A 63920-nucleotide genomic window follows, 5' to 3' on the forward strand; every position below is an offset into this window, starting at 1 on the left:
TGTTGTATGATGTCTGGGTGTTCCATGTAACGTTGGGCATTACAAAACAGGCAAACAAATTAGCCTCTTGCCACTGCTATTAATCAAATGTGCTAACTGAAAAAGTCAGTATAGGCCTACTGTATCATTGTTTCCCATCTGCTGTTAATTCCAGAACAATGTTTATTCCACATCTACATTTATGAAGAGAACATTCTCTGTGTGATTCTCTGTGTGAGTTTGGCATATTACCTCTGACCTTATATTGTCAGTGGATCACAGACCAGCTAATAAGGGTCTCCCTCACAAAGTGGTCCCAATGTTCAACTGTCAGAAGCGTTCGATTTTTCTGCTAACATTTGCAAGACAGTCGAGTGAGTTTTTATATCAAATCACAATATTTGAGGAATTTACTTTGGAGCGTCAGGTATTGATCGAATTTCTATCAGGGACGACAGAAAAATAAAATGATTAAAACAATTAATCAGGGCAATTGTATACTAGGCTACTATTAAGTGTTGATACTTACTCAGTGCTAAGGATAGATAACTACAGTAATCAAAAGGGGACCAGGAGCTTAGCCGGTCCGTAAAACCATTCAAAATAATATCACACAAAGCTTACTAGATATCTAGAGTATCTGACTTTACACTGAAGTTATAGATTAGAGGTTCGCAAACGATTATGTTATAACCCATTTGCAATGTGTCTTTCAAAATTGTCTTGTTATTAGCCACCAAACAACATATTTCATCATGTGCTACCCAAGAGTGGGTAGTGGGTCTTGACCCTTTTTTGGAAACACCAAATACCCTGGAATTGACTATGAATTCCGAAGTTTTGTGGATTTCATATTTGTTCACAATTGTGTTAGGACTTGTAGAGACATCCACCTTATGTCAGAGAGGTTTCACTCTTGTTTTGAAAGCATCGCAAATACTTTGTCAAGCAAACAGAACACAACAGACAAAGACATACACAATGATGGATCTTAACTTATTTCATTTATTGAAAATGGAATAATCAGCTCTGAACAGCAGCTAATGTCAACATATGTGATGTAAACAAGGTGGAGACATGAGAGTCCTTCTGGCTCTTCTGTCGACGCCCATCTCATTTTCCACCTGCTGCTGGGGCTGGGGCGGGAGCTGCAGCAGGAGTTGCGGCTGGAGCGGCAGCGAGTCTGGCCAATAGGAAGGGCAGGAGGGCCAACAGGGCAGAGTTACTTTGGGGGGGCTGGGCGTAAGGGAAGTATGATGGGTACTGAGGCTGCTGAGGCTGCTGATAGGGATAGAATCCCCCAACACTATGCCCATAACCCCTGAACATCTGTGGAGAGAGAGAGAGAGCGAGAGAGAAAGAGAGAGAGAGAGAGAGAGAGAGAGAGAGAGAGAGAGAGAGAGAGAGAGATGGATCAATTGTTCTGAACTCAAAGTAATCATATTCAAATAGCAGCCCATACTAAAGTACTCTAATAGATAGAATACCTAATAAATACCAATAGATAGTACTAAATATTACTGTACCTCATCACTAGCTGAGCGCTCCTCTCGATCATGTTTCTCAGACACCTGCACACACAAACAAAATCCCAGGATACAGGATATTACAGTATAGAGTAATCAACACTCAAAGTGTGAACTTAAGTTAATCGTATTGTAATAATTAATGTATTGTCATATTCCAATGCAATGCAATCTGTGGAAACAGCAATCTCTTGGTGTATTGATGCGTAAATTGCAGTGTTGATGTTGTATTTCAAGAATTCTTACAGGAATGGAAGAACAAAGTCCAATCAGGCACATCACTAGGAATAGTAGTTTCATGGTCACCATGGAGTTCTTGAAATGAAGAATACGAGTTGTGAATTCAAAGCTAGATAAAAATTCTGAAAGCCTAAATTCCACTACAGTATTTTTTGAACCTCTTACCTGTTCAAGTGAAGATGTAAAATGGTTGAAAAGTCAGAACTAAAGTTGTGACACTGATGCTGTATTGTAAATTAACAGCTAGTTTGTGCTTTTTATAGACCATTTCAGTCCAGTGCACCAATGAGCTTTCAGTCCCATGATCAAAGGTGTGTCCTGTGTCCTGGAGATGTAAATGTGATGACATTAGGCATTTGGTGGGTAATCCTACAAATCCATATATATCCACAGTCCCCACAAAGAACAATGTCTCATCAGTATTAGGAAACCTTAGCAAAGATGAGACGTTTTGAAACTGTTGATGATTCATTCACATGGTTTTGGGGGATTGTGGAGGCTAAATGAACACATTTAAATAATGTTAGATAATGTATATTGATAAAATATTGTTTCAAATTGTATTGCACCGCTTTCATTTCTCAAATAATGCAATATAGCTAAAGTTCCACCATTTATTTAGACCATTTACTTATCATACAATCTGATGTACCACACTTTTTTTTCACAATTTCCACAAACTTCATGAGCACTCATCAGAGAACTGGAGAGACATACAATGTAGCTTGAAATATATATTTTTAATTGAACATAAATACATGAAGGAATCACACTTCAGAATGTAAAGTGTGGGGTTCCACAGAGTGCTGCGTGATGCAGGATATGAAGGGACAGCAGTTACTGTCTGGGAGTTCCATTAAATACCTGCTAGATTGAGAAGTGAATTAATTCATATATAGGATATTACATTTCATTTGTCACGTTGGGGGACTCTAATATGTTGAGAAATGAAATTAATAATGGCTGGCTTACTGTAACATCACCTCACCTGGTTAACGTCCAGCAGGGGCAGGGGTTGGGGCTGGTGCAGGGGTTGAGGCAGGTGCACGGGCTGGTTCAGGGGTTGGGGCTGGTGCAGGGGTTGAGGCAGGTGCTGGGGCTGGTTCAGGGGTTGAGACAGGTGCTGGGTCTTGGTTCAGGGGTTGAGGCAGTTGATGGGGCTGGTTCAGGGGTTGGGGCAGGTGCTGGGGCTGGTGCTGGAGTTGAGGCAGGTGCTGGGGCTGGTTCAGGGATTGGGGCAGGTGCTGGGGCTGGTTCAGGGGTTGAGGCAGGTGCTGGGGCTGGTTCAGGGGTTGAGGCAGGTGCTGGGGCTGGTTCAGGGGTTGAGGCAGGTGCTGGGGCTGGTTCAGGGGTTGAGGCAGGTGCTGGGGCTGGTTCAGAGGTTGAGGCAGGTGCTGGGGCTGGTTCAGGGGTTGGGGCTGGTGCTGGGGCTGGTGCAGGGGTTGGGGCTGGTGCAGGGGCTGGTGCCGGGGTTGGGGCTGGTGCCGGGGTTGGGGTTAGGGTTAGGGCTGGTGCAGGGGCTGGTGCAGGGGCTGAGTCTGGTGCAGGGGTTGGGGCAGGTGCAGGTGTAAATAATTTCTGCTCATAATCTGTGGAGCTATGGAACGTACCTCCTTGGAGTTTGAGTTAGAGTTGGTCAGAGCTGGAACGTGCAACTCTCAAATGATCAGCCTGAAAAATAATAATTTTGTACATGTAAATATGCCTATATATGAATATATTTAAAAAATGATATCGAAAATATAAATAAAATATGATATAATGTAGAATACTAGGTAATTTGGGCCATATCTATTGTATGTTTATTTTTGTTAAACTCACAGGAAGAGTCAATGACAGGCCCAGGAGGCATCCCAGAAAGATTGTAGTCTTCATCATCATCTTGGTGGTCAGTTCTAAAATCATATTAAGAAGCAAAAGCAGCTTAGATGACCTTTTTGTTTTTGTTCTGAATGCTGAAATAGCATGTGAACACCACAGCATAAGTATATTTACCAACGTTCAAAAGCCCTGCTTTAAGACCAATTCCCTTACCTTTGAGTCACAGTTCATTTCAGCAGTTGATAATGATGCGAAGACAATGAGCTATACCCAGTCGGTGGGTTCAAGTTAAGAGCACTGAGAGTCACAACCCCTAATACTTAAGAGTCACAACCCCTAATAGTTAACAGTCACAACCCCTAATACTTAAGAGTCACAACCCCTAATACTTAAGAGTCACAACCCCTAATACTTAAGAGTCACAACCCCTAATACTTAAGAGTCACAACCCCTAATAGTTAACAGTCACAACCCCTAATAGTTAACAGTCACAACCCCCCCTAATAGTTAACAGTCACAACCCCTAATAGTTAACAGTCACAACCCCTAATAGTTAACAGTCACAACCCCTAATAGTTAACAGTCACAACCCCTAATAGTTAACAGTCACAACCCCTAATAGTTAACAGTCACACACCCCTAATACTTAAGAGTCACAACCCCTAATACTTAAGAGTCACAACCCCTAATACTTAAGAGTCACAACCCCTAATACTTAAGAGTCACAACCCCTAATAGTTAACAGTCACAACCCCTAATAGTTAACAGTCACAACCCCTAATACTAAGCTGTATTATTGTGAAAATAATCATGATGTTTAATTTTCTGAAATCTTTAAACTCTCTGTTGAAGGATAGGTGTGGGTAATAGTAAGTGATTTACATTATAACTTCAGAGATGAGTCACATGTCAAATGTAGGATATAAAACACAACCGTGTGGTAACAGTTCACAGTCATTTTCATGAATAAACCTTTTATAAATAGTGTTTATTATTAGTAAATGGTATATCATTATTTAAAAACATGTATAAGTATTATAAGTATACAATGTATAAGCATATAAAATGTATTATAATATATTAATTTCAAACATTTCTGAACATTTATTAGAATAAAGCTGAGTCATAAATGTTACTATAAAGACAAAATATCAACTACATCCAGCTAATCGCTGAAATAATTGTTGAATGTGTGATAGAAATGGATATTAATCATTTTGAAAACACATGCAGTACCAGTGTTTTGCAAACAAACACCCTCTTAGCTCCCCACCATTAAATGTTGCCCAAACATCATGGGAAGTATTTGAGTCACCAGCTTAAAAAGTATAATACGCAACACAATCCGCACCTTGCCACGACAAATGTCCAACTGTTTTTCTTTCTTTCAAGTATATGTTGCTCCAGGCAAAAACATTAATTTAGGATCATGTTCAAGAGTTCACACATTTCAAAGGCATCCGTATTTGTAGAGAAGTCAACTATTAAACACTGAACAAAAATGTTAACACAACATGTAAAGTGTTGGTCCCATTTTTCATGAGCTGAAATCAAATATCCAATACATTTTCCAGATGCACAAAAAGCTTATTTCTCTCAAATTCTGTGCACAATTTTGTTTACATCCCTATTAGTGAGCATTTCTCTTTTACCAAGATAATCCATCCACCTGACTGACAGGAGTGGCATATCATCAATCTGATTCAACCATATGATCATTACACAGCTGCACCTTGCGCTGGTGACAGTTAAAGATCAATCTAGAATATGCAGTTTTATCACCCAACACAATGCCACGGATGTCTCAAGTTTTGAGGGAGCGTGCAATTGCCATGCTGACCGCAGGAATGTCCACCAGAGCTGCTGAATATTCATGTTCATGTTCATTTCTCTACCATTAGCCACCTCCAACTTTATTTTAAAGAATTTGTCAGTAAGCCCAACCGGCCTCACAACCGCAGACCACGTGTAACTATGCCAGCCCAGGACATCCGGCTTCTTCACCTGTGGGATGGTCTGAGACCAGCCACCCGGGCAACTGATGAAACTGGTTTGCACAACCAAAGAATTTCAGCACCAACTATCAAAAACCGTCTTAGGGAAGCTCATCGGAATGCTTGTTGTCCTCACCAGGGTCTTGACCTTACTGCAGTTCTTGACCTTACTACAGACCTCAGTGAGCCAATCAATGCTCACCTTCGATGGTCACTGGCAGAGGTGGAGAGGTGTGCTCTTCACGGATGAATCCCGGTTTCAACTGTACCTGGCAGATGGCACACGCATGGCGAGCGGTTTGCCGATGTCAACGTTGTGAACCGAGTGTCCCATGGTGCCGGTGGTGTTATGGTATGGTCAGACATAAGCTATGGACAAAAACATAATTGCATTTGAATGCACAGCGATACCTTGATGAGATCTTGAGGCCCATTGTCGTGTAATTCATCTGCCGCCATCACCTAATGTTTCAACATGATAATGCACAGTCCATGTCGCAAGGAACTGTACATAATTCCTGGAAGCTGAAAATGTCCCAGTTCTTCCATGGCCTGCACACTCAACAGACATGTCACCCATTGAGCATGTTTGGGATGCTCTGGATTGAATTGTACGACAGCGTGTTACAGTTCCAGTCAATATCCAGCAACTTTGCACAACCGTTGAAGAGGAGTGGGACAGCATTCCATAGGCCTACTTGTTTTTAAAGGTACATTCGGAAAGTATTCAGACCCCTTCCCTTTTTCCACATTTTGTTACATTACAGCCTTATTCTAAAATGGATTATACACATTTTTTCCTCGTCAATCTACACACAATACCCCATAATGACAAAGTGAAAACAGGATTTTAGACATTTTTGCAAATTAATTCAAAATAAAAAACAGAAAAACCTTATTTGCATTAGTATTCTGACTCTTTGCTATTAGACTCGAAATTGAGCTCAGGTGCATCCTGTTGCCTTTGATCATCCTTTTGATGTTTCTACAACTTGATTGGAGTCCACCTGTGGTAAATTTAATTGATTGGACATTATTTGGAAAGGCACACACCTGTCTATGTAAGGTCCCACAGTTGACAGTGCATGTCAGAGCAAAAACCAAGCCATAAGGTCGAAGGAATTGTCCGTAGAGATCCAAGATAGGATTGTGGCTAGACACAGATGGGAGAACCTTCCAGAAGGACAACCATCTCTGCAGCACTCCTCCAATCAGGCCTTTATGGTAAAGTGGCCAGATGGAAGCCACTTACCAGTAAAAATCATATGACAGCCCGTGTGTAGTTTGCCAAAAGGCACCTAAAGGACACTCAGACCATGAGAAACAAGATTCTCTAGTCTGATGAACCAATATTGAACTCTTTGCTTTGAATGCCAAGCCTCACTTTTGGAGGAAACCATCTCTACGGTAAAACCATCCCTACAGTAAAGCAAGGGGGTGGCAGCATCATGCTGTGGGGATGTTTTTCAGAGGCATGGACTGGGAGACCAGTCAGGAGATCCTTGATGAAAACCTGCTCCAGAGCGCTCAGGACCTCAGACTGGGGCAAAGGTTCACCTTCCAACAGCACAACGACCCTAAGCACACAGCCAAGACAACACAGGATTGGCTTCGGGACAAGTCTCTGAATGTCCTTGAGTGGCCCGGCCAGAGCCTGGACTTGAACCCGATCAAATATCTCTGGAGTGACCTGAAAATAGCTGTGTAGCGAAAATTTCAATGGGTCTGATTACTTTCCGAATGCACTGTATCTGTGACCAACAGATGCATATATGTATTCCCATGTGAAATCCATAGATTAGGGACAAATGAATTTCTTTCAATTGACTGATTTTCTTATTTGAACCTTAACTAAGTAAAATCTTTGAAAATGTTGCATGTTGCATTTATATTTTTTGTTCAGTGTACATTATACAATTTAAATACACTTATATGAGCTACTGTCAGACTGTCATTGCAATCAAATGACTCTTTCTGTTGGCAAACTGGCATTGCGCGACTCAATGTCAATGAAATACCCCTTTAGCAAAGCCTGCGTGATAATTGCCCTATTGCACACATCAAAGCATTAGTCATAGGCTGTGTTTTCTCAAGCAGTATAGAGATTGCTCAACACTTCATGTCTAATATAAGTGTCCATAGGTAGGAGCTTAGAGCACAAAGAGACTTCCAAGGTGAAGGTAAGTGCTAGGGAGAAACACTGGGTTTAGAATAGACAGGTTGTTTTCAAGCAATCTGGTGGCAAAAATGACTTGGTGTTTTTAATGTTAAAACTACTGTTTCCAGTAATGTGTTTTCAGTGTTAAACAACTTTGTTTGCAGTGTTAAAATGTATTTTCAATGTTAAAACCTCTTAAGGATCGGACCCTTTAAAAAAAAAACACCTAAAATAAACATACCCAAATCTCTCTGCCTGTAGCTCAGGACCTGAAGCAATGAAATGTATATTCTTGACACCATTTGAAAGGAAATACTTTGAAGTTTGTGGAAATGTGAAATTAATGTAGGAGAATATAACACATTAGAGCTGGTAAAAGATGGCAGCAGTGTATGTGCAAAGTTTACACTGATCCAAAGAACCATTGCATTTCTGTTCAAAATGTTGTATCAAGGCTGCCCAAATGTGCCTAATTGGTTTATTAATAAATGTTCAAGTTCCTAACTGTGCACTCTCCTCAAACAATAGCATGGTATTCTTTCACTGTAATAGCTACTGTAAATTGGGCAGTGCAGTTAGATTAACATGAATTTAAGCTTTCTGCCCATGTCAGATATGTCTATGTCCTGGGAAATGTTCTTGTTACAACCTCATGCTAATCACATTAGCCTACGTTAGCTCATCCGTCCCGTGAGGGGGACACCGATCCTGTATTAAACAACTTTTTGTTTTCAGTGTTAGCAATATCACTGTTAAACAACTTTTTGTTTTCAGTGTTAGCAATATCACTGTTAAACAACTTTGTGTTTTCAGTGTTTAAATATGAATAATTGTCTTACAGGCATATAGGAAGCAATGGAGTACCTCTGTGTTGTCATTTTACTTTTCTCGGCTGTGGCTACACATGTGAGTAAATAGTCAAGAGAGAATAGAGAATAATCCGGAAAAATATATGGGTGCAATGCATTAGGTTTATTAATATTCAGCACGGCAGATCATGTACTTTATTAAATTGTGATTTACTTTGCCCAGGCTGACCCATGGAGACAATTGCAACAGGGAGACAGTCGATTCCTCCCATTTGGCGGACCTCAACAAAGTCCAGACAGACACCCTATGAGAGTAAGAAAAAAAAGTTCAAAGAGATTTCCAAGAGATCCAAGAGCCCTAAATCAAAGTCAATCAAGATTTAGAGAAAAACAGACAATTCTAGATTTTACTTTGTTTTCTTACTTAATGGTTATATCTGAAGCTCATATTATTTTCCTTTACTTTGTCAAGCCCAATGGTAGAGATCCCTGGATGAAGGATGGTTCCCTCCCTCCATTTGGGGGCCAGCCAATAGGTGGAGGAGGAGAGAACTCTAGACCAATCGGTGGAGGACCTACGTGGCAAGGATGGGATATGGGTGGAACTGGCAACCCAGGATGGGTATGATGGCCTTCTAATTTGATTAACAAATGTGATTTTCCCAAACTACTAATTCATTGTATCTACTAGTAGTAATAGTTATGATATAGTACTTTTTACTTGACTGAATTTATTTTGTGCAGCCCGACCAGGATCAAATGCCCCCTTGGTACCCAAACAGACCCTCTGGAGGCCCAGGAAGTGGGGACACTCAGCGACTAATGGGAGGGCCCGAGTCTGGAGGACCCCTCGACTACCCTGATCGGGATTATAAAAGGGTATGTCGTGTCTGGTTCTTTTCTATTCTATTTATGTAATGTATTGCTTTTTCAATGTTTTTTCTTCTCATATGCTGTTTTTGTGATCGTTTTTTTGCCATAATATACTCAGGTCTCATTTTGGAAGTGATTTGTAATCTCAATATGATCTCCTGAATAAATAAAGGATACAAATATAAAAGCTGTCAGGGATCCTCCATCAATTGAAAATCTATTGTTAATTAACATGTGTAATATGATGCTCGCTCCTGGTCAAGAGAGAGGATGAAGGTCAATGGTGGAACCAGGGAACCATGAGAGGAGACCGAGGATCATCTTCACCTGCCGATCTTCCACCTGTGACAGTGAGTAAACGGTGTAATGGCAACCTCCATGCAACCTGCTATGAATACAATCACCGATTCCACTTAAGATGCTTAACTGATTGTAGAACTAGAATTGAATGTTTCTCTCTCTCTCTCTCAATAGGGATCAGACTTTGGGTATGCTCCCAATGGACCTAGACCGCACCCTGGCCAGGGCACCCCTCGCGGGCCAGGGTCCCGATGGCGTAGACCTGCAGGGCCCCCAAGAGGAGGAAGACCCAACATGAGGAACCTTGATGCAAGGGTAAGACATTTTTTAAACTTTTATTTCAGACTATATTGGAAAGTACATTGGCCGTCCAGTTTGTTAGTGTGTTAGCCAATGTATCCCTCTCTGTCTTTCTGTTGTTAAAAGCGCATAGATTATGGGACGCTGGCTAGGAGACGACAGAACTAATTAGCTTTGATATAATGAAGGGTGTTGTGTCTCTTTATCTCCCCAGCCTGACAGGAACCCCATTCGCCCCTCAGCTGTTCCATCTGGAGCAGGTGGACGGCCCCCGTTTGATGACACCATCTTTGGAGGAAGACTGTTGCAACCTGAGATGGTGGTAGGTTGTTAATAGATCCTGGTTATGTCATAACCCGACATTAAGTTTAACGTAGACAAAATTAACCTATGTCCATTTTTTTAATGTTTTAGGGCAACAGAGAATTCATCCCCATCTTTCAGGTACAGTACCTTAGCCATTGGTAATTAATGTATGTCAATGAAGAACATCGCTTTGTGAATACAGACATATGGGTAATGAGATATGTATAATTTATTGTTAAATATGATGTTATTCCTTGTTATTCCTTGTTTATTCATTTAGAAATTCTTGAGAAATTAGAATTTAAAAAATAAATAATGTTATGGTTCTTTTACAGGCTGACAATGTGACTTTACAGGTAAGATGATGTTTTTACTATCAAAAACTGAATGGATTTACATACTTAAAATCATATTGAAACAAAATGCTTTTTTTCTTTCCCAGAATGCAAGTGGTCTGCCCCTGAAAGAGGTAAATAATGAATTTGCCTGAATGATCTAAGATAGAATTGTTGTCATATATTATACATGCGTTAATTGTCACAGTATCATACAGTGTATGTCGTCTATATCTGTTCATGTGGCGAACATGTTTCCCTTTGTAGGGTGAGAACATTTTCCTGCTGCCAAAGGTAAGGAATTCACACAAACAATGATTTATTTGAGTATTATGATGGCTGGAGTACTGCATGATAGAATTGTGTAAAACAAATACTGTATTTTCTTTACTATCAGGGAGGACGAGGAACACCCCCACCAAGGGTAGGGACTAGCCTCTCATTCCATGTTAGCTTAATTCTATGACTCTGAAGTATTGTAAGCAACATAGCAGGAAGTATGCCATTGTACTGTATATAACAGATAAGTAAACTGTAATGTGTTTTACAGCATGGACATAAAAGACCTCAAGAATTAGGGGTATGACGAGATATTCCGTTTTAAATCATATTCTAGTACATTTTGCTGTGAATTTTGGTGTGAAGTGTGAATTTCTTGAAAGAACTTGAAAAGCAGTTGATATTTTTTCTGTGTCCCTGGTTTTGATAGTTTGGATACCCACACTCATCTGGTTTTCAGGTAAGTGTCCTAATGAACCTTTAAACTATTTTGTTATATATTTACAATGCTGAATAAATAGAAAACAAGTTGATTTGAAGATTTGAGAAATAGCAAAACATGTCTTTTTTTTTGTCTCAGTTCCAGCCTTACCTGAAGCTCATCTACAACCCCTCAGCTACAGTATGTATACATTTATGATTTAACATCAACAAAATACCACAATGCAAATATGTTATGTGAGATTTGATCTTTTTTCTTAATTAAGAAATATACTTTACACATGTTTTAAATGTTTATCTGTTCTTTTCCCTGCAGAATAAAATCTCATTTGAATATGGGATAACAACACTTGTAAGTATTGGCTGTTTACTAAACATGCTTCTTATTGAGATTTTAATATTCCCTTTCAGCTTTAGTGTCATCATGAATGAATATTGTCAAATGTAACAATATTGTTTATTTTTCAATCAAATGTCACTCACAATACCATCTAAAACATTATTTGAATCCTTCAACCTTTACCCCAAGCTCCCATCGTTCATGAAGGTAAGAAATTACTAATGACATTGTTGTATCTGTATTCCTACAATAAAATAATGTATTTCCTTTCTTAAACCATGATATGATTGATCTATCTGCAGGCTGAAGAGACAAAGACTTGGGAAGAGGAAGGAAAATAATATGGTGGATACAAGGTGTGTTAAACACTTTGCCTAGGCGTTTCCTTGCAATGCATCATCTATTTCTTTATCCCTTTCTGACTTCTTCTTCCCTGTTTACAGGGAGAAGAAGCCCAAGCCTTGCATCTGGATTGGAATCGTTGATTGGAATGAGATTACATTTTTGACGTATTTTCATGTCTATCTGGAGTACATTCAACTTTACAGATTACATTTGGATATTTAGTTGCTAAATGTTTTCCTAAATACTAATACATTTCTTAACTCATGAAACCAAACAATCTTTAGTTTTAGCCAGACAATATTTGATTTTACTCATGGGTGTGGGGAGGTGGGCCTCTTTCTGTCCAGTAAGGTAATTTCTGGACAATATTTCTGTCCAATTAGGGGACACCTTTTGGCCCAAGAGCACCCCCAGTGGCAAGATATGTGGAGCCTCTTTAGAACCTATTTTTAACTATACAGTACATGGCAGGTGTTGGTGGAGGTTACTTCTGTGATATAATTTGACACTTTCTCAATCAATTGCTCTATAACATTCATTAAAACTTCCAGCATGCAAACTAAGAACTCTTGTTTTTGTGTGCATACAAAGTACAATTGACAACTGTGATTTTGCTTGATAATGGATTTATTTGACAATAGAAAATGTATCATATTGTAACTGACAACATATCTTATATTAGTATAGGAGTAGGAATGTGAGATTGATGTGCCGATCCCTGAAAATGAAACAAAAAAAATTAACACTTAAATGGAAGTACAGTATACTACTGATATGAATACATTTCAGGTGTTCAGTTGAAGAAATGTTTCCTTCCCATAATAAAAACCTGGAAATGGCCCTAATGTTACCCTACCTAAATTTCATTTGACCCCACATGCAATTCTATGGCTCAAACAGGAAAGAGAAGTTGGAACGACCCTGTAAAAAAAAAAAAATTCAGGATGACATTATCACAAGTACAACATATGTGTCATATCACTTACTAAAATCTATATATACACTGTATACATACTATAATATATTATATATTATATTGGCATTGTTATAGTCATAGTAAAAGAAGTAGAGGTCATACCTCATCTACGCCAGGGTCAACTGTGTCTCCACGGTGATCTGGTGGAGGGTTGGCAGCCTCTGTCTGGAATCCTTTAGGCCATGTCTATCAACAACACAAAAATACAGTTAGATATCACACAGCTCAGTCTACATCAACAGCCCTCACATAGAGGACACATTAATGTTATCCATATATGATTCAGACACAGTAGTAAGAGCTTACTTACCTTTCCTGGTGCCTGAGGTTGGGCAGCCTGCTGCAATTTTGAAAGGGTAATAATAATTATTAAGATACTCTGTCTGGCCTGTTGAATTTTCAAATTATAAAATTATTGTTAGTTTAAAATTAAACTAAAACCAGGAAATTATGACATACTATTGGTTCATTGTCTCTAATTTCCTTTCTGTTGAGAATATTTCACTGCACTTTAAACTGCCGCATTCAAATGTTTTATTCTCCTGGAGCTGCAATGCTTATGCATAGGTTTCATTGAAATGAATAGGAGCGTCTCACACTCTGCAAAAGTCACTCGTCTAGTGTACAGGCCTGTATGAGGGGAAGGGAGAGCACACCCATGTAATGACCCTTCCTCACCTGTAGTGGGAGCTGTGGTTTCTGAGGGGTCTTCTCCAAGTTCAGCTGGTTCTGCCCGTTGTTCTGGTTAGGCTGGGGGTAGTTGGGGTAACCGTAAGACATGTAGTAGGGGTAGCCCTAGGGAATATACACTTGTGAAAGTTAATAGTCTTAAAGGATCAAAAAGTGTGATGACGATATGTTTGATATGCAAAACACATCAGGATCACACATTTAGCTTTTTAGTGCTCTATCTTGAAAACTTTACTGTTGACATGCCCAATTTGTGGGGACCAAATCAACAGTGAACTACTTAGAAAATGCAACACAGAAATGGAGGGTAAAAGTGATCCTTTAGTCTGAATAAAGAGTGTATATCATCTCTTACAGTGAATACAAGATGCACCTTGAGGAACACATCACATTGAAAGAGGGAAACTCCACTGTACCTGCATTCTTGGTTGCTGGGGAAATGAAAATGATGGGTAGTATTGAGGAAACTGGGGAACCCCCTTCAGGATAATAGAAAATAAATACAACTTCAACAAATACTGGAAAGACTTTGCCAATTAGTAGTGGATTACCTGACACATGGTATTTCATTGAATTACATTGAATTTGTATAAAAACATAGACAAACTAACTTCAGGAAAAAAATATGTGTATTCATTAGTAGAGGCTGGGAAGCCTTTTGTCATTGGTATCCATCAAAAACATTGGTATTTCAATGAATTTCTGTGAAAACATACATAGAACAACTAACTGATCTGAAATGGTACAGTAGCCAACCTGTGCAGGGTTGTGTGGTTGCTGGGGATTATTGGGGTTGTTGGGGTCCTGGGGGGCCCCAGGCTGCTCCTGTTGGGCATTGGCGTACAGTATGGGGGGCAGCTGGTTCCCCTGTGTAGGGAACATCATCTGGGGGCCGAAAGGGCCTCCCACCTGGGGGTTAAAGTTCACCATCTGGGGGAGACCAAGTTCAGGCTGCTGCTGGATCACGTACTGGGGCATGAATGGAGACGCCTGAACAAACAAGGTTGGGTAAAAGATCTGTCTCTGACCTAACATCATTTCAAAGCTTTGCGGACCGAAGTTGATGAGCAATTGCATTATAGCATTATCATGGCTAATGATTTCTACCTCGATTGCGTTAGATTGGATTGGTTCAGTACCTGCATTTGTGTTTGCCCAAAGCCTATACCTGTCAGGGTCAGTCCATTCAACCGCAGGATCTGTAAAGGATGGGTGAGCAGTCAGAAAGTCAGAGCAGTCAGAGCAGTCTAACAACCGTTAATCCACATTGCATTGTATTTTACTGCACATCAATTTGAAAGAAAAATCACAAACAACAAATGCAATGTCAAGAGTTGCAGACAAAAACATATGGGACAATTCAATGTACCTCATTGCTGTTACTCGCGAGGATTCCAATTTGCTGTTGGTATATCTTTAAAAAAGCAACAAAAACAGTTTGTTATGATTCATTTTGAAGTGTAGCGCTATAAATGAAGGAATATTCAAGTAACGTGTGAAACTCACAGGAAGTGAAAGGCTAGCACCCAAAAGGCAGACCAAAACAGTTACAGTCTGTGGCTTCATGATATCCTACAATGAAGACAGAACAAAATGTAGTTCATATCTGACATCTCAATACCATCTTGTAGCCATCTTGAGCATGTTGTATGTGATGCCTACCTATTTTTTTTCACTATTTTTTATTATACAAAAGCAAGTCATAGCCCATGACAGTATTACCTTATCAGAGGACGTCAGCTTCAGCCTATCTTCTTTCTTTCCAGTCTGTTCTTTATTTCTCTGTCCAGGCTACTGTGTCTCTCCTACTTTTAAACCATCTCTGTCTTCCCACTTGAGCTGTCATGTCCCAGACACACACAGACTATGGTCAATATGACACACAGGCTCTTTGAGATGACATCACTCTCAGACTCAGACAGTTACGGTGCAGATATATGCAGCTGTATCATTATGGACTGACCATAAGTCAAAATGAATCTCATGCCTGGACATTATCTATGTGTCGTACACCAATTCTAATGTTATTATTGTCTAATATGTTGACTCTACACTATATGACACAAAGTAGGTGGATGAAAGGTGGATAACAGTCGACCCCTGTCCCATTATTTCAATGGGTATTCTGCCCCTACAGTATGTTCACAATATATACAACATCTCCTATTATACATCACTTTCCCTATATTGGCCAGAAGAACCTGGAACTCAATGCCCCTGATGACCATGAGTCTGCGTTATTTGTAAACCTTTCATAGAGACCTGTGATTATAATATGCGTCACTACAAGAGAGTTTGCTGCAGGTGGTTAAGAGTTTTCAGACAGATGATTAGTCTATGGACTGGTGTGGGGTTGGCATGTGTAAATGTAAGTCTTTTGATTGACATTATCAGTGTTTATTATGTCCTATAAATAAGGTATTATAGGCAGGTAGCTGTAAGGTTGCTGCTTCAAATCCCAATGGTTACTGAACTGGCAACAGGAGGGCTGCTGGTTTAGATCCTAACTGCCATCATTTGGTTTGGATAAAACCATTTGTAAAAATGTAAGAAACATTTGCATACTCTTATGACATTATATTACATAATTATATTCTGAAAGAGATTGAGGAAGAGTGAGAAGTGCAATCTACAGTAGAAACATTTCCCCTGTTCTTCATCAGGCCAGGTTCCACGAGGGGGCAAAAGGGGGCTTTGGGCACTCAGTTGAAACTTGTGCCCCCTCAGTTTTAGTCCTATCTCCCTATATAAAAATAGCAAAAAAGTTTAAATGATTGAGAGACAGGTTGGTGCAAAATCTGTATCCCCGCTGTGCTGTGTCAGTAGAATCGACAGAGAGCACAGGATGTGTGTACGGGGGTGGGCTATGGAAAGCCCCTGGGGTGGTTAGTAATGACTCCTTTGGGTTTCCATAACATTTTTGGGGAAAACACTTATCTGTGGTAGGCTAATTGAATAATATGGTACACCTCTACCTGTAATATTTGATTTTGATTTATAAGGGTGGGGTCAAGTTTACCATTGAAGGTGCTTCACTCAACTCTGCCTCACACCACACCACTACAGAGTTTAGTTAGCTTCTTAGCTAGCTGTAAAAAAAAACATTATTGTTATTAGCCTTAGCCTATTTAGCTTGCTCGAACCAGCTAATCTGCCACTGCCACGATTGATATCAAAACTTGGCTTTGCCAAACTACCCAAACAAAGATAAAAGGAGTGTGATGAGCAGCAGCTGCAGCATCAAACCACAGAGGTCACCACCAAGCCAAGCAGCGATGATGCTGCCGAGCTCCAGCTAGCTTTGCGTGCAGAGCCTACCCACCCTTCCACAAACGCCAGGATATTGACTCCACAGTCCCCTCCACCTCTGACTGTTCCTGACGATCTTGGAACAGAGGAGCCAGCCCAGGTTCATCTAGAATACTACCCTAGCCACAGGTTTTCTGTCCAAAAACATTAATTTAACAGTGTCTGGTTCATAGGAAGAGTGTCTGGAATACTGGGTTACTGCAGAATTCAATATAATTACAATGCAAGAACCCAAATGATGCTCCTGGGTGTAGTTACACATCAGTATGTTTCATAATAAACATTCTATTATGGTTTTCTTGGTAGCCTATTGGTTTTTGTGCTTGTAAATGGAACTGTGTGTATTGGAAACGTGTTAATGGTAGGCTGGCATTGCTTAATCGATTAAGCCCCTATGGGGCGGCAGGGTAGCCTAGTGGTTAGAGCGTTGGACTAGTTGCAAGTTCAAATCCCCGAGCTGACAAGGTTCAAATCTGTTGTTCTGCTCCTGAACAGGCAGTTAACCCACTGTTCCTAGGCCATCATTGAAAATAAGAATTTGTTCTTAACTGACTTGCCTAGTTAAATAAAGGTAAAATAAAAATAACATTAAAAAGTGGGTTGAATTTAATCCACTGAAGTGTTTTGTGTCATATCACAACGTGTTGCTGTACTCCTGAGCAGCATGATTTTCCATGTCTTTATGTTTGGCAAGACAGCTCTGCATGGCTGCTTCTCACTGTAGTAGGTTGTAGTCTATATTTTGGTTATTTGGATCTCCATTGGGCTTTTGTTTACTGTGTTTGTTTTACTGTTAATGTAACTAGCTGAAATATAGATTTTGTCATGCCTTTATTGATCTTATATTTTGTATTCTAGGCCTACATGGTACCACTGTTCTATTCACATTCATTTGTTCGCATTCGCAGCTGTGCTGGTATTCTAAGCCAAACTGCTATTAAAACCTTTTGGGGATCGGTGTCCCTTCCACGGGACGGTTGAGTTAAGGCTAATGCGATTAGCATGAGTTTGTAAGAAACAATAAAATTTCCCAGGACATATACATATCTGATATTGGCAGAAAGCTTAAATTCTTGTTGATCTAACTGCACTGTCCAATTTACAGTAACTATTGCAGTGAAATAATACCATGCTATTGTTTGAGGAGAGTGCACCATTTTGAACATGAAAAGTTATTAATAACCAAATTAGGCACACTTGGGCAGTCTTGATACAACGTACATCGAAATTGCACCTGGGCTGGAATAATACATTATGGCCTTTCTCTTGCATTTCAAAGATGATGGTACAAAAAAAAATACAAAATAACGGTTTTTTCTTTGTATTATCTTTTTCCAGATATATTCTGTTATAATTCGCCTACATTCCTTTCACATTTCCACAAACTTCGAAGTGTTTCCTTTCAAATGGTACCAAGAATATGCATATCCTTGCTCCAGGGCCTGAGCTACAGGCAGTTAGATTTGGGTATATCATTTTAGGTTAAAAAATAATAATTTAAAGGGGCGGATTCCTTTAACTATTTTTGTTTGCCTGCTTGAATAACTAGGTTACTTCTTTCAGCATTTAGTTTGCATTATTTTGGTAAGACAGATAGACATGCGCATTCACATAGGTTGTTTATAATAGGTGAATTACCCTATCTATCTTGTAACTTAGATTCATTACCAAAATGTCATTGCTTTGGTGAGTAGGGTGCAGTCCATTGTATTGATACAGTGCAGCGGAGATAGGCTACAGATTTCTTGCCAACCTGTCACTTCAAAAGCACTAAATCAATGGTCTCGGAGTCTTGGCATTTGAACTTTATGTTTATTGTGGTATAGAGTGATATACTGTATAAGCAGAATTATAAGCAGAATTCAATATAATTCCAATGAAAGAATCCCCCAAAATGTTGCTTCCGAACCGATTTCAACTGCCCCCTTAGTCACTTTTTTATGGCGCTGGGCCTGTTCATCCATTAACCCTGCAGTCAATGGAAGCCTGTCAATGTGCTTCTTCACCAACAGTGTCTTTACTTTCTCAGGTCCTCACAAATTCTTAAAGGGTGACAAGCCTTCCTGCACAGAATTTCAACCTAGTCCTGGACTGAAATGCATGCTCAATGGAGATTTTCCATTGAAAGTGCTTCTTATGGACTAAACTTAATCTGAGTCTAGTAATCTGGGCTCATAATATTTTAGATACTCAAATTAATTTAATTCTGCCACTAGATGGCGAAATCGGGGCAATATGCCATACATTTGCATGACAAACATAGAAGGGCCAAAAATCAACCCCCATTTCAAACCAAACAAACAAGTTTTTTGAAGGCTAATAGTCATGTTTATTGAAATTTCAAGAAGAAACATAGACATGGCAAATAAGATCTGCATGTATGCAATGTTAGAAGACATGTTAGAAGACGTTACATTTTAGTAATTTAGCAAACGCTCTTATCCAGAGCAATTAACAGGAGCAATTAGGGTTAAATGCCTTGCTCAAGGGCACATCAATTTTTCACTTAGTTGGCTCAGGGATTCGAACCAGCAACCTTTTGGTTAATGGCCCAAAGCTCTTAACCGCTAGCGTATCTGATATGATTAACTTAAAGTGCTGTGGACGACTTGGTAAAATTCCCCCGTGTCCATGTTCTACAGCAGACACCTGTAAATAAATGACCCAAGATACGTTTTGCTTATTATTTTTTTCAATAATGGGATATTGTACAGTACCACAAATAGCATTTGTATTCTGATGTATACCTTGTTCCTCTCAAATTTGTCGACTCTAAACTTGAATATTGTCTTAACAAGTAGTTGGGGACGGAGTTGTGGTTGTCTCAGTTGAAATCTGAATGAAAGGAAAGGGAAAGGGGATACCTAGTCAGTTGTCCAACTGAATGTAATTCAACTGGAATGTATCCGATTAAATGTGAATTATTCTGTACCTGAATGTCCAACTCAGGTTTCATGGTGTTTCATTTCCTCCTCATCAGAAAGCGCTAAAAGGTGAAAATTGTATGAACATATGCACATTAACTAGATTCCTTTTCTTTACACAGAGTCAATTACAGATTGAAATACACCATTGACCATGAGCCCCATGTACTGTACAGTCAGTGACCATTACTGTACCTTGAATCTTCTCACGAGCTCTGCTTGTGAAGGACCCTGCTGTGGTTGCTGCTGTTGCATCATGGGAATCCCACCTGCACCTTGGACTCCCTAACCAGAAGGAAGAGGTATTATAATACATTTATTATAAATTGTAAATGATGGAGTAGTCTAAATGTATTCATGATTTGTGCGTGCCTATATTTTCCTGGTATGTAATACACTCTCGCCCTCATGTTGGAAACTCGGGACCTCCAAGTTCAAATTAACGTTAAAGTTATCTGCTTAGAGATTCATATTGGTGAATTCTGATACCTCCCCAGTAGGAAACTCGCATTCCGACTCGTCCGCCTAGGTTAGCAAGTTGGAAATGTCAGCGTTTCCAAGTTTCCAACATTAAGTGAACTCAGAATATGTTTGAGTACATAGAGTTATCTATACCATGACTTGCTGTTGTGGAGGATTCATTCCTGCCATTTGAGGGACACCCATGTAGTAAGGCAGCTGTTCATGGGAGAACAAACATTTTAATTACTGCAAAGCATTTCCAAATAGTTTCTTCTCTTATAATACTGTAATAACGCCAAAAGAAAAAGCAGAATGTGCAATATAAACGTCCTGTTTTTCAAAGTTGTACCCCAGGACAAAAATGTGTACAATCTATTTCCCATTTTTAACTAATAAAACGAATAAAATATTAAAACAACAGAAAAGGACATACGTAGTAAGAAGTATGAAAGTCTATTTATTTTGAGTCATACCCCATTAGCTGGTGGGGCAGGATACTGGTACTGCCCAGGGAAGTTAGGGAACAGTTGAGGCTGCAGCATCCCAACATTGGGGAAACCATAGGGACCATTGGGAACAGCTTGGGGTTGCATGACATACGTGGGGACACCTGGGACCATCTGTATGAGTGAGGAGAGAAAGTCGTGCCAAATTATTCAGCACTTAGATAAAGATATAGTTTTCCCTCCCACATCATCTCTCCCTAATACACAATTGACTGTCTGTTGCATAAATGGTTATGTGAAATGACTTATAAAAAGGTGTATAAGTAGTTTAAAAACAGTGTATTCTTTGTTTCTCCACCTGTTGTGAACAGTTACTGTATAATACATTTATTGAAATAGAATGAAACTGCAAACAGGGATATTGATGACTGACCTGGGCAAACTGAGGCTGCCCAATCAACCCAGTGCCACCAGGGAGGACGCCAGGGTTCAGGCCCCCCACCACCAGTCCAGGGTTAACCCCAGACACAACTCCACCATTTAGACCTGCCAGCAGTCTCAGTTTCTGAGAAATGACAAAGATAGATATGATATGACCTTGAATTCTATCAACAGCTTCTCCTGAAGTGGCCACTCATTCAATACTTCCCACAACCCTAAACGCATTGGATTGGTGAAGGATATATATGTTTTTAGTGTCCAGTATCCTACCTTGCCAGCATTGACCTAAACAGATCATTGAGGGGGGGAAAAAAGGAAAATTGTCATTAGAGTCATTTTGAATGCAAACATTTGATTTTGTACATTGTTGTGTGATGAACATGTGAACATACTCACATTGAAGATGGTGACCATGAAGGCTAAAAAAATAAGAAGCTTCATTTTGCAATCTGGAATATTGACAGACAGACCACAAACGTGATTAGTGTTGCTAAACTACTGGGGCTACTGTACTAGGTACGTTATCTAGATTATTTGCTGCTAACCAAATTATTAAATAATATATCATGTTTGAATATGAAGGCAAAAATACAGACCTTGAAGTGGTGAAAATTGTTTTGCTTCAGGTGCTGTCCTCCAAGCAGTATTCTCAGTTGCCCTCTGACATTTGAACATAGCCTTTTATTGATGTTAGATCTTCTCTAGCAACCACTTAGAACAGAGCCCAGAAATTAGAAATCTTCATGTTGGTCACCTGATGCCCATAATAACAGGAGTTACCCAATTAAGATAAAGCCAAAGGCATTGTGTGGTTTTAGTCTTCAATGACTCCAATACCTGGTCCCCAAAATAAGACCATTGACCATTGTTCCAAACATTACTAAGTGACCACTAGTGACCGCAGTAGGACCATGAAAGGTCACAAACAGATTAAGCAACCAGGTTGTAATCACGGAGGCCCGTGAGCTAAGTAAAGAATTAAATCCATATGGGGGAATCTAAGAACGAACGTAAATCAACATAATATGATTGTAGATTGCTTCTGAATACATGTAACTATTTTCACTATCACAATTGTTGTGGTTTTAACAAATGTACTCCTTAAAGCAGGGTAAATGCATATGTATTGCTTCCTAAAGAGATTGTGAACAGACTTGTGCTACTGCTAAAACTTAAACTGCCTATTTTCTTTCTCATGCTGTGACAGCCCTACAAGTATACACATGTTCACAGGACCCATGCTTAGCTACCCGTCTCCATTGTGGTTGGATGGGAATGGTGTCATGCAGCTCTTAGGTTGTCTGGGATTGGTGTACCCGACTACAGTATTACAGGTAAATACCACCTAGGTGAGTCTGCGGCTGTATTGGGATTATAGTATGTCATGTCGATTGTGAAGTCTGAGACCAAATTGTTTTTTTTTAATATATGTTACGACTAATGACTGATCCTTTTTGGTTATACACACACACTGAAAAACAGTTAGACTATTGTCCAAAAATGTAAAGAAATATTGTATAATAAGTTTGTTTGTGTAAAATATTTCCCACACTATGGTTCACTCCATAGTCAACATGGCCATTGTGTCTTGAACATCTTACTGAAAATGTGAAACATCTTAGTGACATATTTGTGGGTTCATGAATGAACGGTCAGGGAAAGTTCATAATGCAGCATGTGAACTTCACTGTCGTAGGAAAGCATGTGCAGCTTGTTCACTCCATAGAGTAATAGTAATATTTTTTTTAACATTTTGCCAAAGGAGTTTTTATAGATATGCACTATTTAAGTGCCACAAAACTGTTCGAATCACAGCACTCAAAACATACTGTGTGGAAATGCTTAGGAAGCAAGAGGGTCAAATTGGTTTAATCATACGATTCTGGAATCTATTCAAGCAAAGTATAAGGCCTTTAAGAAATGTAAGAACTCCCAAGAGAAATTGGATTTTCTCCTATATAAGCATCTCGTACTTTGGTTCACATTTTGTCATGAGGCTGAGAGAAAATGCTATGAAGGTCATACATAGCATTAGAATAAAAAATAAAATTGATTTGAAAGAAAATAATAACATTTTCATTAGTTTATGTAATTTATGTAAAAGAAATATGACTAAAACACCAGAATTCAAGTGTTAAAATCCATTAAATAAACACCATCACAAAGATAATTTATTATTAATTTGTTAAGTGCAGGTCTTAAAGGAATTCATTTATTTATAAAAAAAAATGCATTTCACAGAACAGAATGGCGTATTTTGAGTTTAAATATGTTAATGTGCTTTATGTCCTCATAAAACTGCTTATAACACAAATTCTGCTTGTGATATTCAAGATACTAACAATGATAGTGTGTTAGATAGACTTATTTAGGAAAATTCAAGGACTTAAAAAATGGCAGAGTAATTTAAAAAGTTAATTTGCTTTGAGTCAATATGACGCTCTCGGCTCTCCTAGTGTTGAATGGTTACAGTTGTGGCCTCCTAGCCTGGCCTACTATCTCCTGGTCGCTGAGGCTAGCCTAGCTTATCCTAGCCTACTATCTCCTGGTCGCTGAGCTTAGCCTAGCCTAGTTTAGCTTGGTCTACTATCTCCTGGTCGCTGAGCCAGTGAGAGGTTGCCAAGCCTATTGTGATTATTACTGTTGTGTCAGGGCATTATGTTCTAGTCTCATAGACTATTAATTATAAGCCTATGATTTGTTATGTGTGTCTATGTGAGTCGTATGTTAAATGCAACCGTCATGGATTTACGTAAGCCTACAAGACTATTTGGTCTGTAATGCAAAATCACATGTTGGATGGTTTATTGTGTGTGCTTTTATAATTGAACCAACATTTTTGCTGGCACTGCAATCAACAGATTTCTGCCTACGCCACTGGTGTGATGACACGATATTTCAATAATGACACTCTTGTTGTGATATACATGTTCCAAAAAAGGGATAAATACTTGTATCAGATTTTTATAAACTCACATACAGTTCTTGGTTGCAAGGGTCCACCTGACATTTTATAATACCCTTCTCGGTATAACTGAGTCATTGTCTGATCTATACATTTCTATCTATCTGAATGTTCTGTAAAGTTTTTACCCTCATCAACCAGGCGTTTATATTGCCAGGCTTGTGTTGTATGGGCTGTTGCGTTGTGTTGGCATTTAGTGTGAATTTATGGGGCAGTGGTCTTTCATTCAGCCATCTATGAGTCTTGGGGAATTTCCTATCCAACACCAAATTAACAATACCTATCTAGATCTCTACCATATTCCCAAGAAAGCAGTTGTTGTTTCTGGTCAATGGTCAATTATGTGTGTAATTATCAATCACAATAGTTTAATAGAGAATGAATGGCAATTAGATTGCAGGACATGGAGAGATACAACTTTCAAAGCTTGCCATCCGTTTAATAATTTATTCAAAGACATCAGCTGTGATAACAACATTTCCAGTACATCAGGAACGCCATTACAAAACATGAAAATGGGCACACAGTCGAGATGCAGCCAGCCTGTTAATCTAGTTTTAGTTTTGCTCAAAGGAGACTGGAATTCCACTTTTCTTTCATAACGTTTATTCAGAGATAGATTTTGAAGAGGGGGAGACAAACAAGAGGGCAACACAACAAGTTGTAGTGGCGCACCCGGGAATTGTACAACCTGCCAGTAGAGGTAATTTGTCATCTGGAATTGGCAATTTGATGAGATTCTGGTATTACAGTTTAAATACTTTATTTTCGGTTGCAAGATTCTGGTAACTTTCACACTTTCCAGAAGTCCCAGTTACTAGAAATGTGCAACCCTAGTTAGAATGCTGTCCAGGTTTCAGAGGCTCAGCCTCACTTCAGCATTCACTGGTGTCAGAGCCAGAGGATTCTTCCACCTCCCCAGCAATCACCTTGGTCTGATGGGCAAAATGGAAACATGATAGAAGCATTATTAGCTACTTTGTACATTTGTTATTGTTATCACAAGTGTTATGTTAACAAAACATGTATAGCTACAACCTGAGTTTATTAGCGACGTATAGGATTTAAACGTATGTTTCATTAGAATGCATGTTTCATGAAGTACACATAGGGCAAGTAAACCTTGTCTGAACCGGAATGGCCCATAGGGCCACTACACTATGTCCTGATTCCGTAGCATGAGGTAATTTGATTTATAAGACTCTAGTCTTTTGCATGTACAAACGCTATTTGTTGCAAGGCCTTGCCGCCAATACATTTCCTTAATGCTGAGTGTCAAGAAGAGAGTCTTTGGTCAAATCAAATCCAATATTATTGGTTTCTGGTTAGCAGATGTTAATGTGGTTGTGGTGAAATGCTTGTGTTTCGAGTTCCGACAGTGCAGTAATATCTAACAAGTAATTTAACAGTTCCACACAACTACCTAATACACACAAATCTAAAGGGGTGAATGAGAATATGTACATATAAGTGTATGGATGAGCAATGGCCGAGCGGCATAGGCAAGGTGCAATAGATGGTATAAAATACAGTATATACATGTGATATGAGTGTAATGTAAGACATGTAAACATTATTAAAGTGGCATTATTTAAAGTGGCATTGTTTAAAGCGACTAGTGATCTATTTATTAAAGTGTCCAGTGATTGGGTCTCAATGTAGGCAGCAGCCTCTCTGAGTTAGTGATTGCTGTTTAGCAGTCTGATGGTCTTGAGATAGAAGCTGTTTTTCAATCTCTTGGTCCCAGCTTTGATGCACCTGTACTGACCTCGCCTTCTGGATAATAGCTGTGTGAACAGGCAGTGGCTCGGGTAGATATTGTCCTTGATGATCTGGCCTTCCTGTGACATCGGGTGCTGTAGGTGTCATGGAGGGCAGGTAGTTTGACCCCGGTGATGCGTTGTGCAGACCGCACCACTCTCTGAACAGCCTTGTGGTTGAGGGCGGTGCAGTTGCCATACCAGGCTGTGATACAGCCCGACAGGATGCTCTCGATTGTGCATCTGTAAAAGTTTGTCAGGGTTTTGGGTAAAACTTCCCACCTTCTCCACTGGTGTCACTTCGATGTGGATAGGGGGGTGCTCCCTCTGCTGTTTGCTGAAGTCCACGATCATATACATCATCCCAGGACATATACATATCTGATATTGGCAGAAAGCTTAAATTCTTGTTCATTTAACTGCACTGTCCAATTTACAGTAACTATTGCAGTGAAATAATACCATGCTATTGTTTGAGGAGAGTGCACCATTTTGAACATGAAAAGTTATTTATAACCAAATTAGGCACATTTGGGCAGTCTTGATACAAACGTACATCGAAATTGCACCTGGGCTGGAATAATACATTATGGCCTTTCTCTTGCATTTCAAAGATGATGGTACAAAAAAAATACAAAATAACAGTTGGTTTTTTTCTTTGTATTATCTTTTTCCAGATATATTCTGTTATAATTCGCCTACATTCCTTTCACATTTCCACAAACTTCGAAGTGTTTCCTTTCAAATGGTACCAAGAATATGCATATCCTTGCTCCAGGGCCTGAGCTACAGGCAGTTAGATTTGGGTATATCATTTTAGGTTAAAAAATAATAATTTAAAGGGGCGGATTCCTTTAACTATTTTTGTTTGCCTGCTTGAATAACTAGGTTACTTCTTTCAGCATTTAGTTTGCATTATTTTGGTAAGACAGATAGACATGCGCATTCACATAGGTTGTTTATAATAGGTGAATTACCCTATCTATCTTGTAACTTAGATTCATTACCAAAATGTCATTGCTTTGGTGAGTAGGGTGCAGTCCATTGTATTGATACAGTGCAGCGGAGATAGGCTACAGATTTCTTGCCAACCTGTCACTTCAAAAGCACTAAATCAATGGTCTCGGAGTCTTGGCATTTGAACTTTATGTTTATTGTGGTATAGAGTGATATACTGTATAAGCAGAATTATAAGCAGAATTCAATATAATTCCAATGAAAGAATCCCCCAAAATGTTGCTTCCGAACCGATTTCAACTGCCCCCTTAGTCACTTTTTTATGGCGCTGGGCCTGTTCATCCATTAACCCTGCAGTCAATGGAAGCCTGTCAATGTGCTTCTTCACCAACAGTGTCTTTACTTTCTCAGGTCCTCACAAATTCTTAAAGGGTGACAAGCCTTCCTGCACAGAATTTCAACCTAGTCCTGGACTGAAATGCATGCTCAATGGAGATTTTCCATTGAAAGTGCTTCTTATGGACTAAACTTAATCTGAGTCTAGTAATCTGGGCTCATAATATTTTAGATACTCAAATTAATTTAATTCTGCCACTAGATGGCGAAATCGGGGCAATATGCCATACATTTGCATGACAAACATAGAAGGGCCAAAAATCAACCCCCATTTCAAACCAAACAAACAAGTTTTTTGAAGGCTTAATAGTCATGTTTATTGAAATTTCAAGAAGAAACATAGACATGGCAAATAAGATCTGCATGTATGCAATGTTAGAAGACATGTTAGAAGACGTTACATTTTAGTAATTTAGCAAACGCTCTTATCCAGAGCAATTAACAGGAGCAATTAGGGTTAAATGCCTTGCTCAAGGGCACATCAATTTTTCACTTAGTTGGCTCAGGGATTCGAACCAGCAACCTTTTGGTTAATGGCCCAAAGCTCTTAACCGCTAGCGTGTCTGATATGATTAACTTAAAGTGCTGTGGACGACTTGGTAAAATTCCCCTGTGTCCATGTTCTAACAGCAGACACCTGTAAATAAATGACCCAAGATACGTTTTGCTTATTATTTTTTTCAATAATGGGATATTGTACAGTACCACAAATAGCATTTGTATTCTGATGTATACCTTGTTCCTCTCAAATTTGTCGACTCTAAACTTGAATATTGTCTTAACAAGTAGTTGGGGACGGAGTTGTGGTTGTCTCAGTTGAAATCTGAATGAAAGGAAAGGGAAAGGGGATACCTAGTCAGTTGTCCAACTGAATGTAATTCAACTGGAATGTATCCGATTAAATGTGAATTATTCTGTACCTGAATGTCCAACTCAGGTTTCATGGTGTTTCATTTCCTCCTCATCAGAAAGCGCTAAAAGGTGAAAATTGTATGAACATATGCACATTAACTAGATTCCTTTTCTTTACACAGAGTCAATTACAGATTGAAATACACCATTGACCATGAGCCCCATGTACTGTACAGTCAGTGACCATTACTGTACCTTGAATCTTCTCACGAGCTCTGCTTGTGAAGGACCCTGCTGTGGTTGCTGCTGTTGCATCATGGGAATCCCACCTGCACCTTAACCAGAAGGAAGAGGTATTATAATACATTTATTATAAATTGTAAATGATGGAGTAGTCTAAATGTATTCATGATTTGTGCGTGCCTATATTTTCCTGGTATGTAAATACACTCTCGCCCTCATGTTGGAAACTCGGGACCTCCAAGTTCAAATTAACGTTAAAGTTATCTGCTTAGAGATTCATATTGGTGAATTCTGATACCTCCCCAGTAGGAAACTTGCATTCCGACTCGTCCGCCTAGGTTAGCAAGTTGGAAATGTCAGCGTTTCCAAGTTTCCAACATTAAGTGAACTCAGAATATGTTTGAGTACATAGAGTTGTCTATACCATGACTTGCTGTTGTGGAGGATTCATTCCTGCCATTTGAGGGACACCCATGTAGTAAGGCAGCTGTTCATGGGAGAACAAACATTTTAATTACTGCAAAGCATTTCCAAATAGTTTCTTCTCTTATAATACTGTAATAACGCCAAAAGAAAAAGCAGAATGTGCAATATAAACGTCTGTTTTTCAAAGTTGTACCCCAGGACAAAAATGTGTACAATCTATTTCCCATTTTTAACTAATAAAACGAATAAAATATTAAAACAACAGAAAAGGACATACGTAGCAGAATAAGAAGTATGAAAGTCTATTTATTTTGAGTCATACCCCATTAGCTGGTGGGGCAGGATACTGGTACTGCCCAGGGAAGTTAGGGAACAGTTGAGGCTGCAGCATCCCAACATTGGGGAAACCATAGGGACCATTGGGAACAGCTTGGGGTTGCATGACATACGTGGGGACACCTGGGACCATCTGTATGAGTGAGGAGAGAAAGTCGTGCCAAATTATTCAGCACTTAGATAAAGATATAGTTTTCCCTCCCACATCATCTCTCCCTAATACACAATTGACTGTCTGTTGCATAAATGGTTATGTGAAATGACTTATAAAAAGGTGTATAAGTAGTTTAAAAACAGTGTATTCTTTGTTTCTCCACCTGTTGTGAACAGTTACTGTATAATACATTTATTGAAATAGAATGAAACTGCAAACAGGGATATTGATGACTGACCTGGGCAAACTGAGGCTGCCCAATCAACCCAGTGCCACCAGGGAGGACGCCAGGGTTCAGGCCCCCCACCACCAGTCCAGGGTTAACCCCAGACACAACTCCACCATTTAGACCTGCCAGCAGTCTCAGTTTCTGAGAAATGACAAAGATAGATATGATATGACCTTGAATTCTATCAACAGCTTCTCCTGAAGTGGCCACTCATTCAATACTTCCCACAACCCTAAACGCATTGGATTGGTGAAGGATATATATGTTTTTAGTGTCCAGTATCCTACCTTGCCAGCATTGACCTAAACAGATCATTGAGGGGGGGAAAAAAGGAAAATTGTCATTAGAGTCATTTTGAATGCAAACATTTGATTTTGTACATTGTTGTGTGATGAACATGTGAACATACTCACATTGAAGATGGTGACCATGAAGGCTAAAAAAATAAGAAGCTTCATTTTGCAATCTGGAATATTGACAGACAGACCACAAACGTGATTAGTGTTGCTAAACTACTGGGGCTACTGTACTAGGTACGTTATCTAGATTATTTGCTGCTAACCAAATTATTAAATAATATATCATGTTTGAATATGAAGGCAAAAATACAGACCTTGAAGTGGTGAAAATTGTTTTGCTTCAGGTGCTGTCCTCCAAGCAGTATTCTCAGTTGCCCTCTGACATTTGAACATAGCCTTTTATTGATGTTAGATCTTCTCTAGCAACCACTTAGAACAGAGCCCAGAAATTAGAAATCTTCATGTTGGTCACCTGATGCCCATAATAACAGGAGTTACCCAATTAAGATAAAGCCAAAGGCATTGTGTGGTTTTAGTCTTCAATGACTCCAATACCTGGTCCCCAAAATAAGACCATTGACCATTGTTCCAAACATTACTAAGTGACCACTAGTGACCGCAGTAGGACCATGAAAGGTCACAAACAGATTAAGCAACCAGGTTGTAATCACGGAGGCCCGTGAGCTAAGTAAAGAATTAAATCCATATGGGGGAATCTAAGAACGAACGTAAATCAACATAATATGATTGTAGATTGCTTCTGAATACATGTAACTATTTTCACTATCACAATTGTTGTGGTTTTAACAAATGTACTCCTTAAAGCAGGGTAAATGCATATGTATTGCTTCCTAAAGAGATTGTGAACAGACTTGTGCTACTGCTAAAACTTAAACTGCCTATTTTCTTTCTCATGCTGTGACAGCCCTACAAGTATACACATGTTCACAGGACCCATGCTTAGCTACCCGTCTCCATTGTGGTTGGATGGGAATGGTGTCATGCAGCTCTTAGGTTGTCTGGGATTGGTGTACCCGACTACAGTATTACAGGTAAATACCACCTAGGTGAGTCTGCGGCTGTATTGGGATTATAGTATGTCATGTCGATTGTGAAGTCTGAGACCAAATTGTTTTTTTTTAATATATGTTACGACTAATGACTGATCCTTTTTGGTTATACACACACACTGAAAAACAGTTAGACTATTGTCCAAAAATGTAAAGAAATATTGTATAATAAGTTTGTTTGTGTAAAATATTTCCCACACTATGGTTCACTCCATAGTCAACATGGCCATTGTGTCTTGAACATCTTACTGAAAATGTGAAACATCTTAGTGACATATTTGTGGGTTCATGAATGAACGGTCAGGGAAAGTTCATAATGCAGCATGTGAACTTCACTGTCGTAGGAAAGCATGTGCAGCTTGTTCACTCCATAGAGTAATAGTAATATTTTTTTAAACATTTTGCCAAAGGAGTTTTTATAGATATGCACTATTTAAGTGCCACAAAACTGTTCGAATCACAGCACTCAAAACATACTGTGTGGAAATGCTTAGGAAGCAAGAGGGTCAAATTGGTTTAATCATACGATTCTGGAATCTATTCAAGCAAAGTATAAGGCCTTTAAGAAATGTAAGAACTCCCAAGAGAAATTGGATTTTCTCCTATATAAGCATCTCGTACTTTGGTTCACATTTTGTCATGAGGCTGAGAGAAAATGCTATGAAGGTCATACATAGCATTAGAATAAAAAATAAAATTGATTTGAAAGAAAATAATAACATTTTCATTAGTTTATGTAATTTATGTAAAAGAAATATGACTAAAACACCAGAATTCAAGTGTTAAAATCCATTAAATAAACACCATCACAAAGATAATTTATTATTAATTTGTTAAGTGCAGGTCTTAAAGGAATTCATTTATTTATAAAAAAAAATGCATTTCACAGAACAGAATGGCATATTTTGAGTTTAAATATGTTAATGTGCTTTATGTCCTCATAAAACTGCTTATAACACAAATTCTGCTTGTGATATTCAAGATACTAACAATGATAGTGTGTTAGATAGACTTATTTAGGAAAATTCAAGGACTTAAAAAATGGCAGAGTAATTTAAAAAGTTAATTTGCTTTGAGTCAATATGACGCTCTCGGCTCTCCTAGTGTTGAATGGTTACAGTTGTGGCCTCCTAGCCTGGCCTACTATCTCCTGGTCGCTGAGGCTAGCCTAGCTTATCCTAGCCTACTATCTCCTGGTCGCTGAGCTTAGCCTAGCCTAGTTTAGCTTGGTCTACTATCTCCTGGTCGCTGAGCCAGTGAGAGGTTGCCAAGCCTATTGTGATTATTACTGTTGTGTCAGGGCATTATGTTCTAGTCTCATAGACTATTAATTATAAGCCTATGATTTGTTATGTGTGTCTATGTGAGTCGTATGTTAAATGCAACCGTCATGGATTTACGTAAGCCTACAAGACTATTTGGTCTGTAATGCAAAATCACATGTTGGATGGTTTATTGTGTGTGCTTTTATAATTGAACCAACATTTTTGCTGGCACTGCAATCAACAGATTTCTGCCTACGCCACTGGTGTGATGACACGATATTTCAATAATGACACTCTTGTTGTGATATACATGTTCCAAAAAAGGGATAAATACTTGTATCAGATTTTTTATAAACTCACATACAGTTCTTGGTTGCAAGGGTCCACCTGACATTTTATAATACCCTTCTCGGTATAACTGAGTCATTGTCTGATCTATACATTTCTATCTATCTGAATGTTCTGTAAAGTTTTTACCCTCATCAACCAGGCGTTTATATTGCCAGGCTTGTGTTGTATGGGCTGTTGCGTTGTGTTGGCATTTAGTGTGAATTTATGGGGCAGTGGTCTTTCATTCAGCCATCTATGAGTCTTGGGGAATTTCCTATCCAACACCAAATTAACAATACCTATCTAGATCTCTACCATATTCCCAAGAAAGCAGTTGTTGTCAATGGTCAATTATGTGTGTAATTATCAATCACAATAGTTTAATAGAGAATGAATGGCAATTAGATTGCAGGACATGGAGAGATACAACTTTCAAAGCTTGCCATCCGTTTAATAATTTATTCAAAGACATCAGCTGTGATAACAACATTTCCAGTACATCAGGAACGCCATTACAAAACATGGAAAATGGGCACACAGTCGAGATTGCAGCCAGCCTGTTAATCTAGTTTTAGTTTTGCTCAAAGGAGACTGGAATTCCACTTTTCTTTCATAACGTTTATTCAGAGATAGATTTTGAAGAGGGGGAGACAAACAAGAGGGCAACACAACAAGTTGTAGTGGCGCACCCGGGAATTGTACAACCTGCCAGTAGAGGTAATTTGTCATCTGGAATTGGCAATTTGATGAGATTCTGGTATTTAAATACTTTATTTTCGGTTGCAAGATTCTGGTAACTTTCACACTTTCCAGAAGTCCCAGTTACTAGAAATGTGCAACCCTAGTTAGAATGCTGTCCAGGTTTCAGAGGCTCAGCCTCACTTCAGCATTCACTGGTGTCAGAGCCAGAGGATTCTTCCACCTCCCCAGCAATCACCTTGGTCTGATGGGCAAAATGGAAACATGATAGAAGCATTATTAGCTACTTTGTACATTTGTTATTGTTATCACAAGTGTTATGTTAACAAAACATGTATAGCTACAACCTGAGTTTATTAGCGACGTATAGGATTTAAACGTATGTTTCATTAGAATGCATGTTTCATGAAGTACACATAGGGCAAGTAAACCTTGTCTGAACCGGAATGGCCCATAGGGCCACTACACTATGTCCTGATTCCGTAGCATGAGGTAATTTGATTTATAAGACTCTAGTCTTTTGCATGTACAAACGCTATTTGTTGCAAGGCCTTGCCGCCAATACATTTCCTTAATGCTGAGTGTCAAGAAGAGAGTCTTTGGTCAAATCAAATCCAATATTATTGGTTTCTGGTTAGCAGATGTTAATGTGGTTGTGGTGAAATGCTTGTGTTTCGAGTTCCGACAGTGCAGTAATATCTAACAAGTAATCTAACAGTTCCACACAACTACCTAATACACACAAATCTAAAGGGGTGAATGAGAATATGTACATATAAGTGTATGGATGAGCAATGGCCGAGCGGCATAGGCAAGGTGCAATAGATGGTATAAAATACAGTATATACATGTGATATGAGTGTAATGTAAGACATGTAAACATTATTAAAGTGGCATTATTTAAAGTGGCATTGTTTAAAGCGACTAGTGATCTATTTATTAAAGTGTCCAGTGATTGGGTCTCAATGTAGGCAGCAGCCTCTCTGAGTTAGTGATTGCTGTTTAGCAGTCTGATGGTCTTGAGATAGAAGCTGTTTTTCAATCTCTTGGTCCCAGCTTTGATGCACCTGTACTGACCTCGCCTTCTGGATAATAGCTGTGTGAACAGGCAGTGGCTCGGGTAGATATTGTCCTTGATGATCTGGCCTTCCTGTGACATCGGGTGCTGTAGGTGTCATGGAGGGCAGGTAGTTTGACCCCGGTGATGCGTTGTGCAGACCGCACCACTCTCTGAACAGCCTTGTGGTTGAGGGCGGTGCAGTTGCCGTACCAGGCTGTGATACAGCCCGACAGGATGCTCTCGATTGTGCATCTGTAAAAGTTTGTCAGGGTTTTGGGTGACAAGCCACATTTCTTCAGCCTCCTGAGGTTGAAGAGGCACTGTTGCGCCTTCTTCCCCACACTGTCTTTGTGGGTGGACTATTTCAGTTTGTCTGTGATGTGTACGCCGAGGAAAGTAAAACTTCCCACCTTCTCCACTGGTGTCACTTCGATGTGGATAGGGGGGTGCTCCCTCTGCTGTTTGCTGAAGTCCACGATCATCTCCTTTGTTTTGTTGATATTGAGTGAGAGGTTGTTTTCCTGACACCACACTCCGAGTGCCATTACCTCCTCCCTGTAGGCTGTCTTGTTGTTGTTGGTGATCAGGCCCACTACTGTTGTGTCGTTTGCAAACTTCATGATTGAGTTGGAGGCCATGCATGGCCATGCAGTCGTGGGTGAACAGGGAGTAAAGGAGAGGGCTGAGCACACACTCTTGTGGGGCCCCAAGTGTTGAGGGTCAGCAAAGTGGAGATGTTGTTTCCTACCTCCACCACCTGGTGGCAGCCCGTCGGAAAGTGCAGGACCCTGTTGCACAGGGCGGGGTTGAGCCCCAGTGCCTCCAGTTTGATGATGAGCTTGGAGGTATTATTTTTGTCCAGATGGGATAGTGTGATGGCAATTGCGTCATTAGTGGAGCTGTTGACGCGGTATGCAAACTGAAGTGGGTCTAGGGTGGCTGGTAAGATGTCGGTGATATGATCCTTGACTAGCCTCTCAAAGCACTTCATGATGGCAGAAGTAAGTGCTACTGGGTGATAGTCATTTAGTTCAGTTATCTTTGCCTTCTTGGGTACAGGAACAATGGTCTTGAAGCATGTGGGGACAACAGACTGGGATAGGGAGCGATTGAATATGTCCTTAAGCACACCAGCCAGCAGGTCTGTGCATGCTCTGAGTTCACAGCTAGGGATGCTGTCTGGGCCAGCAGCCTTTCGAGGGTTAACAAGTTGAAATGTTCTACTCACGTCAGCCACAGAGAAGGAGAGGGAGGGTGGACGCAGTCTTTTCTAGCGAGCCGCGATGGCGGCACTGTACATTCCTCAAAGCGGCCAAAGAATGTGTTTAGTTTGTCTGGAAGCGTGACATCGGTGACCGTGACGTGGCTGTTTTTGTTTTTGTAGTCCATAATTTCCTGTAGACCCTGCCACATACGCCTCATGTCTGAGCCATTTAATTGCGACTCCACCTTGTCCCTGTACCGGTTTTTCACTTGTTTGATTGGCTTGCGGAGGGAAAAACTACACTATTTAAATTCAGCCAAATTTCCAGACCTCTTTCCATGGTTAAATGCAGTGGATCGCGCTTTCAGTTTTGCATGAATGCCGCCATTTCTGGGTAGGGTAGGTTTTAATAGTCACAGTGGGGACAACATCTTCAATGCACTTCTTAATAAACACACTCACTAAGTCAGCATATAGGTCAATGTTGTTCTCTGAGGCTGACCGGAACATATTCCAGTCTGCGTGATCAAAACTATCGTAAAGCGTGGCTTCCAAATGGTCAGATCAGCGTTGAATGGTTCTCGTCACTGGTACATCCTGTTTGAGTTTCTGCCTATAAGACGGAACGAGCAAGATGGCGTCGTGGTCGGATTTGCTGAAGGGAGGGCGAGGGAGGGCTTTGTATGTATCGTGGAAGTTAGAGTAGCAGAGAGTATTAGACTGAGAGTATTAGCTCTGCAAGTCATACAATCAATATGCTGATAGAATTTAGGTAGCCTTGTTCTCAAATTTGATTTATCCCCAAGTACAATAAATGCAGATATATGATTTCCAGTTACATAGAGTCCAATGAAGTTCCTTGAGGGCCGTCTTGTTGTTTACTTGAGGGGGAATGTACACAGCTGTGACTATAACTGACGAGAATGCTCTTGGTAGGTAAAATGGCCGGCATTTGATTGTAAGTAATTCTAGGTCGGGTTGAGTTCTAACCAAAGACAGTACAGTATAAAGATAGACAGATACTGCTTCTCCAATAGAAATCTCCTCTCACACTTGTAGGCGATGTCATGGCGACATTGGCTAGCTAAACTCGTGCTCAGAAACAGGGTCTAACAGCCTTCTCGTGTCGAACTATGCATGTGCAGGCTGTCAAATCAAAGACATTCCTTCGATATAAAGTTGTTTTTGACAAAAATGAAAATGTGTCTATTTGTCACTCCCGCAAGGTTGGAGTAATAATGTTCAATTACTTAAGAAATTGGCTTGGTTTTCATTTACATTTCGAGAAAATGTAAAATAAATTGACTTCTCTCTCATTGACTTCTCAAAACCCGGCCTGGTCTGCTTTGGTCTGTTTCGCAAGCGTTCCCTGATGTCTCTCGATGTTGCGCCTCTGGGTTTAGAAACTCTGTGCTCTAACCATAAGGCCACATGAGTTGTCTCATGTTTCATGAGAATGTGATTAAAATGTGAATAATGGATAAAGGTTTATTTGGGAGCTGACTTGATAATATGGAAATTAGTCAAATGTACCTGTATTTGAGGGCAATTCTTTCAAATACATGATAAGGGCAATCCCACTGTCACAAATGAAGTGAAGAGGAGGAAGAACTGAGAATATACCAGTGGAGTATCTGTTCTTGTTGATGTGGGCATTCCATGAAAAGGAACTGAATGCTGTGAAGGGGATATAAAATGAGAGAGCAGGTGAAACTCTTACAAAGGTATATCAAGATGCATAATACGTTGCTTTGTGACTGTGATGTAATCTGTGTAATCTACAGTTGCGAGCACTAAAATGTTTTTAAAATCTGGTGCCAAAGTACATGTTTTTGTGACAAACTACTACTATACTTATGCCAAACTGTCCTATTGGATACTAGAGTAGTTGTTCCTGCCAAAACCAGCACCTGGATCTACAGTAAGCGTGCTCCAGTGCACAGGGTTTTATATTTATGTATTGCTAGAATATTTTAGTGCCGTGTTGCACACGCTTGCATTGTGGCAATTGTTCTACTAATACCACAGAACAACCTAATCTCATTTACCGGATACTTCGGCCATCTGCGCTTTGCACAGTCAGCCTGGGGAACTTTTTAGTGCCCGCAACTTTATGACTAATGAGTAGAGGTGGCCCATCATGTTACCTTGACTCTAGCTTTTCTTGCCTTCCCTCCAGCCGCTGGCTGCTGAAGGTTGTTTCCTCCACCCACAGGAATAATCTGACAGGAGACGATGAAAAAGACAGAATCACCATCATGGGTCATTGACATCAAAGTGTGAGCACTGTTAAATGGGATGTAATTTGGTGCGTTGAGATATCTACAAAGCATGAACATACAAGACATACTACTGATACAACACTAATGATATACCTGCATCAACATTGGGGCCTGGGGGCCTCCGATGCCATTTGCCTGTGGCAGAACTGCAAATAATGGTACAACCTGCAAAGATATGTTTAAACAGTCACACTGTAACACTGATGATTTTTAATAGATTCTCCTGATATCTCTAGGCTTCTGGTAAGTGTTAGAGAAGCAAAGTTGGACAAAGGAGACAAACCCTATTGGCTAGTTGAGGAAGCTGTCCTTGTTGTAGTGGCACTCCATTGGCTGCTCCCGCCTGTCCTATAGGAAGTGCCCCACCTTGCTGAAGTGCACCAATGGGGACCAGCTGGGGCATGGCAGCCTGACCAAGTGGTATCACCTGTTTTGCCAATAAGAATAGTTTGGACCAGGAGAAACAGTTTACATTGGAAATATGACATGTTAGAGAGGCAGCCCATAGTACAAATGCTCTGGTTCAAAAGATACTTTTTAAAATGCCTGTACTGCAGCACCCGTGCATCGTCTATATGACTCTCAAATCAAATGTTCAAATCAAATCACATTTTATTAGATACATGCACCAAATACAACAGGTACAACCTTACAGGGAAATGAGCCCATAACCAACGATGCAGTTTCAAATATATAAGAATAAGAAATAAAAGTAACAAGTAATTAAAGAGCAGCGGTAAATTAACAATAGCGAGACTATATACAGGGGGGGTACTAGTACAGAGTCAATGTGGAGACTATATACAGGGGGGGTACTAGTACAGAGTCAATGTGGAGACTATATACAGGGGGGTACTGGGTCAATGTGGAGACTATATACAGGGGGTACAGAGTCAATGTGGAGACTATATACAGGGGGGTACTGGTACAGAGTCAATGTGGAGACTATATACAGGGGGGTACTGGTACAGAGTCAATGTGGAGACTATATACAGGGGGGTACTAGTACAGAGTCAATGTAGACTATATACAGGGGGTACTAGTACAGTACAGAGTCAATGTGGAGACTATATACAGGGGGGTGGACTATATACAGGGGGGTACTAGTACAGAGTCAATGTGGAGACTATATACAGGGGGGTACTGGTACAGAGTCAATGTGGAGACTATATACAGGGGGTACTGTAGACTAGTCAGAGTCAATGTGGAGACTATATACAGGGGGGTACTAGTACAGAGTCAATGTGGAGACTATATACAGGGGGTATATACTACTGGTATATACAGGGGGGTAGAGTCAATGTGGAGACTATATACAGGGGGGGGGGGTACTAGTACAGAGTCAATGTGGAGACTATATACAGGGGGTACTGGGGGGGTACAGAGAGTCAATGTGGAGACTATATACAGGGGGGGTACTGGTACAGAGTCAATGTGGAGACTATATACAGGGGGGGTACTGGTACAGAGTCAATGTGGAGACTATATACAGGGAGGGTACTGGTACAGAGTCAGTGATGGGGCACTGGTTAGTTGAGGTAATATGTACATGAAGGTAGAGTTATTAAAGTGACTATGCATAGATGATAACAACAGAGAATGCAAATAGTCTGGGTAGCCATTTGATTAGGTGTTCAGGAGACTTATGGCTTGGGGGTAGAAGCTGTTTAGAAGCCTCTTGGACCTAGACTTGGCGCTCCAGTACCGCTTGCCGTGCGGTAGCAGAGAGAACAGTCTATGACTAGGGTGGCTGGAGTCTTTGACAATTTTTAGGGCCTTCCGATGACACCAAATAGTCTTGCCATTTGATATGTTCAGATGTCCTGGATGGCCTAGGAGTAGCTTGGCCCCAGTGATGTACTGGGTCTTTGACAATTTTTAGGGCCTTCCGATGACACCGCTTGGTATAGATGTCCTGGATGGCAGGAAGCTTGGCCCCAGTGATGTACTGGGCCATTAGCACTACCCACTACCCGCCTTGCGGTCGGAGGCTGAGCAGTTGCCATACCAGGCAGTGATGCAACCAGATGCTCTCAATGGTGCAGCTGTAGAACCTTTTGAGGACCCATGACAAAACTTTTCAGTCTCCTGAGGGGGAATACGTTTTGTCATGCTCTCTTCATGACTGTCTTGGTGTGCTTGGACCATGTTAGTTTACTCTCTAGTAAGTTTGTTTGCGATCCCCTAACAAAAACCTATGTAATGAAATATATAGCTGATATTTCTGTGTTGCAGCGCAGGGACACTTTTGAACCCCCCCACACTGTATACGCACCTGTGCCAGAAAGGGTTGCCCATTTAAGACAAGCCCATTCATAACCCCTGGTTTAACAGCGTTAACGACCATGCCTCCATTCACAACTCCTCCATTGCCACCACCAGCCTGGGAAGAGTAATGCACGTTATCCTATTACTTTTCCCATAATGCCTTAACTTCTCTCACTGAGTCATACTGTCCACACTATTTCTTTATGCTGTATATGTATCGAGACATTGCTATGTATTATATTGTATGTATGTGTGTATAACATTATGGTAAAAGTGACTCTCAGCGATTGTAAAGAAGCTCAGAAAGTAAATGTATGTTAAGACGATTTTATCAACAATATCTTATTGTTAAGATGTTTAAGAAACACACAATACCTCACCACTACCTGAAGACTGTCCTCCAGCTTCCACCTATAAATGAAACCAGGAAAGCACAGTGGACGCTATTAGACCTTGGGTTTCAAATTCTTGAAAAAATTCTTTCAAATACTTTGTGCCTGTTTGAGCTTGCCTAGCTAAATTAAATTAGAAAAGTCCCAAAACTGGAAACCCTGAATATGAAAGTGCCAAATCTGGCACTACTAACAAACTCAAGCAAACGCTCAAAGTATTTGAAAGGATTTCCAAGTATTTGAACCCAGGTCTGGACGCTGTAGTAGCTACAGTGTTGAATACATATTTAAATATGTCTTACCAGGAGAGACATTGTCTGAAAGACGATCCACAGCATACAAAACATGTTGCTCTGCTTTACCATACAAAAAAGAAAGTCAGAAAAGCATCTCATATAACCGATAGGAGCAATAACCCAGTGTCATGAAGGTTCAATAAATACAAAACAAGCACATGAAATTGGATTAAATTGCATGAAGGCTGTTCCATGAAAATGGTTAAGTTGTCATCTGTCATACCTCTGTGAAGGACGGAAGTTTTTCAGCTCACAAAGACACTTCTGAAGATGACACGTTGTTTCTAGTTTCACTCTTATAAAGAGCCCCTTCCTCCATGTCCACTGGTAACAGTCCAATCAGAATGCAGATCTAAATGTTGATCTCAACATGCACAGTCATCCTCCCCATCTTGACAGACCACACAATTGTGGCTTGTTGACCCAAAGAGGGCTTTATTCAAAATCACCTGCATTGCAAACCCAAACCATGAATCTGAACCATATTATCATATTACGATTATGTCCTTATTATAAGCCTTTGTTGGATGAGTCAACTGTTTGCCTGTGGTGGCTGTGTAAAATAGATGCCTGTCATTATTTTCATGCAAACTAGAAAAGACAAAACGTCAACACTGACGTGAAAGTGACATCACCAACCACAATTTATTACAGTTACTTCCCAATTATGTCATTGCACAGTACAAATGATCATATAAGAATATAAAGAAGGGTTGAGTGTATTTCAGTGTAACCTAAATAATAAATACTGGAGTGGTTTCTCTTCGTTGTATCAATTTTGTTATGGTGCATGAAATAACTTTATTGATGACAATTTCCCCCTGGGGATCAATAAAGTTACCTTCAATCCAATTGTGCATAAAGTAAAACAATCAAACAGGAATGTGATGAGATCCGATGAGGTCAACATTACTTTTATTAGAAAGGTTAGTGAAGTAGCTATATCTGGCAAGACAAATAAAACTGTTGCAGCATTCAACTCTTAGTGATTCTGTCAACATCACATGTTCTACTCCATTACTGCCATTTCAATTTCTCCTTTTGACAGCTCAATTTATTTTGACAGTCAATTACAAATGGTTTTCATACCAAAAAAATATTGTTACGCTCCCACTTAAATGTTTAAAATGAATACTGTAATATTTTGGTCAAAAAGTAAAGTGATCGGTCTCACCTGCATAGAAGTCCATTTCTGTTTTGTAGTCAGTCATCTACTATAAAGCACTCGTAAACTTTCCCCCTCTTGGAATGTGTTCATAACACTAATATCATTGTTAATTGCAAAAAAAAACTTACTGTACTAATACCACTATCAGCTATACGGTATCTACATACAGTATCACAGAACATCCACATATTTATAGATCCAAATTTAGATTAGTCTGATTTAAGACAACATGAACTATCCTCCTCTTCCATCTATGACTTAAGACATGGAAGGACATTCTCACTTTTACTTTTTAATCAATTGTACTTTGCAGTAGAATGGTAGAACCCACCTGAATTTTGTGTTAACCATTCTGTTTTACTGCATATACACCTGGGCTTTCTCCAATAGATGGGAGTTTAGGACAAGCCAAGAAATGACTGGTCAAATCAGAGTCCTCTCAGAAATCCCACCCCCAAAATCCTGTGCTTTGAATTAGGTAGTCCTCTGATTGGTTTAAGGTGATCCCATCACTGACAACTTGGTTTTGAATAATGCTTCTCATTACAGACATAGGCTCAAACAGTTTCAATAAAGAGAAATTCCAGACTGATACGTGAAGTTGAATATAATGGTGAACACAGCGATTAGGCTGGTTCTACCAGTCTAACTTTACAGAGCATCCCGAAAAACATACAGTTTAAATCAACGCAAGTCTCTCTTCTGCCAATTAAGGTGTGTGGTTCTGCCATAATTGAAGGTGATCTTGTTAAATGATTATTAAAGCTGGTTGCTTGATAAGGTACTGATTGGACTCAGAAGAGCAGGTTGACATCCATGTCCTCTACAGAGAGGGAAAATGGAAAATTACAAAAGATTACATCTTTACAAGAGTTTACAATATAGGGTCATACTATCAAACATGTGTGAAATTCCATGTGTGGAACCTAACCTCTTGGTTTAAACTGAGCTTTTTTGTTTAATTTCTGTTTGTAAGTTTGTTTAAAATGTATGTATTGAGAGATGCAAGGATGGTGATGGGGTGAGAGAAGCACCGAGCGGGAAGAGGAAAATGGTGTACGTATGTATGGGTGTGTATATGTGTGTGTGTGCGTGCGTGTATGTATGCGTATGTGTGTGTCTATGCATGGGTATATGTATGTGTGTGTATGTATGTATGTGTATATATATATGCACGTAGATATGTGTAAGTGTGTGCTGTTTTTCTTGTTTTTGTTCTGTGTGCTTTGTCTCTGTTGTTGTATCTCTTAATATGGGTGAAAATTGTGAAATTCCAATAAAAATACTGTTACAAACATGTGTGAAAGCACATGACCATGGTCCTTATGTAAGCTACAGTAACGCAGCATTCATTCCTTCACTCCCATCTAACTACTACAACTATCACAACGTTGGCAAAATCATGTCAAGCCTCATTCTTTGGTCATTGAATTGCCTTCACTTTGTATAAGACTGTACACTCTTACCATCCTTGATGCCGAAGCAGTGGGCCCACTCCCTGAAGGACACCTGTTTGTCTTTGTCTGCGTCACACTCCTGGAAGAAGCGGGAGGTACAATGCTCCATGGGGACCAACGGGACCCTCAGGGGGGCTAGCTCAGAGTGCGACAGGAACCTGGATAGGAACACCAGTGTCATTTTCATAAGCCTATGCAATGGAAAACGTTTTGAAACATTTTGGAACAGAAAACTAAAATAAGCGTCTCCCATTCTTCAAGTAGAGCTTCCCTGTTTCACTCCATTTTATTCCATTGGGGGTTGAGTATGGGGAGTCTGACCCAAAACTAGAAACGATTCACACACAGTCTGAACTAGATTTACCCAAATGGACTAATTCCAGGAATATCCCAGCCGTGCTTCCACTTTTGTTTCCCGCTCTATGGGCCTTTAAGGTAAACTCAAATGTGAAAGTTTCAGTTAAACTGATTCTTAATCACATATTAGATTCAGACCCACCATGTATCTTATTCACAAGTAATCTGAATCAGATTCACCAACATTATACAATGAGAGCAATAATCAGAATGTCTTGTGAAGGTGAACAGCTACAAGTGAAGCTATTCACTCTTGAATCATATCAAAGACATATAACAACACTTCTTCAATATTATTTATGACTGTATCACTACTTGCTGATTTGACTGCAGGTATGACATCATCCATGATACTGGCCTACTGCACTAGGCGTGTAACTTTTTACAGAAGCTCATAAGCATTTCAATGAAAACTTGGCGTAAGCAAGAGGCTACGCAGGATCTTTTTCTTTTTCATTTTTTTATGACAACAACAACAACAAAATCATTTTTCTCCTGGAGTACTGTACCTGTCAGAAGGGTGCTGGTCCATCTGAGCGAACTGCCAGTGCACGGGATAGATGTACATGTTGTAGTTCTTCTCGAAGTCCTGGGCCAGCAACTCAATGGGGTGGTCGCCGGCATGGAGGCGCCTCTCACTCTCGTGGATCTTTCTCACCTGGGAGATTATTTATGGTCACACATGAATAATACAATTGGATTGGATTGAATATGAACGTGTGCTAACAAGATCGCAGTTTGAAAATCAATTGTGAGGCACTGGTGATTTTTGGGCTTTGAGATATAAACTATTATTCCCTAAGAATGCAGTTGGTTTAAACTTTATAAAGCGCCTTTATATGAATATGAATTATTTTGAAAATATAAATAATGGAACTATCAATGAACTACTTCTAACCCCTTTAAAGATGGTATGTCTAAATGTAATGTTTTACCCTCGTATTTTAAGCATAAAGTTAAGGGTGTCCATACAAGGTTTCTTTTTTTCTCCGATTTATTTGAAAAAAAGAAGAAGATATTTACTCACTCTGATGCGTTGCTTGGGGGTGAGGAAGCCAGGGGACATGGAGTCATGTTCATAGAGCTGCAGCAAGACGTTCTTCAGCCAGTCGCGCATACGCAGAGGAAACTGGACCAGTTCGCCATTCATACACGGTGCTATGACTAACAGAGAGAGCAAGGTAGTGGAAGAAAGAGAGAGAGTGAGAAAGAGAGGAAGGGGGAGAGGCAAGGTAAGATGAGACAATTAAATAGAGAGTGAGAAACAGACGAGAATGAGAAAGAAAAACGAAAGGGAGAGGAAGAAATGGAGAGAAAAAAATGTGTTATGCTGTAGTTATTTCAGATTAGATACTGTATGGTCAGAAACTGTAGAGGTGGTCTGACTATAGCTGTCTTACATTTGCAGGGTCCAGTGTAGTCCAGGTGAAGTCTATGGCCTCTCTTGCTGCCTTCCAGGTTGCACTTGGTGGCAAAGAGCTCACAGGATGTGTCATAGGTGACATTGTTAGTTCCACATACCTGCATGAAAGATACATTAGTTCATGTGTTGTGGATTTAACAAATGAAATGCTTCAGCTAAAGATATTGTAGTGATCCTGCTCTTGGTAAGAAACTAAGCATCACAGAGTTCCAATAGAGTTAACTCAATTCAGACTGAGGCTAGTGCACCTGTCTTGGACACAGGGGCCTGCAGATACAATTCTAGCCAAAACCAACAGCTCCCCAACGTTGTTAGAATATAATGTCAGGGTTGTACCTACCATTGCCAGATTCTTGGCATATTTCCTTCAAGTTTCCTCGAACTACAGATGTAGGATCTGAAGACGTATCCAAATCCTAACTTTTACAGCAGCATAGTTCTGTGGTACTGATCTTATCAATTTCTATTGCCCACAGTTCCTGTCCATAATAGCAACTCTTCCCAAATGTGTTTAAAGGAATTCCTTTCGTATTGTTTACGTTTATTGGACAGGATAGAAAGAAAGGAAGGAGTAGAGAGAGAAAGTGATAGAGCAGTGGGTCAGATTCAACCCATGCTCCTCAGCAGTACATACTGTATAGTGCATATGATCCAGAACTCTGAACCCCCCCCCAGGCCACCCCAATGACCACTGTTCATACTCACATGATCATAGTCAGTGACACTCTGTGGGCAGGCAGAAGGCTCCTGACACACGCACGTAGGCTTCTTCTCCTCGATGAGTTTGCAGGTCTTTCCACGTTTACAACGGAAGTTCTCACAAGGGTCTAAAAGAGATTTTTTTTGTCTAAACACACTCATGCCCTAGAATTTGATATCAGTGGAACATCGATGTGATAACACTATTGTTTCTTTTCTGCTAGATTCACTAAGTTATTGCATGTTCATGTGTTATTAATGTTTTAATCAAGTCTTAATCATGATTAACAAGTATGTACTTTCCAGTGGTTATAGATGTCAATGGAAACACCAGTACTACCACCACAGCCATTACCCCCTGCATTCCATTGCCATTTGAGTTTGCACAGTGCTCGAATTCAACATGAGCTCTCTCATTGAACCCTTAATCCAGCGGAGGCGGGGGGTTGTTTTGGTAGCAGCGGTGAATTGGAGTGGCACTATTCTTCTGGGAGTGTTAGTGAAAGGGCCCAGTCAGCAGATTCCTAGTGTGTGTGTGTGTGTGTGTGTGTGTGTGTGTGTGTGTGTGTGTGTGTGTGTGTGTGTGTGTGTGTGTGTGTGTGTGTGTGTGTGTGTGTGTGTGTGTGTGTGTGTGTGTGTGTGTGTGCGTGCGAGAGATTGACACTTACCGGCAGCGGAGGTTTGGGGTCTGTATAGGCTGGCCGCCAAAGAGGGCCTGGCGCTGGGGTAGAGGTCCACTGTCGCCCTGATCTGGACCGGGTTCATTCCCACCAGAGGAGCCTGGGTAGGAAACAGAAGATGAAATCACAATAGAGGTCAACAAACCACCCACAGATGTTAATAGATAAGATGTGGGCTGCATTTTAAATGACACCCTATTTCCCATACTGTATACACACATTTTGGGAAGCTCTGAGAATAGAGTAGATCCATCCATGGACCATCGGTTGAATTTCAAATAGGTCACTCACAGAAAAGGGCCTAGCTTTATATAGGGGTTACATGGTTCAATGTAGGTTGAGGTTTTAGGATGACATTGCATTATAGCTAATGGGCGATGTGTGATGAGTTTTACCCATTTCCCGGCTCTTCTCCGCTTGGGCTTGTAGACAGCATTGTCAGTGGTGCGGTAGTACTCCTTCTCCCCCTCATCCCCCTGGTGGTCTGGGACTCCTTCTCCTGGCGGGGCCTCATCCCTCTGTGGGGGGTGCTTCCTCACCCTCTGGTTCTTCCTCTGCTTCGTAGCTTTGCCTAGGGTGTGACTGGCGCTCTCGTTTATGTTCTTCTGCTCCTTCTCTTCTCCCCCTTCTACAGAAAGATGTGTCCCATCAAGATCCACACTGTTCTTTGTCTCTTGGAGTTCAGCGTCTGTGTCTCCGTCTTTTTTATTGTTTCCCTTTTCTTGGGAATTGTCCTTGGAACCTTTCTGCTGGTCCTTGCTTCCCTCAGGAAGTTTGTACTGGCCGAGCACTTCCTGGCTCTCAGAGGCCTCGGCTTCTTGTATGTCCTGCTGGGACTCATAGTCATCAGTGGCAGTGGGGATTTCATCTTCCTTGCTAACTTGTTCTTCTTTCTCCTCCACCTTTGCCTCCTCTTCCTTATTTAAGAGGAGCTGGGCGTCTTCGGCGAGGGATTTCCCTTCCTCAAGCTCGGTTTCCAGGGGCTGTGTGTTGTCACTGTCGCCTGCGTAGTCCAGATCCTCTGGAATCTCCGGCTCGGTGTTGCTGTACGTCTCTTCAACTTCAGCCTCTTGCTTTACTCCTCCGTCCCCGACCACAGGTTCCGCCTCTTCCTCTCCTTTCTCCTCATCCTCATCTGACTCCTCCTCATCTGCCATCGCCTCCACCTTTTCTGCCTCTTTCTCTGCCTCCACATCCACCTCCTCCTCCCCATCTATCACCTCCTCATCCTCCTCCTCCTTTTCCAAGTCTCCCTCCGCTTCTTCTCCCTCCTCCTCTTCAGACTGTGTCTCCTCAGACTCGATCTTTCCCTCCTCCTCTTCTTCCTCCTCCTCCTCTTCCACCTCTTCTTCCTCTGACTCCCCCTGGAGGAGGTCCACCAGTGCCTTATCGCTCAGCAGGACAGGGGTGCTCCTCTCACCACTGTCAGACACCTCGAACACCCCTTCCTCATTGGAGGGACCCATATTAACATTAGCATTGTCCTCGTAGCTCATGTCGTCGTCTTCCTGATCCTGACTGCTAGACTCAAAGGTCATGAAAGTCGGCAAGACCTCCCCCTCATTGGCCTCATCTGGAACAATGTCCTTTAGCAGGAAGGGAAGTGTAAAAAGTCAGTACAACTAAAAATGTAAAGTTTCTGGAAAGTCTTTTGTAAATATAACAAAAGATATAGCCTCTAGACAAACTTTTGTCATAAATGAAATAATAATATAATTATGAAAGGTAAAGTTTCCGGGGAATCCTTGTCAATGTTCCGTTTTTACAGAGATGTATTTAAAATACAGGAGTTGGATGCACTTTACCTTCTCTTTAGCTGTGTGTGAGGACTTGGATAAAGCTTGATGTTTGTCATGAGGTTTGCCTTTGACCTTGGGAATAGCAAGGAATTATTGATCAAATATCATTAGACTTGTGGTTATTCATTTATTTTATTAAAAAGCTGTTTCAAAAAGCAAGAGTGGATTTAATCAGTACTTACAGACACAGCAAATGCTGAGGTCAATAGGCAAATGAACAGTAAATGTGTCTTCATACCTATAATGACATCAAATTCAATGGCATATGTTATTTATTAGTATTTATACTTGAGTATAAAGTTTAAAGGACCAGTGCAGGCAAATTACTTTTTTCCCTCGTTTTGTATCATATTGAATACCATGAGTGGGACTTTTTATTGCTCAATCTAATTTGAGCTGATTTAATATTTTTCCATAGGCCTAACGGACACATGCTCAAACTTGTGCACTTTTAATAGACTGAAGTTATCGAGATATCAAAGTGTCACCAACAAAAACTTAAACAGCAGGCCGGGCGATCATTTTTCACATGCAAATAACCATTTTTCTGGAAGTGCTCAAGGCATGCCATTCCATGACAGCAGTATTTCTTTTTCAACAACCTTATAAGGTCCATTGCTTCAAAACATTGTTGAAAAAGAAATACTGCTGTCATGGAATGGCATGCCTTGACAACAAAAATGTAAACAACCGAGTAGGCTAATAAGTCCTTAGTTTTTGGCTTATGTTCAGGTAAAACTATTTATCTAATCAATATTTCCAAGTCATATGCTTGAAGATAAAGGGTATTTAATCAACTGAAATTACCAGAAATCTGACAGATTTTGTTTTTTAATATAAAGATAAAGCCTAATCGTATAATTATCTATTGAAGTAGAAAGCAATGGGTAAGAAACATATCTAGCCCATAAAGTAAATTGCAAAATACATTTATGGCCATCTAAACTCTAACATTGACTGACCCTGCAATAGGTGTCGTTCAATTGGTAATATTACATTGTGTCTTCTAATAATGTCTCTTAAATAGGAAAGTAATCAGATTATGTTACTGAGTTTGGGTAATCCAAAAGTTGAGTTATGTTACTGACACACTTTTGGACAGGTAATTAGTAACTTTAATGGATCACATTTAGAAAGTAACCTACCAAACCATGTCAGCTCAACACAACTATGGAGAATTGAAATCCTGCCCCAAGCCGGCACCAACGGACACCAACTGAAATGGCCCATGGCAGACCACCCAGACCTCCACCCGCACGGTAGTCTTGGCATTGTGGACACCTTCTCCTTTCCCAGCTGTAAGCACTGTGGGCTACACTGGGAGCCGAAACATCCAAGCTATAAAAACTCACAAACGTGTGTGATGATGCCCAACTTGCCGCAGCGCAAATATCCCCTACAGTCAATCCTTTAAATAATGCCCAGATGCTGCCAGGCCCATGGTCGAGTGGGCGCGTACACCGCTAAGTAACCCTTATCACTTGCTGCTGCATGCCAGGGAGAAAACCTCCACAAGTCAGTAGGAGAGACGCTGCTCAGAGAGCACCCTGCTACGAGCTGGATTAGCTGAACAGAAAAAATCTGGTCACATAACCAGATATCTCGGATCCACTCAAAGGGCATGCATAAAGCTAGTACTGGACACAGAGCATGAAATCTCTGTTGCTCTTCACAAGCAAAAGGAGGAGGTGAAAAGGGAAAATAGCTCAAAGGCTAAAGACGTGTAGGTCATGACCATGAAGGCCGCATTTGGACACAGCGTCACCTTAGAGTCGCCAGGGGTGAACTGAGTACAGGAACCATGTACGGATAATGTGTGGAGGCCCCCAACACATTTAGCCCAAGCCCAAGCCATGAGCAGAGAGCTCTTGTAGGAGAGGATCTTCAGATCCACCAACTCCAGAGGCTCAAAGGGGGCACAAGGCCTTCAAAACCAGAGCTAAATCCCATGTGGGCACAATAGGTACAGCAGTGTCCAAGATCACTGGTGAGCAATAGTTCCCAACGGGGCACTCAGGTCCCTCAGCGAGAAGAACAGACAACACTGCGAGTTTTCTTGTGATGTGTAAAGATCTAGGTCGGCCCTGCCAAACCTCTCCCATATCTGGGCAACCACCCAGGGGTGTAAGCCTCCACTAAACAGCCCAACAAACGTGGGTGGAGGCGCCTGAAACCTCAGAAGCTCCAGGTAATTGATATGTTGGGTACTCTGTCCCACCGTCCATACCCCCAAATCGAGTAGCCCCACACTTGGGGGGACACGTCTGTCATGACCAACAGAATAACACCTGTCCCATGAGCACCCCTTGCGACAGTACCGGAGGGTCTCCCCACTGGGCCAGTGCCAGCAGGCCTGTCGGGGAAATTGATGCATCCAAGAGAGTGGCTACCACCCAGCGCTGGAAAGGCAGCATCAATAATAATCCCAGGGCCCTGCATTAAAGACCAACATTTGTTGAAGAAAATTGTGATAAATAAAAAAATATACCAGTTTCATTTAAGGACCAAAAAAATGGCAGCTGTGCCATACATATTGCAAAATAAACTCAACAAAAAAAAGAAACGTCCTCTGACTGTCAACTGCATTTATTTTAAGCAAACTTAACATGTGTAAATACTTGTATGAGCATATCAAGATTCAACAACTGAAACATAAACTGAACAAGTTCCACAGACATGTGACTAACAGAAATTGAATAATGTGGTCCTGAACAAATAGGGGGTCAAAATAAAAAGTAACAGTCAGTATCTGGTGTGGCCAACAGCTGCATTAAGTACTGCAGTGCATCTCCTCCTCATGAACTGCAACACATTTGTGTTCTTGCTGTGAGATGTTACCCCACGCTTCCACCAAGGCACCTGCAAGTTCCTGGACATTTCTGGGGGAATGGCCCTAGCCCTCACCCTCCGATCCAACAGGTCCCAGACGTGCTCAATGGGATTGAGATCCGGGCTCTTCGCTGGCCGTGGCAGAACACTGACATACCTGTCTTTCAGGAAATCACAAACAGAAAGAGCAGTATGGATGTTGGCATTGTCATGCTGGAGGGTCATGTCAGGATGAGCCTGCAGGAAGGGTAACACATGAGGGAGGAAGATGTCTTCCCTGTAACGGCACAGCATTGAGATTGCAGGCAGAGACAACAAGCTCAGTCCGATGATGCTGTAACACACACACATGACGGACCCTCCACCTCCAAAGCGATCCCGCTCCAGAGTACAGGCCTCGGTGTAATGCTCATTCCTTCGACGATAAACGCGAATCCGACCATCACCCCTGGTGAGACAAAACCGCGACTCGTCAGTGAAGAACACTTTTTGCCAGTCCTGTCTCGTCCAGCGACGGTGAGTTTGTGCCCATAGGCAACGTTATTGTCGGTGATCTCTGGTGAGGACCTGCCTTACAAACAGGCCCACAAGCCCTCAGTCCAGCCTCTCTCAGCCTATTGCGGACACTGATGGAGGGATTGTGCGTTCCTGGTGTAACTTGGGCAGTTGTTGTTGCCATCCTGTACCTGTCCCGCAGGTGTGATGTTCGGATGTATCGATCCTGTGCAGGTGTTGTTAAATGTGGTCTGCCATTGCGAAGACTATCAGTTATCCATCCTGACTCCCTGTAGCGCTGTCTTAGACTTCTCACAGTACGGACATTGCAATTTATTGCCCTGGCCACATCTGCAGTCCTCCTTGCAGCATGCTTAATGCACATTCACGCAGATGAGCAGGGACCCTGGCCATCTTTCTTTTGAAAAAGTTTAGTTGGGAAGAGATTTTCACGGTTTTTGGTTAGGGTAGGTTTTAATAGTTACAGTGGGTACAACATCTCCTATACACTTCCTGATAAACTCAGTCACCGTATCTGTGTATTCGTCAATGTTATTCTCAGAGGCTACCCGGAACATATCCCAGTCTGTGTGATCAAAACAATCTTGAAGCATGGAATCTGATTGGTCAGAAAAGCATTGAATAGTCCTTAGCACAGGAACTTCTTTTTTGAGTTTCTGCCTATAGGAAGGGAAGGCCAAAATGGAGTTGTGACTTGCCAAAGGGAGGGCAGGGGAGGGTCTTGTAGGCATTTCGAAAGCTGAGTAGCAGTGGTGTAATGTTTTCTCAGAGCGAGTGCTACAGTCAATCTGTTGGTAGAACTTCGGTAGCGTTTTCCACAGATTTGCTTTGTTAAAATCCCCAGCTACAATAAATATGGCCTCATGATATGTGGTTTCCAGTTTGCAAAAAGTCCAGTAAAGTTCTTTGAGTGCCGTCGTGGTATCGGCTTGAGGGGGAATGTACACAGCTGTGATTATAACCGAAGAGAATTATCTTGGGAGATAATACGTTCGGCATTTCATTGTGAGGTATTCTAGGTCGGGTGAACAAAAGGCCTTGAGTTTCTGTATGTTATCACAATCACACCAGGAGTAGTTAATCATGAAACATAAACCCCCTCCTTTCTTCTTCCCGGAGAGTTCTTTATTCCTGTCTGCGCGATATACTGAGAACCCAGCTGGCTGTATGGACAAAGACAGTATATCCCGAGAGAGCCATGTTTCTGTGAAACAAAGTATGTTACTCTGGAAAGAGATTCTCGCCCTGAGCTCGGCTACTTTATTATTCAGAGACTGAACATTAGTGTGAAATATACTCGAAAGCGGTGGATGGTGTGTACGCATCCTGAGTCGGACTAGAAGTCCACTCCAAATATCTCTTCTCGGCTAGCTGTGTTTTGGATCAGCCTCTGGAATCAGTTCAATTGCCCTGAGGGGTACGAACAAAGGATCCAATTTGGGTAAGTCGTATTCCCGGGTTGTAATACTGGTGAGTTACTAGTGGTTTACTTCTTTAGTTCTTTCCAGGCTGAATGTAGTAACACAAAAAATGTCCTGGGCTAATTAATGTAAGAAATAACACACACCTGTATCCTGACGTCACTGTTCACATGATCCAGGGCAACACATGCGCGACATTGGTCGGAGCAGGCAGTGAGTCTCCCGTAAAGTGCCATCTGAGGGGGCATTAATGCCCTCTCGTGGACAGGGATGGACTGGTTCTTTTTTATTTCCACCACTCTCAACAGCCGCTTAGCCGGCAGGGCTCCGCCTGTCTCCTTTCGGGAAGTTTCTCCACCGTCAGCCCCGAGAGAGTCAGCTAAAGGTGACACTTTGCCACCACAGTAGCTCCAATACATTTCCTGAGCTGCAGAACGGTGCACCGGGACATGGGCAGAATGAAATCTGCACAAGAGCTCTGTGTGGGGCTACGTGGCAGTCAAAGCTGCATCCAACTCCGTCAGCAGCTCAGTCTGGTAGAACTGCATCATAGTTACGGACGAAGGGGAATGTGGCTTGGAGCAGGTTGTTGTCACTTCCTTGCCAAAATCCATAAAAAGAGGCAGGTGGTGCTTGACAGCAGAAATCACAGGGTGCAGGTACAGATTTCTTCTGTGGTGGAGGAAGGTCACTTCTGCGGGGGAGGACAATCACAGGCGTGGGGAGGTGGCTGCCCCTGAATTAAGTCCTCCTCATCAACCAAGAACCCTGCTGAGCCCGCCAGGGTTAACATGTCGTCATCCAAACCTGGGCCCAGTGAGTCACTGTGGGAGACCTATTCAGCCGGCTCACTATCGCCCTGCTGGGAGGCTAGTTCTGCTCTGACCACAGCCCCAAATTCCTCACCACGTCCTGCAACTTGACAGGTACCGACATCCAGCACAGGAAGGTCGCCAATGTTAACCCCGAGCTTTCTCAAGAATGCTACATGTCTATCCAAAGAGTTTGCATGCAGCCGCTGGCAATGCGCACACAAACTGATCGACCATGAAGGGATAGTTTAGATGGCACAAAGTTAGATAGTCTCATGTTCCAATAAAACATTTTTTGTAGAAGCATGAATTGTTCTTGCTCACATTGAGGTGAAGAGTGAAATCATTTAAGAATGAATTCGAGCCACAGTGTTATCACCTGTGGAAGGTGGGGCTTTCAGAAAGGCACGGATTTCATTAGCCTAGTCAGGCGTGATTTTAGTTCTTCACTCAAAGTCACTCATTCATATACCTTTATGTACATATTCTTTATCCCCTTACACTTGTGTCTATAAGGTAGTAGTTTTGGAATTGTTAGCTAGATTACTTGTTGGTTATTACTGCATTGTCGGAACTAGAAGCACAAGCATTTCGCTACACTCGCATTAACATCTGCTAACCATGTGTATGTGACAAATACAATTTGATTTGATTTGATTTGATTTGAGTGAGTTGTGTTGTACCGAGAGTACCGACTGAAAGGGAACCCTTCCACTCAGACCACTCCCAAAAATTCCTAGCAAAATTCTTGCTTGAGATATCGTTTTTTGCTTCTTTGTTTTGATATTGAGATAAAAACAGCTGTTTTGGGCCTTTAAAGTGGCAAAGTGTGATTAGTACATACATTTTTGTACTTTTATATTATTGTTATATACCCATTGATTCTTGAAGAATATAAGTTATTAATGCCTTGTTTAATTGTAGCACCCCATCAGAACCTAAAATATTATATTTTATATATCTCATGGATGGTCAGTCCTTGCAGGCCTTGCATCCATAGCTCTGTCTATCTTCCAGCTGTATCTACCAGCTGTTTAAAAAGATCAGTGGCAGGGTATACGCTTTGTTATTGTCTGAACTGCAGATTGCCCCTTTAATTATGGGTATAAATGGGCCATTCAAATGATTTTATCATACTGTATATCAAAGACAGACATGAGGTTTGAGGTCCACATGAGGTCCACCTTGGTCTCTGATAAGGGCAATGACAATCCCTTATTATGCAATCGTTCAAAACCAATGGACAAACCATTTCCCCCAACTTTAGAACATTTAAATCTTGAGTCCCTTTAGGGCTCCTGAGTGGTGCAGCGGTCTAAGTCACTGCATCTCAGTGTTAGAGGTGTCACTACAGCCCCTGGTTCAATTCCAGGCTGTTGCACAACCGGCCATGATTGGGAGTACCATATGGTGGGGCGCAATTGGCCCTGCATTGTCTGGATTTGGCTGGGGTAGGCAGTCATTGTAAATAAGAATTTCTTCTTAGATAACTTAAATAAAGTTTAAATACAAAACTAAAACACCCTCCCTCTCGGTTTCCATAGTGTGAAACTCTCCCTTCAGAGATGCACCCCTCTCTCAAAAAGTCACATTGAGAGTTCAGTGGACGCTAAAGCAAACAGCAGAAGCTACTAGACAGGAAAGAGAGTCGACTAAGTCCACAAAGTTTTTGTCCCTGTGTTTGGAGACAATGCGGGGGGTGGGGGAGATATTGCATGCCAAAAATGATAAATCACTTGGAAGAGATTGAAACAGGATGATTCTGTTTTAGCCTAATGATATAAATATCATGTGAACGTTGTCTTTGTCGGTTTTACTAGCTACATAAATGAATGGGATTACTCTTTGGTCAAACTTTGTAAAGTTTTTAAAAGTATGATTTAAAAAAAAAAATTTACCCAGTAATTTCATGAAACACTCTCTAAAGCATGCATGCTAATGTAAAATCTGAGTCATAGACGTCTAAAACGTCCATAACATCTAAAACAATCCTGCAGTAGCACCCTATGCAACACAATGGGGACAAAAAATACACATCTGAGCAGATTGATTTAGCAGTAAACAAAACACAAAATCACTCTTCTCATATATATCCACCACATCCCCAGTGTCAATTTCCTCAATAAGACAGATTTAGAGGGATTTGTTTTTGTGACGACAAAATGTGTCTTCAAGGAATTTAGAATGATAATTTCAAGTGGATGTAACTAAGAGAGAAGAAGAAAAAGTTATTACCTGATGTTGGCAGCTGCAAGGAGAGGTTTGAGACTGCGTCACACAGATGCAAACACACATACACACACAATGTACTATCTCACCCAAGAAAGTGCACACACTGTCTCTCGCACACTGACGCTTCGTCCAGCAACACACACACCACACCTCTCAGGGTCTTTTGTGCCTTCTGTGTCAAGGGAAACAGTGGACAGTGGACAGTGTCCTACAGCAGAGGAGACAGTCAACTGAGTATGGCCAAGCAGGGAAGCGAGAGAGAGAGTTTATTCAACCAAACCCGTAATGCGGAAGTTTACGCACTAGCTCTTATTTCCTATGGTCAACTAAAATCCCCCAAACTGGTTTACAATCACAAGGATGGATGATAAACTGATGCGTGAACCACAGGAGGCCGGTGGCACCTTAAAAAGGGGAGGATGGGCTCATAGTAATGTCTGGAACGGAATCAATGGAATGGTATTGGACACATCAAGCAGATGGTTGCCATGTGTTTGATACACTACATGACCAAATCTATGTGGACACCTGCTCGTCAAACATCTCATTCCAAAATAATGGGAAATAATATGGAGTTGGTCCCCCGTTTGCTGCTATAACAGCCTCCACTCTTCTGGGAAGGCTTTACACTAGATGTTGGAACATTGCTGTGGGGACTGGCTTCCATTCAGCCACAAGATCATTAGTGAGGTCGGGAACTGATGTTGGGCTATTAGGCCTGGCTCGCAGTCAGCGTTTGAATTAATCACAAAGGTGTTCGATGGAATCGTCTAGAATGTCACTGAATACTGTAGCATTAAGACTTCCCATCAATGGAACCTACGGACCTAGGCCAAACCATGAAAAACAGCCTCAGACCATTATTCCTCCTCCACTAAACTTTACAGTTGGCACTATGTATTGGGGCAGGTAGCATACTCCTGGCATCCGCCAAACACAGATTTTTCAGATTTTTTAGACATTTCCACTTCACTAACAGCACTGACATTTGACCGGGGCAGCTCTAGCAGGGCAGACATTTGGCGAACTGACTTGTTGGAAAGGTGGCATCCTATGATAGATCCACGTTGAAAGTCACTGAGCTCTTCAGTAAGGCAATTCTACTGCCAATGTTTGTCTATGGAGATTGCATGGCTGTGTGCTCAACTTTATAACCTGTCAGAAACGGGTGTGGCTGAAATAGCCGAATCCACTCATTTGAAAGGGGGACTTTCATACTTTGCTATATATAGCGTACCATTCCATTCACTCCATTCCAGTTATTATTATGAGTCGTCCTTCTCTCAGCAGCTTCCTGTGGGATAAACATACATAAGCATTGTGGTATGTAGTCGGTGGGTAAGAGGGGTAGGCCACAGTCAGGGTCAGATTAATGTAGGGGTTTACCGGAACTGAAGCCCCTCTGCCCAGGAGACAGCAAAAAAAATAATAATAATAAAAAAAATATATAAAAAAAAAATATATATATATATAATTCACTTTATCACAATTCCAGTGGGTCAGCAGTTTATATACACAAAGTTGACGGTGCCTTTAAACAGCTTGGAAAATTCCAGAAAATTATGTCCTGGCTTTAGAAGCTTCTGATAGGCTGATTGACATAATTTGAGTCAATTAGAGGTGTACCTGTGGATGTATTTCAAGGCTTACCTTCAAACTCAGTACCTCTTTGCTTGACATCATGAGAAAATCCCAAGACCTCAGAAAAAAAATTGTAGACCTCCACAAGTCTGGTTCATCCCTGGGGGCAATTTCCAAACGCCTGAAGGTACCACGTTCATATGTACAAACAATAGTACGCACGTATAAACACGATGGGACCACGCAGCCATCATACCGCTCAGGAGGTCGACGCGTTTGTCTCCTCGAGATTAACGTACTTTAGTGCGAAAAGTGCAAATCAATCCCAGAACAACAGCATGGGACCTTGTGTAGATGCTGGAGGAAACGGGTACAAAAGTATCTATATCCACAGTAAAACTAGTCCTATATCGACACAACCTGAAAGGCCGTTCAGAAAGGCAGAAGCCACTGTTACAAAATCTCCATAAAAAAAGCCAGACTATGGTTTGCAATTACACATCAATACAAAGATCGTACTTTTTGGAGAATTGTCCTCTGGTCTGATGAAACAACAATAGAACTGTTTGGCCATAATGACCATCGTTATGTTTGGAGGAAAAAGGGGGAGGCTTGCAAATCGAAGATCACCATCCCAACCGTGAAGCACAGGGGTGGCAGCACCATTTTGTGGGGGTGCTTTGCTGCGGGAGGGACTGGTGCATTTCACAAAATAGATGGCATCATGAGGGAGGGAAATTATGTGGATATATTGAAGCAACATCTCAAGACCATCAGTCAGAAAGTTAAAGCTTGGTCGCAAATGGGTCTTCTAAATGGACAATGACCCCAAGCACACTTCCAAAGTTGTGGCAAAATGGCTTAAGGACAACAAAGTCAAGGTATTGGAGTGGCCATCACAAAGCCCTGACCTAAATCCTATAGAACATTTGTGGGCAGAACTGAAAAAGCATGTACGAGCAAGGAGGCCCACAAACCTGACTCAGTTACACCAGCTCTGTCAGGAGGAATAGGCCAAAAACCCAACTTATTGTGGAAAGCTTGTGGAAGGCTACCCAAAATGTTTGACCCATGTTAAACAATGTAAAGGCAATGGTACCAAATACTAATTGAGTGTAAGTAAACTTCTGACCCACTGGGAATGTGATTCTGACATTTCACTTTCTTAAAATAAAGTGATGATCCTAACTGACCTAAGACAGGGAAATTTTACTAGGATTAAATGTCAGAAATTGTGAAAAACTGAGTTTAAATGTATTTGGCTAAGGTGTATGTAAACTTCCGACTTCAACTGTATATAATATTATTGTTTTTTTACTGCAACTGCCAACCACAGCAGGACTCAAGAGCCCACTCTCAATGACTGTAGACAGCCTGTTGCTGCCTGCTGCTGCTCTGCTAATCATTAGATGGGGGAGGAGAGTAGTTGGGGGGCCAACGTGGGTAACTGGGGGTCCTGTCTTGATTGGGTAACTTATTAATAAAAAGTCAAAAGAATAAACTGCAAAATAAGTACAATTAACTGGTCAATTGTGTGAGTCATGTGTCATTCATAATCCAATCAGAAAGCTGTTACCAAATATGGCATATGACATCTTGCTAGCTAGCCTGCCTACTGAAAATGTGGGGAAAAGTGATAGTGGCCTGAGTGGGGCCCAGAAAATCAAATTACAGAAAATAAATCAACAGCACGAGCAACAACTTAAACAATACCCAAACTGACAGGTTATTTTCTGAGCAACAGAAAGGCACAACAACCAAAATGCCTGCAATCAAGCATATGAGAGATCAACCCATTGGCAGAGTGGGTGCCTTGCACTGCACATACTCTGGAAACTGCTGCCTTGACACATATTTGTTTTTCATGCAGTCAGTATTTAACTTTTGCCCCAAATCCACTTGGCGATGGCAGATTGTTACATCAGGTTTACAACCAAATGAAAACAGTTGAATTGAAACCCACAAAACTCTTTCTGGTATGATGTGGTCTGCCCATGCACAAGCCACAAAAGCATTGTGGCTCAATTATGCCAATGTTAGTCAGTCTCTTCTACAATAATCTAAGGACGAAAATCACATGTGTAACAAGGCTCTAACACACTATACCCAACTGGATAAACTTGTGATTGCTTTACAGTGTAACTTGTGGAACACAATACTCCAACGTTTTAAGAATACAAGCAGTGCACTTCAGGCATTCCGACTGAACCTCTCTAACGCTGTTCATTTGGTGGCCTCGAGATATTTTGTTGCTGGGCTCCGGGATCAGTTTGATAGCTTTGAGGCAAAAGGAATACTCCCAGACTGTTTAGTGATTCGCTCTCAAATGTAGGCCAAGCAAGTACCGGTAGACCCCTCAAAGGATTGAGAGCACCCAGCATCCCAGTTAGCAGACACGGGGGTTTGTTATGCTAGGGGAGGTGCGGGACCCCTTTCAATTCAAGCGGAGGGTTTTCGTTGAGGAGCAACGGAAGGACCCTACCATGGCCCCTCTGATCGATACCGCATCATCGCTCAAGGAGAGTCAGGAGATAGAAGAGGGGTGTAATGGTGTCCGAGCTGTGTGTTGTGAGTTTAAACAGACAGCTCGGTGCATTCAGCATGCCAATACTTCTTACAAAAACAAATGATTTGTATCCTATTCCCCGGCTGGAGGATTACATCGATCGGATTGGGAAAGCTCAGTGTGTCTCAAAGTTTTATTTGCTGAAAAGATACTGGCAGGTGTCCCTGTCAAAACATGTTAAAGAGGTATCTGCCTTTGTGAAACCAGAGGGCTTGTATCGGTGTCAGGTTCTTCCGTTTGGGATGAAAAATGCCCTAGCCACATTCCAACGTTTGATGAGTACTGTGACAGCAGGGTTGAACAATGTGGTCCCTTACATTGATGAAGTGGTAGTGTACAGCGACTCATGAGCAGAGTATGTGGACCATATATGTGGATGGTTCCAGTGTTTGGAGGGGGCAGGGTTGGTGGTAAACTTACCCAAGTGTGAGATTGCACAACCCCAAGGTGACCTTTTTGGGTCATGTGGTAGGGTTGGGGAAGGTGAAGCCAAGGGCAGCCAAGATCCAGGCCATACTTGACTTGTCGGTGCCACAGACACGGAAGCAGGTGTTGAGAGTTCTGACAATGAGTGGGTTCTATCAGAAATTTTTACCCAACTTCGCAGCAGTGACTGAACCCCTGACAAATCTGTTGGGAAAAAAAGGGGCTAGGGTTTGCTGGACGGAGCAGTGTGAGCAGGCACTGGAACAGGCCAAGGCCATCTTATCATGTGAGCCGGTGTATGGGGCACCACATTTCACAGTACCATTCAAGCTGGCGGCTGAGGCACGTGATGTGGGGGTAGGGGCTGTGTTGCTGAAGAAGAACTTGTCTGGGGTCGAAAAAGCTTATTAACAGTGGTTACCAACCAGTCTAGCTCGATCGACTGGTCGGCTTTCCTAGGCTTTCCTATTCGATCGCCAAACTTTTCTGTAAAAATCCCAACAATAAAGCTTTACGTTCCTATTTTTGCATTTGTTTCACACTGTTTGCTGTAGGGCCACTTGATTCAGCAGCCCTGCCCATCAGGTAGTCAAAGTGTCACATTTTTAACCATTTTGACTGGTACAAACTCTACATACTCAGTGGGCTCCGAGAGCAAATCAAGTACACCTATAGGCCTACCGCTGGCCAATGAGATAGCTCAGATCACCGTGTTTGATGCTTCCATGAGCTCACAGCGAAGTTGACTCTACTGTGTGAGATTTCAAGAGAGACTATAGAGAGACTGTCAACGAATACAGCAAAGTTCTGCTGTCATGAGTCTGTTAATGTTTAAGGTTTTATTCAGCACTGTCAACATTTTATTCATCATTTTTATAAGCCATAAAACGTTGTCTCCCTATCCACTTGTGCTACAAAGTGTATTGATAGACTTGCATTGTTATTAACGGCTTGTGTCTTTCTAATATCAAAGAGTATTTCATACAAGTAAGGGTAAAAACATAAATTAATGCCAGTGTCAGAAATAATCAAGTGCGACTTGAATTTCGCCATCAGCTGGAAGACAGTTTCTCCTTTTTGGTCAGTCAGTGGAGAGAGGAGCGGAGAGGAGGTAAGACTACTTACCTGACCGTTACGGTCAGCCTACACTGATCGCCATCGTCAACCCACACCTGACAGTCGAGACTACTTACCTGACCGTTACGGTCAGCCTACATCTGATCACCTTCATCAGCTCATACCTGACTGTCGCCGCCGCAACTACTCACCTGACCGCTGCGGTCGGCCCGCACCTGATTACCATCGTAAACCCTCAGCTGATTGCCATTGTCAGCCCACACCTGACTGTCGCCGCCACGACTTCTCACCTGACCGTTGTCATCAGGCCTTACCTGACCATCGCTGATGCGACTACTTGCCTGACCATCGCCACCGGGCCTAATGTAGACCAACTCGTACCATCCCCAACTGAACCCATGGAGATAGGGGTCACACACCTCCCCGCGGCAGAGTGATGTCGCCGGAGACAGATGGGGCTGTGTCCCTATTGTGGCCAGAAGAACCTTTTAGTGGCATTTAAGGTTCTTCGAGAAACATCTTAGAAGAACCCTTGTTGGACCTCTCACTTTTAGAACATAGAGAGCCTAGACTTTGCGAGTATGGTGTTATTGTAGGTTTGTCTAGTTGATTCCGTATAACAATTGTATTACGTCATTCTATTGAAGATTAACAATAGAACAGCTGGACTTCCGCTTCATGCTGGTTGTTGTTCTCTTGTTTTAACTCGTGTACTACACCTACTTTAACCAACAGCGGAGCAGGAAAGTGAACACAGGTAGCTGGCGTGAAAGGCAAACTCCCTATACATCACGCCAATAGGGTTAACTCAATTTGTGAGAATTCTAACGTGGCTATTATAGCAAAGATTGCTACACTGCCCCCTCCGAACAGGGAAGGCGCATCCCACTCTGACGCCAAAGTAGCAAACAGCTGGACAGGAAAGCAAACCAGGTCGCTAAAGTGAAAGGCAAACACCGTATGCATCACACCAGGGAATTATAACATTGCTCATATAGCGAGGATGAAGTGTTGATGTTGCCACTTTGCACCACTAGATGTCCATATGTATCAAGTTCCTCAGTCACCCTGAAAGTAAGTGGGTCAGCTAAGAAAGTTTCCTTACATCCCATTTAATATAATTCAGCAATTCATTTTGTGCAATCTTCATTTGGTGATAGCGGCAACTATCAATATGTGATAGTTTTGGGGCCTGTAAAAAAATTAAATTGATTTCTCTCAAAATTGGGTTGGTCAATACAGGTAATCTACATGGGTAAAAATGGATTCTTACAATAAGAGAACTGTTTCCAAAGGGTACGTGCCGACATGTTTAGCTAAAATGTTTAATTAGGTTGTTTACCAAAGAGACCAAAATAAAATAGATTTTGTGAGCTGTGGGTTTTTTGCCTTCAGCCACATGTTACACCCCCAGCCCCCCACCCCCACCCTAGACTAAACCACATTGCCTACACAAGCCACAGCCAGACACACACATGCATGCATGCACGTGCACACCCATACACACACAAACATATGCTTGAACACCCACAAACGCACACCCATGGTGTGGTGAGAGACAAAAGGCTCTCTCCCAGAATAGTGCACTGTTCTGAGAATCAGTCCCCTCCCCACACACATGGAATTCCATAGGCCAATTTAGGATGAGCCAAATATGGATATCCAGGAAACAATTTATTACATGAGCTTCTAGAGGAAAGGACAGCATTTAGACAAACTGTGCTATGTTTATAGCATAAGAATTCCACTCATATCCATCATATTACTGTGTATGACTCATATTATAAGCGTTAAATACTGTACTACCGACATTCAGAAAGATGCACTTAAAGTAAAATTGTCTGTCCAAAAATGTTGAGATATGTATAATGCTTTTGGTATCCTCATCTTAACAACAAGTATGAATGTATAATCCACCCGATCATCTACACTGACTGAAAGTTACATTTTCACTCACAACCAGTGCAGACCAGTGATGGGAGAAATGAGGAGGAAAGGCTCATGGCTGGAATGATGATCTATGTATGTTCAGTGTGTATTTACTGTATTTCTTTGAGGAAATGGAATAGTTTCACAGAAAGGAGACATGTTCTTATTTGA

The 63920-nt window shown here is 41.2% G+C and overlaps 5 protein-coding genes and 1 long non-coding RNA gene across 11 annotated transcripts; 1 reads left to right on the plus strand and 5 right to left on the minus strand.

Annotated features, from left to right (window-relative positions):
* Nucleotides 1-964: 964 nt before the first annotated feature.
* On the minus strand, nucleotides 965-2036 carry LOC112231688. Its single transcript, XR_002950502.2, has 4 exons — nucleotides 1911-2036; nucleotides 1752-1820; nucleotides 1506-1550; nucleotides 965-1308 (listed from the first exon to the last, which is right to left on the minus strand). It is a non-coding gene; the product is annotated as an uncharacterized LOC112231688 (long non-coding RNA).
* A 5684-nt stretch (nucleotides 2037-7720) lies between these two features.
* LOC112231690 (proline-rich protein HaeIII subfamily 1-like) lies at nucleotides 7721-12605 on the plus strand. Its single transcript, XM_024398395.2, has 20 exons — nucleotides 7721-7740; nucleotides 8560-8624; nucleotides 8751-8840; nucleotides 9000-9149; nucleotides 9272-9406; nucleotides 9664-9750; nucleotides 9875-10015; nucleotides 10215-10322; nucleotides 10415-10444; nucleotides 10642-10662; nucleotides 10749-10775; nucleotides 10909-10935; nucleotides 11039-11065; nucleotides 11192-11221; nucleotides 11351-11380; nucleotides 11501-11542; nucleotides 11678-11713; nucleotides 11891-11908; nucleotides 12004-12057; nucleotides 12145-12605. The coding sequence occupies exons 2-19, from the start codon at nucleotides 8574-8576 to the stop codon at nucleotides 12040-12042; spliced, it is 1089 nt and encodes a 362-aa protein (XP_024254163.1). The 5' UTR covers nucleotides 7721-7740; nucleotides 8560-8573; the 3' UTR covers nucleotides 12043-12057; nucleotides 12145-12605.
* A 59-nt stretch (nucleotides 12606-12664) lies between these two features.
* odam (odontogenic, ameloblast associated) lies at nucleotides 12665-15563 on the minus strand. 3 transcript variants are annotated; one of them, XM_024398398.2, is made up of 11 exons: nucleotides 15435-15563; nucleotides 15219-15284; nucleotides 15082-15126; nucleotides 14852-14911; nucleotides 14469-14702; nucleotides 14129-14143; nucleotides 13701-13817; nucleotides 13333-13362; nucleotides 13125-13208; nucleotides 12903-12967; nucleotides 12665-12764 (listed from the first exon to the last, which is right to left on the minus strand). In XM_024398398.2, the coding sequence occupies exons 2-10, from the start codon at nucleotides 15276-15278 to the stop codon at nucleotides 12932-12934; spliced, it is 681 nt and encodes a 226-aa protein (XP_024254166.1). In that variant the 5' UTR covers nucleotides 15279-15284; nucleotides 15435-15563; the 3' UTR covers nucleotides 12665-12764; nucleotides 12903-12931. The 3 variants fall into 3 exon arrangements, with proteins under 3 accessions (XP_024254166.1, XP_024254165.1, XP_024254164.1); XM_024398397.2 differs by having other exon boundaries at nucleotides 13333-13359; nucleotides 14129-14191; XM_024398396.2 differs by having other exon boundaries at nucleotides 14129-14191.
* A 3747-nt stretch (nucleotides 15564-19310) lies between these two features.
* Nucleotides 19311-23491, minus strand: LOC112231692 (elastin-like). The gene is made up of 10 exons (XM_024398399.2): nucleotides 21891-23491; nucleotides 21691-21743; nucleotides 21565-21579; nucleotides 21287-21418; nucleotides 20881-21027; nucleotides 20561-20623; nucleotides 20141-20230; nucleotides 19954-20007; nucleotides 19769-19856; nucleotides 19311-19670 (listed from the first exon to the last, which is right to left on the minus strand). The coding sequence occupies exons 1-8, from the start codon at nucleotides 21967-21969 to the stop codon at nucleotides 19984-19986; spliced, it is 603 nt and encodes a 200-aa protein (XP_024254167.2). The 5' UTR covers nucleotides 21970-23491; the 3' UTR covers nucleotides 19311-19670; nucleotides 19769-19856; nucleotides 19954-19983.
* Nucleotides 23492-33010: 9519 nt separating this feature from the next.
* Nucleotides 33011-41582, minus strand: LOC121841813. Of its 4 annotated transcripts, none has more exons than XM_042311993.1 (9): nucleotides 41001-41582; nucleotides 40784-40834; nucleotides 40465-40500; nucleotides 40097-40204; nucleotides 38105-38248; nucleotides 37915-37986; nucleotides 37687-37761; nucleotides 37073-37216; nucleotides 33011-33519 (listed from the first exon to the last, which is right to left on the minus strand). In XM_042311993.1, the coding sequence occupies exons 2-8, from the start codon at nucleotides 40826-40828 to the stop codon at nucleotides 37094-37096; spliced, it is 603 nt and encodes a 200-aa protein (XP_042167927.1). In that variant the 5' UTR covers nucleotides 40829-40834; nucleotides 41001-41582; the 3' UTR covers nucleotides 33011-33519; nucleotides 37073-37093. The 4 variants fall into 4 exon arrangements, with proteins under 4 accessions (XP_042167927.1, XP_042167928.1, XP_042167926.1 ...); XM_042311994.1 differs by having other exon boundaries at nucleotides 37163-37216; nucleotides 40784-40837; XM_042311992.1 differs by having other exon boundaries at nucleotides 40784-40837.
* Nucleotides 41583-41675: 93 nt separating this feature from the next.
* On the minus strand, nucleotides 41676-56489 carry LOC112231578 (SPARC-like protein 1). The gene is made up of 11 exons (XM_042311991.1): nucleotides 56174-56489; nucleotides 48543-48598; nucleotides 48367-48432; nucleotides 46957-48147; nucleotides 46550-46661; nucleotides 45888-46009; nucleotides 45160-45280; nucleotides 44787-44923; nucleotides 44269-44417; nucleotides 43412-43560; nucleotides 41676-42768 (listed from the first exon to the last, which is right to left on the minus strand). Exons 2-11 carry the CDS (start codon nucleotides 48594-48596, stop codon nucleotides 42740-42742), a joined length of 2130 nt encoding a protein of 709 aa, XP_042167925.1. The 5' UTR covers nucleotides 48597-48598; nucleotides 56174-56489; the 3' UTR covers nucleotides 41676-42739.
* Between the last annotated feature and the right edge of the window lie 7431 nt (nucleotides 56490-63920).

The sequence above is a fragment of the Oncorhynchus tshawytscha genome, linkage group LG34 (genome assembly GCF_018296145.1).
Source record: "Oncorhynchus tshawytscha isolate Ot180627B linkage group LG34, Otsh_v2.0, whole genome shotgun sequence".
NCBI lineage: Eukaryota > Metazoa > Chordata > Actinopteri > Salmoniformes > Salmonidae > Oncorhynchus > Oncorhynchus tshawytscha.

Bases quoted from the DNA above. Each gene is read 5' to 3' on its own strand.
- LOC112231690 (XM_024398395.2), top strand. From the start codon at position 8,574: ATGGAGTACCTCTGTGTTGTCATTTTACTTTTCTCGGCTGTGGCTACA. The intron at 8,625-8,750 runs GTGAGTAAATAG...TACTTTGCCCAG, and splicing joins TCTCGGCTGTGGCTACACAT to GCTGACCCATGGAGACAATT. The intron at 10,445-10,641 runs GTACAGTACCTT...GTTCTTTTACAG, and splicing joins AATTCATCCCCATCTTTCAG to GCTGACAATGTGACTTTACA.
- odam (XM_024398396.2), bottom strand. From the start codon at position 15,278: ATGAAGCCACAGACTGTAACTGTTTTGGTCTGCCTTTTGGGTGCTAGC. The intron at 13,363-13,700 runs GTGAGGAAGGGT...TCAAAATTGCAG, and splicing joins AACCACAGCTCCCACTACAG to CAGGCTGCCCAACCTCAGGC. The intron at 12,968-13,124 runs GTATGACCTCTA...TTTTTTTTACAG, and splicing joins TTGACCCTGGCGTAGATGAG to GGTCGTTCCAACTTCTCTTT.
- LOC112231692 (XM_024398399.2), bottom strand. From the start codon at position 21,969: ATGTTCAAATGTCAGAGGGCAACTGAGAATACTGCTTGGAGGACAGCA. The intron at 20,231-20,560 runs GTATAGATAACT...CCTTCTGGTTAG, and splicing joins CTCCACAACAGCAAGTCATG to GGAGTCCAAGGTGCAGGTGG. The intron at 20,008-20,140 runs GTACAGTAATGG...TTCACCTTTTAG, and splicing joins AGCTCGTGAGAAGATTCAAG to CGCTTTCTGATGAGGAGGAA.
- LOC121841813 (XM_042311993.1), bottom strand. From the start codon at position 40,828: ATGTTTTGTATGCTGTGGATCGTCTTTCAGACAATGTCTCTCCTG. The intron at 40,501-40,783 runs GTAAGACATATT...TTTCATTTATAG, and splicing joins TTCAGACAATGTCTCTCCTG to GTGGAAGCTGGAGGACAGTC. The intron at 38,249-40,096 runs GTGCGTATACAG...TTGGCAAAACAG, and splicing joins GGCAACCCTTTCTGGCACAG to GTGATACCACTTGGTCAGGC.
- LOC112231578 (XM_042311991.1), bottom strand. From the start codon at position 48,596: ATGAAGACACATTTACTGTTCATTTGCCTATTGACCTCAGCATTTGCT. The intron at 46,662-46,956 runs GTAAAACTCATC...TTTCCTACCCAG, and splicing joins GGAGAAGAGCCGGGAAATGG to GCTCCTCTGGTGGGAATGAA. The intron at 45,281-45,887 runs GTGAGTATGAAC...TCTTTCATGCAG, and splicing joins GTGTCACTGACTATGATCAT to GTATGTGGAACTAACAATGT.